This window comes from Phaethon aethereus (assembly GCF_964289735.1).
Source record: "Phaethon aethereus genome assembly, chromosome: 8".
Lineage (NCBI taxonomy): Eukaryota > Metazoa > Chordata > Aves > Phaethontiformes > Phaethontidae > Phaethon > Phaethon aethereus.
In genome coordinates, this window is record NC_138584.1 from 11,831,631 (window position 1) to 11,892,578 (window position 60,948).

Sequence of the window (60,948 nt, forward strand, 5' to 3'; positions counted from 1 at the left end):
CATCCTTACTATTGGTATATTTTGATGCAACATATGTGAACACATATATAAATACATAGGATTTCATACTATTTCGCTATTCAAATATGTGATTATCAGGACCTCTACTTGTAAGCACATTTAACAGCTCTGGTAAGTCAGGGTTCTTCTGTCAGAATGTGTCCGTTAACTAAAAGGGTCATTATTTTGCATTTGGCTAACTTTTAATTTAAACTTCTACATACCACCTTTTCAGATAATTGATAACAGGTAGAGTTCTTTCTATGAGTAAATCTGATTTCTCCTCAACTAAGTGCTCAAACATTAATATAATATGCTTATAAGGCTCGTCATAAAGGTATTAAGATATCATTCTGTTTTGATGCTCAAAGAAATAAAAACATCCAGGAAAGGAAAACTACAACATGTTCACTCTTCATTCAGAGAAAACCAACTGATTTATCAGACACCAACCTGAGTAAGTAGTGATGGCATACAAAGGTCAGAACTCTGCTTTTACCTACTATTGAATCCTGTTAAGAAATACATTCCTGTCACGTCTCAGCAGCATGAAAATTGTTTTGTAGTTTTAACAGATGTTACTGCTTCGCACAGCACAAGACACTAAGAATAAAAAGGAGACTAGAGAGAACACCAAGTCAAATTCACTTTGGAAAGCTAAGTGACAAACCAAGAGGCAACAGACAAGCTGCAACAGAATTTCCAGTTAGATATGAGCAAAACAGTTTTAACTCTGGGTCTAGTCAAACACTGAAATGGTTTGCCCTAGAGAAGCTGTGGCATCTCCATCCTCAGAGTTACTCAGAACTCAACTGGACAGGGTCCTAAGCAACTTCATCTAAGCTGGTCCTGCTTTGAGAGGGGATTGAGCCAGACGATCTCCACAAGTCCTATCCAACCTGAATTACTCTATAATTCTAATTCACCTTTTTAAATAAGTTCCCAAATATTGCTGCTACTAACATTTTCAGAAGCATAACAGTAGTGTGCACACAATGCTTTGATTTTGCTTTTTCTCCTTTTATTTTTTTTTTGTTTCATGTGCTAGAAGGAGACTCCAAAGTTGGCAACTGAAACATTTATCAGTACTTCCACTTTTAGTTTTTTTGATTCAACTTTCTTATTCTGCATGAAAACAAAAGGAAAAAAGTCTTCCTAAATCTTTAAACCATTCAGGGTTGACACAGACTGGAAATATTCTCCTTCCTTAGCCCAGCTGCTAATAATATAATTTCACCAAATCCAAACTTGCAGGCTGCTGTGAACTAGTTAAGTCAACTGTGAAGTTATCCAAGACTCCAGCTCTTGGAGGTTCACTAAGATTCTGTCAGTATTTTTTTTTTCTCAGGGCATGCCAGTATTATCTTTCCACTGCAGAATACCCTGAAGCTGTTAGTACCTAACAACTAAAAGAGAACAGCATGAGCTGTTTTAAGTTTTTAAGCGGTTTTAAGTCTGAATATGTAGAATTATTCTTACCTTTGGTCTACCTTCTGTCCTCGGCTTCTCTGTGATATCCTTTCACTTTAGTACCATACACTGGGGCCATTATTGTTAGTACTGGTTTGTGCAATAGCTACAGCAGTGCTGTACTAGATCCTCTCCAATTCTTGTCACATTCCTCTTAGGCTGCACTGTTTTCATAACGCTTCAATTTGTAGGAATTTTAACCTTCAAAACAAGAACCTAAGGACAGGTAGATGGAGAGCTTTTTTATTTAAAAAAAAAAAAAAAACCACACAAACCACAGTTCTGGGTCAGGGAACAACCACCACCAAAAAGAAATAAAAGCCTACATTTGAGTCTTACAATCAGAGCTGAAAGACAATCTTTAAAGTTTGATCGCCACCTGTAAAACGGAGGAAGAAGTATTTTCAAATTGCACTAGTGCTAATGGCAGCAAAGGGCTCAGAAATTATGGTGCTGGAAGCCAAATAATTACCTAGGTACAGAGGCCAAAAATTTCTAACATTTCAGACATTTTTAATGTACTTCTTGGATTTTAGGCAGTGATTCAGAAGACATCTCAGCCTATGATTCTTATAGTGATTCACAAAGTGAGGAACTTCTGAATTCTGAAACCGAAAGTTACAAAACATTCAATACAAGATTATATGGAGAGAAAAAAGGTACAATGATTGCAAAAATACTAAAATCTAGACAAAAATATTCTTGTTTATAGTGGGTTTTTTTTCTAAACAACGTGTCTTTGTTTTCAGGACTTAGATGCAGATGCCCTCGAGGAAGCAGACATCAATTTAAACTCAGGAATTACAAAGAGTCTGTTCAGTCTTGTGCCCTATGTAGAAATAAAAGTTCTGGTTCATCCTGTAAGTATGATGTGTTACTGAAATAATTACCAGTCACAGGCTAGATTTTATGGGGCAGAAAGCCACACTGCACATATATCAGGCCAAATATAATTTAGTATAAGCAATCAGTAGCACTGTAGCTAAACAGTAGATGTGTACAGATCTTGTAGAGCAAGATCAGCAAATACAACTGTTACATACCTAGCAAAGTTTAATCCCCATGCAGGAGAGCTTTAACCTTCTCCAGTTCTTTCTAAGAGGAGTCCCTTCCACATGTCATTTATGATGGGAATATCTCATTTTGCAGTGCCACACAGAGTAATATTAAAATTGGGTATTACTGTGCCAATTTTTTCAGTGTTAGCTGTTACCTAATGTAGTATAAACAAGTACTAAAGAAAATTCCAGCTCGACACTCAAATTATGTGACATGCAAAGTCAAGGAAAGCCTAATATTAAAAAAAAAATATTAAAAAAGTTGAACAGTTAGCTTTTAGAGTCAATTATCTCAGACTTCTCTCTATACTACAGGAAGAAATTGCATGCAGGAAAAAAATTTTCAACAGTGGGGAAAAAAGTATAAATTAGCTACTTCTCTATATAAATACTGTAAAACTATAAATGAAAGTAGTGTGTAGTTATTAGGATTATGAGAATCTGATTATTCTACACTTTCCCCCTTAGTCTTTCACTGTATGAAACTGAATATAAATCTGCATGCCATTTGTCACAGAATTAAATTCAACAGCAAACCCAAAAGATTAATCTGTTCTCATTTACAAAAATCTTAAATATATTCAAGTTTTATTCAGCAGTGATAGTTACTTGATTTTTTTTATTTATGCTAAATAGAGAAAAACATTAAATACATACAAAATTACTGGGTCTTTTTGGTTTTGTTTTAAACACGGCCTCAATGACTCTAGCTTATTCACGGAAGAGAATCTTCACTCAAAAGGCTCAAAAAAATCAACAGCCACATGAACTTGTAAACAGACCTCCTGAAAGGTAAGCTGTAGCAATAACTATATGCAGTACAACAGAAAATGCCATTGTTGTGGATTCAGCATGGAGAAAGCTCACCAGTATCATAAGCAGAAGGAATATTTCATCTTTTGCAGTGTATGCTGTATGTTAGAATTTTACTCATTGAAAGTGAGTAAAAGTGTAAATAATTCTTAAGAGTAGTTCTTCAACCTTTCTAATTTAATGAAAAATAAACATCTGACTTCTCCAGCTGACACATTTAGTAGTAAAAAGAAAAAATCTCACTTTATTAAGACAATTCACAGATTCAAAAGCAGGTCTGTATTGTTTAAGATGCAATTCTGTTTGCTACCAATTATTGCTCTATAAGTAACAGTCCTGCTTAACTGTTGTTAACATTAAATTACACTGGGAGTCTGAGAAGTAAAACGTATTCTTAACTATAGCACAGACTAGACTTGGTTACCACATTTTTTGACAGCATTACTCAGCAGCAGTAATTGCCTGGAAGTACAGCAGCTGCACTTGAGACTCAACGGCATAGACCACTCTGTGAGAGAAGGTTACAGTACCAAGAATGTGATGCTATTGAGAGATTTCCTGCATCCTGGAATGTTTTGTGTCTTACTGCAATACAGATGTAGCACAAATTACAATGGACTGTTTCACAATTAAATGAAAAATTCTACTCGCTATAAAATTAACTTGCAACTGAGTATTCTATCAAGGTGTATATATTGAATTCATAGTTTAGAAATTCTTTTGCTTACTAAAATTGTTTTTATTTTATTCTGCATAACTTATCTTTAGGAAAAACTCTGAGGCTGCCAAAACCTGCTGTTCAAGCACATATGATAAAATTATCCTTCCATGTCAATACTTACCCAGCAAGAAGTCCACCCAAAGCAAATCTGCAATCAACATCAGAAACAGAAATTCCAATGATTCCAATGCAAACGTAAGACTTCAGAGTGAAAATTAAAAGCCACACAACTGTCTCAGGAAGAGTGCATCCCCACATTACGGCATTGTTGAACTTCCCATTCTTAGCAAGTTGATTATTACAACCTAAGCATGTCTAGTTCCTCTGGTAAGATAGGAGGAAGTTAAAAAAAAGTATTTTAGCTTATATACTAGCGAATTACTTCATACGAACATGTTACAGACTTTTAATGCAACTTATACAGGGACTAAGTGGTGAAAGGAACAGAAAAGGAGCACTGAATCTTCCCTCTGGAATTACATTTCATATACTGAAACCAAGAATGTCACCCTATCCATACAAACCACTACAAAACTAAAAGAAAACCTTCTCAATACCACAAACATGCACCACACTGGGGCTGCTACTTTAGAAAGGTGCAAATATCCCTCAGTCCAAAGGATGACACAATCAAAGAGAGAAATAAGTAATAGATACTTCCAACTTGAATCCCAGAGCAGTCTATCAATCACATGACTCAGAATTTTTACTTCTCAACATGTATTCAGAGTGAAAATGCTCCATAGAACCATAATTAAACATCACTTGTAAACATTTGCCTTCAGTATTAACAGGGCTATATTTTATTATTCCCAACAGATTTTAAGTTCTACTCTGGATCATGCCATACAGACAGCGAACAGTTTGAAGAAAGCTACAGAACGAATGGTACGCACAGTTTCAGAAGATCTAGCTAAAGTTAAAAGAAAACAGCTTTAACTACCCAGTTTCAAATGCTGTATTGTTTTGCTGGTTGATACTGAAGCGTCAGTATCTCTGCAAATACGAAATGACAAAGATTAGAAAGTCAGCTAGCTGACTTTGCCAGCTGCTCTGTAGCGATCAGTACTAAACCAAATCAGAGCATATTGGTATTTCACATGTTTACACCCCGTCTTGAACTGGAAAACAAGTTACTAATTCTACTTAAAGTCTTCAGTATGTTGGCTAACACCCATTACTGTGTACAGCTACCTTCTCTAAGCATTCCCTTAAGACAGCTAAGGAAAAATTGGCTTAAACAAGCAAAGTTAACGTTTTGACTTTTGATTTCCCTCCACCCCCAAATAGGAGAACAAATCCCAGTCATTACTACATGTATTTTCTTCCCACACCTTAACAGCAAGCTGCTTAAGCACACCAAAGGGAAACAGCCTCTGCACCCAAGACATCTAGAAGCATCATGCTAACATACCAAGTCATAGTTAACATACATAATTATTTTGTTTTGAGACTGCCCTACATAGAGTTGTTTGTTAAGATACTTCCTTGCATGTCTCAGTAACTGAGTAATACCATTTGTTGTCTCTGTATTCCTAACAATTAAATTGTTTCTTCAGTGTGGTGTCCCTACCTTGTCAGATATATCTGGCTTTCAGATTTTAGCTCCTGGTTGGAAAATTTTTAAATACTGTAGAAATACAGTGGGCCAAGAAAAGTCACCTATTATTTTCCTTCTGAAATCGATTTAACTGCGGTGATTAAAAGCAAGCAGACAGTTAACAGCCTTGTATAATCAGGGATGCTATTCACTGAAGCAATTCCAAAGTATAAAGGGACTGATGGAAATCATCACTGCAAGTTAGAAGTGACAGTCCACTGCTTAAAAAGGACAGTCATTTTCAGGCACACCTGAATGGTTTCATCAGTCGATAGATACAGAGATAATCCAGACTCGGTTGATGCAAGCACTGATCTCTACGCTTGCTGCTGTGTACCACTGATTTACTAGCCTGCATCAATGACCTTTTTTCAGGGCTTCTTCCACACTTCACAGCCAACAATACCATTAACCCTTCTTTTCTCCCTTAGGCTCTTACTGTATATACTTATAAATACTATTTGCCTCTGCTTATTATCCATGTTTTTGCTTTATTTAGCTTAAGACAACAGCACAAGATAGTGAAAGGCTCACTCCCCTGTGCTAGATTCATGTCTGGAATGTCCCTGTTGTTAGTTTGCAAATGAACTTAATAGTTGAAGTAATTGCTGTAGTCTCTTCCAGAGAAATCTTTCCACACCACAAGAACAGCTAGACCTTTTGTTTATCCTGGGTCACTGACTGAAGCTGCTGTCCTGGGCCTGACAGCAAATGCCTAAGAAGGAACATATTTAAGACGACAAGCACGTAGTGATGTTTCTTCAGAACATTCTCTGGCAAACTGACAGCTCAGAATCCTTTCAAATCAACAGTAATATATTTAATAGCCCTATAAAGATTTTTCTCTCATGTATGTTGAGGTTTTTTCCCCCCTCATGACAATTTAAAGCATGTAATTGCTGCACAACATCTCAGATGCTAAAGGTCCTTTTGTTTTGAATTTGACAACTACAAGTTTCATGTGTTACTTCACACACTTAACAGTAAGGTAACACGTCTGTCTCTTCAGTCTGCACACTAACATGATTTTTTTTTTTTTTTTGAGGCTTCCATCACATACTTCCACCACCACTTTTTTCATCCCCCTTGATCAATGATCCTATTCTAGCCGTTCTTGACATGGAAATTGTTCCATATCTTTGATTTTCCTCTTAGTCATCTCTGAATCTTGTCCAGATTTCCAGATTCAACTTAAAAAATAAACTGCACTTCAAAATATGGATCTTTACTATCTAGGGCAATCAGACCAACATCTGTGCCTATGCGACACTGGGCCCACATGTACAGGCTAGGTATCTATTTTAAGATTATAATATACCTTGTACATGTACTCTAAAATATTGGGGGGGGAAGAGACATTTATCTTGATACAACTCTTTCCCATTCTTGATCTAGAAAAAAGGTAGCTGAGAAGGTCCTTGGGGGAAAAAAAACCAACAAACATCTTTACGAGAATTCCCCATGCACTCACAAGCTCCTGTAAGAAACCAGGAGCTGTTTTGGGCTACATATCGCTGCCAGATTTCTTATCTTAAAGCACTTCTACAGTAATGTTTGGCCTTGCCTTCTGGAAAAATTGGGTGATGGATTCCAAAACTCTAAAGTCTTAGTCTTGTGTCTATCAGCTATCAAATCCTGAGTGTAAAGCAGACACTTGGAAAAAGTCTAACTGCTGAATACGCAAAAGTAATCCAACATTTCAAGGTGGTATTTCTTCAACTCTATGCAACAAATAAGCATCAATACAATGGATTTCATATACTACTGAAATAAGTTTTTTCAGTCCTTAAGCAGGACACTTTGATGTCAGTTATTTTTATTCTGTATTTATTGCTTTTAAGTTTTGGGAATAGGAAAAAAAAAATGCAACTACATATAGCTTTTACACTGAATTTGGGTTCTTCTTGCCAAAGTGTAAGAACTATATATAATTTAAGCGTAATTGTTTAATACTGATTTCAAAGTGTGCATCTTTAGTAAGAAAATGTTGAACACTGCATTTCTTAGTTAGAAACTAGAGTTCAGAAAAACATTATAGATATTTCTGCTTTTTTAAGTTTTGATGCATATGTCATAGACCAGTTAATTTATAAAGGTGTTGCTCCTGTATTCCTACTGAAAATAAAGTCAGCATACATTCGATGCCCAAATCACGTAGGTGCATTTGAAATGCTACAGCCACTTACCCTCATCATGTCCTGCAACATTTTAGAATCATTACATAATGTTCTCCCATTTCATTCCTCTCTGATGAGGAAGGGGAATTTTGAGGATAGGGGAAATTTGACCTTTTTCAACCTTCTAATTAACTTTGAACGAACTTACCTAGCAAAAATGTTCTCTTATCTGTTACTTAACCTGAGGGCAAAATTAAGGGGAAAAAACCAAAATCACCTTTCTGCAAACCCGAAAAAAGAAAAACCCTTTGAGTTGGGGAAAAAGTAAATAAAAAGCCATGAATAATCTGTTTGTTTTCATTATGACATTTCTCTCAGGTTCCACATCCACCAAACTAACATTTCAAGGCACATCAATACAACACCCCTTTAAAAGGTTAGCAATTTTAATTACTTAAGTATTTTTCCAAGACAAATCTAAACATTACCAGTATTACAGAATTAACATAATTTAGAATTTATTTGATCCCCTTCAACACAAATTTATGTATTTCTTTCATCATATTTAACAAAGAAGAAAACAGTAAATTCTCCTGAATGCATCAGGTTTTGGTGTTTGGTTTGCTTTTTGTTTTTCCTTTTCGAATTATTTGAAAGATTCAACTGCTTCCCTTCTTTTCCTCTCATTTTCCCCCACCTCCACTCCCTCAAAAAGATAATTTATGCTTAAAATTTTGGAACTTCTACATCACAGGCAATTCAATTTCTAAAACAGACAGACTATGTAGACACAATCATAAAGGAAATTTGTAAGAAGTTGAAGTTTTTTTGAAAAGGTTTAGTAATAATCCTTGTATATACTTAAATATAAAGTGTACTTCAGTGCACAGTTGACAGCATTTCTCCAAAGTTATTTATTGAAATTAGAACTGCTTAGTACTTCTGTGATTAACTTTTTTGCCTTACCCACCACCACCTAAAAAACCGTTTGATTTTTCACAATTTCATATATTTAAAGAATTTTCAGTGAGTTATTTTACAGAAAATATTAGTTTAAGACACTGCACTTCTGTGAAATATTTTTACCATATACTCGTATTTACACGTTTTCTTCCGAAGCCTCTACCTAAGAGCCCAGGCCCTTTTTAAGTCAGTAATTTTTAGAAATAAACTCTATTATAGAAGGGTTTCACAGTTCTCAAAGGCAATTCCAGTTTACGTATAATCATGATAACTTTTAGCATTTGTTAGGAATGAATATGCCCTTTTGATAAAGCACTTACAGTGTAGCACTGTCTATACTAAATACAACCCAAGAAACACACGTGTTGATTTTTTTTCCTCTCTGCCTTCTACTCCCCAAAAAAAGCAGCAAATTTAAATTATAAAATGACATTCCGTTAGTCAGAACCACATAGTGTCCTGGTACAGTGTTTAGAAAAGTCAGTTCCATAAGAATATGTAGATATTATTTGTCTTTTCCTAACACATCATAAACATCACCGTTTCTATTCATCCTTAACACAGACCATATCCTTTGGTTTACTAAGGCTCTTCACTTCATCCAGTAGTCTCTTAGGTGTCAAAATATGAGTAGAACCTGGCAAAAGAATTTAAGTATAAATGTTACATGCCAGTGTTTTTTTTACTATACCTAGAAAACTGAAAAGTACAATAATTCAAAGTGTTTTCACGTGTTATCTTAGTAGATAGGTAAGCAGTGTCCCTCTTTGACACACTGAGACATCCAGACATCCCAGTTAGGGCTCTTAATTTGGATAAAAGTTTCAAGTCCCTGCTCTGCCGAGTTTGAAACACCGGCTTGAACCTGGGCCACGTCTGCTGTATGCAATTGTCCCAGCCTGCAAGAAATCTGCCCATTCTGTGAAAGGGTAAGTTAATGACAGGCTTTATCCTAGAATCAGGAAACCATATGGAATAAAGATTACCACAAACAGTAGTTTTCCACAGAAATATCAGTTAAAGAAAATTGGCTTTTACTGACTAACATTTCCTTGAAAAATTTGCAACAAATTCCAAATCTGGAGCAGCAAAGGAAATCCTTATTATTCTTCTTCAGAGTGCACAACTAGCTCTTGTTTTCTTAGAGAGTGATTATTAACTTCTACCATAAAGGGTTGCCCTACATTCATAAAGGCAACTATTAACTATTAAAAATTAGGGCTGTTTTGAACCTTTAGTTTTACTAGCATCAATCTGAATGGGCTAATATTCCTTTTCTGAATTTTTGAATTCAGAAAAAGTTCTGAATCAGGAATACAAGAACGATTTTCATCTTGCAGTAAGCTGCAAGGAAATTTGGCAGTTATCACCTTCCCTCAGAAATCAGAATTACAAGCAAAACAGCAAAAATCATCTCTAAACAAAAGCAAAGATGGTGCTGTGGTTAGTGCCAGATATTACTGTGAAAGAGTGACCTACACTAAACACAGTTTTGTAAACGAGTCTCAGATGAAGAAACAGGTCTTGTTAAACTACATTCCTCTTGTCCTAGTCTTTCCATTGCAACTCAAAAGTAAGACCAGCATTAAACCTACCTCAACCACCACCAATGAAACCAGCAAACAAAAAATAAACCCAAAACAACCAACCACATACACAAACACACCTACAACACTCCGCACTATTTTGAGGCAACAGACTCTAGATCTCTGAATCAAGGTTGGCATTGCTTTAGGGAAGAGCATTTAATAATAAATTTTATATTTAAAATTGTGGTAGATAGATTTAATCCTTTTTGAAACTCAAGACTAAATTTAATGGCCAGACATAGGCAACTCAATTTGAAATGCTTTAAACGACCCTGCACCTGGACACCAGCTGCAACTGCAGATGGATACAGGTCAGGTTCTATATCTAGCTCTGTTTTGATATATTGTATATACAAATGTTTTAGCACCTGAATTGAAACAGCATTACAGGAAATGATTATTTGAAGCACAGCAGCTGACAGAACAAGCATTTGCTGCCTCTGAAGTATTAACTGAGAGATTACTACACCAGCTGGTAATTCATGCATTTACTGATGAACCTTAAGAAGATTAGGGAGCTTACTTCAGTTTTCAGGGAAAAAGCTATACATCATGGTGTAGTTTGCATGACGTCTCTGAAGAAACCATGACAAGAACTAGAAGCTGTTGCAAAGTCAACAAGCTACCCTGAAAGAAGTTTTGGGGGTTGGTTTGTTTTGTTTGGGGTTTTGGTTTTTTTGGAGTTGGGTATTTTTTGTTTAAAAACAAAACAAAACAACAACTTATCTTCCCTCCTTCCCGAAGTGAGTAATTTTGCACTAGTCTGCCAGCTTTCCTACTACTTCCAAAAGCAACAAGAGTTGTAAGTGTAGCTGAAGCTACAGGCAGATCCACAAGTTTGTGGGGAAACTGTAATGCAAGGAACTATAGGTCTGCTTAAATCCTTTTTGCTATACATCAGGCTACTTTAATAATCTATTTCTCTGACATAATTCATGATGATTTTTATGTAGAGCATAACTGTATTTATTGTCCTTAATACCCTGTTGCAAAAAAGTGCGAAACATCAAGCACACTACATAAGCTGAAAAGATATTTCTAAGTTCATGGTTTTAAGAAATTCACTGGCTATAGTGTTAGTTTACTGAACCAACTTAGGGAATGTAAGAAAAAAAGATCCTTACATTTTCCAGAAACGCATCTAGTAAACCCCTACATACCACCCTTTTCCCAAAGACAAGCTTACCAATAACAACTTCACAGGACTTGTAGGCTTCAGAAACTTCATAAGCACTGCGCATCTCAGAATATGTAATTCCTCCAATCACAAATATAATCAGTCTTGCACGATTCTTTCGTTCCTCTTGATAACTAGCTTTAGGTTTCTGGCGCGCACTATAAGACATTTCATAAGATGACGTTTATATAGCTTTACTATTTAATTTTGGTAAAAATTACACACTTAATTTCTCACATGCAGTTCATGGTTTGCTTATTTCAGCAAAAGAATTTAGACAAATTGATAATTAAAAAGAGTTTTAACAAAAACAAGTTAGCACATTACTCAAACCATTCAGCTATCACAAGGGGTAAAATAAACACAAAGCAAAAACCTTTTTGCACACAGAGAGCCTCACACACAAAGGACTTCTACCAAGCAGCTTAATTCTGTATGCTAGCAATTCCAGTGGCATTTTTCAGAAAAGGTTCATTTGAAAAAGCTAGACCCTTAGGTTTTTCTGTTGCCAGACATGAACAGAAAAGAAATAAAGCCAAAAAATTTGGCTGTTATCAAGTAAGATTCAGATACGTAGGACCAAGAAAACAAAGCCCTTGAAATATACTTTCTAACACACAATAGTAATTGCAGATTCAGATAAAATCATCTGCAGTCCTCTCTTTGCTAGAATGCCTTTAAGACAGAGATCCAGTTACAACGTACAGGGACTTGCCCTAGTGTTTCCTTGCATTGACCATCATAGTGTGCATCCAGGAACGTAAGGACACACCAACAGTTTGGTTAGCAGCGGAAGTAATAAAACTATTTTCCTAAGGCTGTGTATCTGTAACTTTTGTCTTTTATTTAGTGACATACAGATCTCAATTCAAGCGTGTCCTCCACATTTAGGTTATGTATAATATTTCCCTCCCTATGAATTCCAGCATTTGATTAGTGCGATGAGCATTCTTGCGATGAAAACAATCTTATCTCTATTCAGCTGTCTCACCACTTAAAAAACACTACCAGAAGTGATAAAGCTGTCAGCAGGTATTGGTCATGAGGTTCAAGAGCTAGTGGTATTAAAAAGGGGGAAAAAAGAGACAAGTACAAATTAGTGAGCTAAAAAAACCATTCCAAAATCACCTCTCAGTGCTACTCAGTAAATAGGCAAGTACACAGAACGCACCATTTCACATTCATTAGCAGAGAATTCATTTCAAGACCTCCAACTTTTCTGGACTTCTCTAAACCATCCCCATTGCAAAAATACTGAGGAAAAGGATAAATTATATTTCAGGAAGTTAAATAACTTACCTTACTGCTCCTGAACCATTCCAGGTAGGAGGACACTGGGAACAGTAAGGCCAGTCTTTTGAATCTAGTTTGTTTTCTATAGCATCCTGAAGGGCAAAACAAACACACACTTTAAACAGCCACGTAGACCTAAAACCCATCAAGTTTCAGTTTCCAGTAAGGATGTCTAACTGGAATTTAATGCCAGCACATGCAATTTCTTAGAATAACTAATCACAAGGAGCATCTCATGAACAATGCTCCTATGTAACAAAACGCTAGACGACGTAATGCAAAAATTATTACAAGGCTTTTGTATATCATAAGGAATTGGGAGGACATATGCTTTCTTTATAAACATAATATTGATTTTACTGTTCAGATTTCACTAGCAGTTTTTCATCTGTAATGACACTAACATATTTAATTTCTCTACAGCAGTAGATGAGAGAAGTTAGGGTCCCCTGAAGACACAAATGAACGTGTTAAAATCACCAAGAATCTATGAATGGCAGCACTGGGTCAGACTAGAGGTCCAGTGAACTCACTGTTCTGTCTGACAGTCACTAACTGATGCTTAGGAAGAGGTTTAAGAACAAAGCAACTACACTTCTGGCAAGTAAAGTTTTCCAGCCCCTACCGATCTACAGTTTACATTTGAATTCCAGTTTGAAGACCCCCAGAGAAAACAAAAAAAAAAAATTTCATATTTTTAAATTAAACTAAACACTGCCAATCACAGAACAAGCTGTTCAGAGAGACCTTTAGCTTTCACTTTCATTTGCTTCACTGTTAAAACGGCCACCAATAAGGAACATTGCTAACACACAGCAGACTAATGTTCTATATTGCAGGCAGACTAGAAGCTTTGCTCAACAGACACATTTAGCAGAAGTAACTCAAATACTACAGAATTTCAAAAGACTGGCTGTAACTGCTCACTTGAGTAAGTTTCTGCACTGCACCCATGAATTAACTAGTGGGTCAAATTTACCTCCATAACATCTTTGATAACAGGCGTCCACCTAGAAAGTTGAAAAGTTTCTTCTGAAGAGCGGTCCCTTCTTGGGTGTTTATGCTGCTGAGCAGCAGACTGAAAAGATTTTCAACACATGGTTGTATTATACAGTATATTTGGATTTATTAAACTTATTCCCAGTTAGTAGCAGGGGGAGAGGGGATCAGGAGGAAATTTTAAAGAAATAATAACAACAATGAAGAACAACAATTAATACCTGTAGAATTCAGGACACACCAGAAATACTAACTGCAGAGACAAGGAACTGAGTAAGTTGGCACCTTCCAAAACCAACTAGCTCAAGTCACCATCTGATGATTTTAGAGGGAACATTACACGTATCTTACTTTGAAAATTATTCATGTTAATTGTTTAAAGGATTTACCTCTTAGACACATCATAAAAACAAGAATTCCTAGTAATTGCCTGCTTAAAAAAAACACAGACCTTGATAATACTGTTAAGAGTTTCTGAAAGAGCTGTAGACAAGTACTTGGGTGGTAGAAAATTAAAAAAATAAATACATTCTTACTGAAGAGATAACAGGAACGTCAAGGTATTTCCAATTTCTTATCATATCACTATCACTTTCTATTTGTACATTCTGGATCAGCTTGTCCAAGTTCTCCTGGGTAGTTCCTTTGATATAAGGAAAACATACAACTTAAGTACCATGTGTGGCCAGTCTACTACTAACATAATACTATATTTTGATAAATTTTTAACAGTCCATTTCTGAGACCAAAACTCAATATTCTTATGGATTCCTCAGACGAACATTCTTCCAGTTTCCCCCTCCTCTACTACAAATTCATCCCCATTGACTTCATTTTCAGGTCGCAATGGACATGGACCTCCCCGTTTAACAGCTTCAATGCTACGTGGAAAAGAGAAAATTTAAACTGTTGCATGCATTCGAGCACAGGAACGATGTTAAAACGCTGTACGGATCTGCACTTCTATTGAATCTCTTAACTCCTTATCAACAGTATCTTTGCTACTAATTTGAGAAGAGAAGAGAAGCTACAGAGAATGGACAGTATTTCTTTGAAACTTGGCCACTAGCTCCAATATAGATGCTTAAGTTAACTAAAATTACTGGACCATCCCAGAACCCAAGTTGAAGTCCATAGCATTGAGGAAAAAAGAAAACAACCACACAACAGGGCAGCTTATCATACCATTTGTGCTAAAGATATACAGGAGAATAGCTCTAATTTTGTCATAGCTCTCATGACTTTTGTTGAGCAGAACTGGAAGGAGGACTCTCATTGAGTCTTTCACTTTTTGACCTTCTGCATCAGTTCCAAGAGCCAAGTCCTAAATTAAAAAAAAAGAACAGTGGTTTTAGTGAGTAGCCATTAAAAAAAAAAAAGCATTGTTTCATGTGTTTTGAAATGTGTTTTTATGAAACCATAGGTTTTGGGAAACAATCGAGCAGCATCAATTTAAACACGGTATGAAAAGTCTTTGACATAATTATTTCAATAGTTACAGCATTATAACAACACTACGTAACACACTTCAACATTTAAAACTGTTTGCTATCTAGAATTCATGAATACAAATTATAGTTTTTAATTTGAGATTAGTAGTACAATGTAATGCATCACTCCTAACAATATGCTTTTCCCCAACATTTTAAAAGGGCTTCCTCCTGCAGAACACAGTAAGGCAATTTCATAGGAGTTTCGAGCAAAGAAAACACAAAGATGATCCTCATACAAATCAGACAGATTCAAAGACAAAAAAAACTAACTCTAAAAGCACCTCCTTTATTGGCAGAGTAAGAGCCTTGTATATCTCACTTAGCTTTAATTCTACTACCTTAAAAGCGATTGCAACGAAAAGACATACTATTTTTGTTAAAAACAAGCATCTATTCCTGGGGAAAAAAAAAAAAAAAAAAGCTGCATTTGCAGTAAATTGTTGTTTGGTTTGTAGGTTGTTTGTTTGTTTAAAACATACCTGTTCAGTTTTACAGAGCCTTTCTATGTTAGATTTGAACTTGCTCATACAATCTTCTGCTAAGTTAAGATGAACAACTTGCTAGAACACACAAAAAAATTTACAAGCTGACATAATTTTTTTTTTTTTTTTAAACACATCACAGAAAATCATAGTGTACAAAATTTATTGTGAAGTTGTAGTTACAAAAGACTCCTTACCCTACTAATCTCTTTACGGTAGTGAGGCATCTTTTTCATTAACTGGGACAGAGCTGATATCGATAACTGTGAAGAAAAGATACAAGTTGAAAAATTTTTCCCCCAGTATTTGACATCCTCATTTCCCTTCCTGTTGCAGCCTTGCTTCACCCACAAAAAAATTGCCACTGAGATAAGCCTCAGTTTCTGCAATAGATCCATAAATTACATAGATCTGATCAGTTGAAAATAATTAAGCTACCAGGAAAGACAATACTTTAATTTAAACAACTTACTTTTCCTTCTGTTGCTTTTCTTTTTGATGAAACTTCTTTCAAAAGTTTTGGTATTTCCCTGGAAAAAAAAAAAGGAAAGTAATCAAATGCAACAGCACCACAGTTGTTAAACCTTTTCTTAAAATCTTTACTTAAAAATCTTAAAAAGAGAACTGTGCAACAAGAACTTCTGAATGAAAGTAAAAGCTTCAAATACAGATCTCCTTCAGATAAGAGAGTGGTTTTTGACATAGGAAACTGAAGTGAAACATCCTGTTTGTGATATCTGCATAATGTCATTTGATGCAGTAACTTGCTAGTACTTTATGCAAAGTAATCCCTTCAAATTTAAAAGATTTCAAGATACTTCTCAGGAAATAATTTTATTTCCATTTTCCTCAAAAACTGCAATTAGTAAGACTGCATACCTCAGTACGTACATCCATTATTTAACAGGATGCAGTCTATATTGCAAACCATCTTCACTACTGCCTGTATTCCTACTCAACAGCACAAACACATGCCCTCTCAAAGAAACTTTTGTAACTTGTGTTTTTAACTAGTTTGTTATTTATGCACATACTCTATCACATTTGCAATATGCTGGTGTCGAATCTTCACCCAGAGCTCATCATCTTCCTCCAGAATTGCCTCCCGTTCCTTCCCAGCAGTTCCTTCTGTTTTGTATCTTCCAAGAGAAAAATCAGACAGTTGTTTGGTTTGGGATTTCTCCCCCCGTCCTCTCCCCCCCATAACTTGTTGGAGTTGGTATGGTTTAATCAACATACATGGTAATAGTGGTAATGTATACAGGTTTTAACTTAGAAACCAAGCTATTGCCTGACACAGTATAATTTACATAAAGATTTTACGGATTACATCTTTGCACATAAAAGCAGCAGATGAGTTTTAGAATGATTCTTTGGGACAACACCTTCTGGACATTCTTTTAAACCAATAGTAACTAGAGTTTCAATAATACATTTACATGCACCTTAATTTCTCTTCAGCTTCTAATGTCAACTTCCCTCTGGCTTCAAATGCAAATTGTGTGCAATGTAATAAACACTGAGATTGCAAAGTGCAGCTTTCTATATCTATTATAAGGCATTTTGTAACTCTGAAGGAAAATTAAGTCCCATTCACCAACAAAACAGACTAAGTAGGACAAATTACTTCATGTATACAAGAAGTGTGCTTCACAGCATTACAGACCAGCTATTACTTTTCTACAAATGGAAATAAATCTATAAAGCAAGATAGCAATCGTACTACATAACATTAGTAGTTAACATAACAGAAACTTACACAGAGTATACGGCCAGAAAGCAGAAAAATATAAAAAAGATTGTGAAAGGCAGATCATGACTACCTAGAAAACTTACTATGCTACATTTTCATACTCAGGAAATTTCAGATTCATAACAATTCTACATTTGCTATGAAAACATTCACTCAGTGTTTTTGATAGAAGATACACATTCCTGTTTGCTTAACTAAACAATGAGGCAATTAGGTCTCATTTGCTGTGGTGGATCACCAGAAAGCAAAGTCTTACCGAAGTCTTTGGTGTCAGAACAATCCAACAGCAAAGTACGTACCTTATGCAAAACAATGTCACAGTATTCCAAATGGTGATAAAATAATGCTTATGAGCATGGCTTACCTAAATGTGCATTTAGGATAGAAACATGTAAATTTTAACAACTACACAAATTAAATGACTGGAGCTACAAAAGTGAGAGTTCCTGAGAAATAACTAAGCTGTTTCTCAGTATTCAGTTACTGGTCTGGTTAGGCCAAGAAGGTTGATAATATGAAAGAAGGGGTAGAGAATCTGAACGTGCGCTACCAAGGTTTTGCTTCAAGTCTAGTATGAAGTTCTTTGTTTTTAAAGAAGATGCAATTTGTTAAGACTCTAATCTTAACAAAAATGCCAGTTGGATCCTACCTAATCTCAACTAAATGAGGAAGCTAACAAAAAGAGGAAGTTACAAATCCCAGAGGAAAGACTAATAGTAAGTGAAGCAACCCTTACATAATATATAAGCAGCTAATACTGCTATGGTGCAATTTATCTAAACAATTCCATAGATTTTATAATAGAAAATAAACTGTTTAGATTTTTAAAAAAAAAATACTTGCTTGTAAGTATCATTTTCAATTGGTAGCAGATCATATGCCATTGCCTGGAAGGTGAGTTCATGAAGTACAGTTGATACTGGGTCAAAGCCACGATCAATTATTATTAGTTGGGAGTGGGTTTTAGCCTAGAAAGCCACAAAATAAATGTAAAGTTAAGACATATAGTACAAAGTTAATGCCTGCTAAATCTATTTACACTAAGTTACAGTACTGCAGACATTTTTGGAAAAATAACTAAAAAAAAAAGTATGGTTCAAGTGTTCATCAACATAAATAGAAAAAAAACCCCCACATTTAAATCAAAACCAGAACACAGTGGTTTTACATACTAATTTTAAGGCAATGCTCTTAGCCTGTTGCAATGCATTCAGTAACCTCACCTAATTAACAAAAAATGTAAAGAAAAAACCCCCACAAAAAAAAGGCCTCCCACTGACTTCTCACAAGTAAAAGCGTTGTTTGTATTTCAGAGTAGATTATCTATACTGTGCTGCAATTCAGAAAAAAAAAAAGTCATCTCCAAACATTCAAGTCAAAGTTTCATTTTGGGGTTTACTAAAGTGGCGGTAGCATCAAGTACATTTATTTCTGTAGCAGAGTGGAATGTCACCAAGTCAGAATAGTTCTCTCATACTCTCCCATACTTCTCTGTTTAGGCAGCTGCCCTAATCTGCCCCAATCTGTAGTGACAGATCAAAAACACAATTTGTGTGAAAAGCTGTATCTTTGTGGACAATAAATCCCTTAAGAGGGGACATTTAAATTCTGCAGTGAAGTCCTTTCTACACATAACCCTATGGAAGGTGATGTTAAAATAAAGTTATTCACTTTTCTTAGGTTTTTATGATCCCCTACATTATCACAGGGCCAATTTTTCAATTACAATTAGTTTGATCAGACAAATGATGTTTGCTTACACACAGATTTACTGTGTCAGTTACTACCTCTAAGTTGCTTTCATACACAAAAATAACTAAATGGCAACTAGCTGTCTTTATTAATAAATAAGATCTGGTTTTGTAGAACCTATTGTCAAAAAGTAGTCCAAAGATTTTATTTTTCCCCAGATTTGCAAAAAAAAGAAGCAAACATTTTACTTCATTTTCTACCTTTATTTGGCTTTTCTCATCAGTTTTGTAGTAGTTTTCAAGATTTTTTTCAACAAGCTGTGCAAGTTTGCTGGCTTTATCAGATGGTCCGCTGGGAAAAAAGGAAGCATGCAAAAAGAACTTAAATTTCTTCATCAAAACACTAAAATGCTACCTTTAAAACAGAAAGAATTCCCTAGATTGATTGATCCTCTGGTTTCACGAGCAGTTTCTGAACTCCATCCTAAGTATTCCCAACATATTTTCACTCTTAGATTACAATTCCACTCTTTGAATGTTTCAGGTATTTCAGACAGTAGAAACAGCTTCAGCCAAAAGACTGACATTAGCTGGCATATGGCCCAGCACCTAAAAGTCTCACTCGGAGGCGGGAAACAAGAAAGAAAAAATAAAAAGAGAAAGAAAGGAAAAAAAAAAAAACAAAACACCACAGTCAAGCAATTATTTCTTTGTTACCTTTGCAGAGAATAAGGCACCACTTCACGTTACACCACAGAATGCAATTCTTGAGCATAATTTCAGATGTCTATTTTGAAGTCAAAGACACTACTCTATTCTGTATCAAAGCTCAAAAGAGGCATTCTCCTCAAGCTCTACTCAAAGAAATCCTGATCCCATATGCCTCAGCAATTTATGAATTCCTTGATGCCAAATGGATCTGCAAAACTATCAACAGGAGTTGTTCTGTAACAGGATTATGTATGCAGTGTATCAGAATGCAGCATATTGAAGTGTCATCCTACTGACCAAACATGAAACAAGCAGTTCATAACAAAACAGGTTATAGTAAGTACTGTTATATGAATACAAACAGAGAAATAATTCAATGCTTTCCCTACACTTCACAAATTCCTATCATTCCATATTTCAGAGTTGTGGATTAAAAACAATTAATCCACAAGGAAAGAAACTATGCTGCAGCCTCCAGCTATTACCAAACAATGTGGGAAGTCCTAGAAGTGACAGCAACTACACTAAGCAACACTAGTTTTGCCCCACCTTTTATATCGTACTCCTGGATTCTCATTTAGCGTGGCACATAAGGTTACAATTTGTTCAGCCATTACTTGCATTACAGCATCTTTATCCTTTGTCTTTTCCAAAGTTGGACTGTAACAGCGGTAGAATGCATCTGGGACATTGAGAGTAAATACCTATGCAAAGCACAATCAAGAAAAAAAAAAAGGCTTAAATTGTGTACTTATAAAATATATGGTAAAAGAAATGCTAATGTTTTAAAGCTACACACTGTAATAAAAATCATACATAATAAACTTAAAAAAGAACCCACACACTTCAGTCCTCTTTCTCTGTCCTGTTAAGCTCATCTGCTTCTTGTTCTCACACTTTTCTCTACTACTCTCCTCTCCTATGTAAATTACTATATTTTTCAAATTGCTTACTATCTGTACAGATGGAGGGACCTGGACAGGCAGAACTAAATACCATCCAGTGTCTCGTACAAAGCCATACAATGCAATTTCAGAATGATCATAGAAGGTATCAAGTTAAATTTGTTTAAAATAGAATTTTACTCATTGTATGTTTATTATATGAAGACTTTACCTCCAAGGACTGAAATTCTTTAAATGCATTAAACCTTGATAAAAGATGTTTAGTACTACACAGAAGAAAAAAAAACTTTCAACCGTTAGTAAACAGAATGCAAACATGGAAACAATCACATTGTCAGTAAATGGATTATTCTCCAGCTTCAGATGGACTACAGAGCCAAAGAAGAATGTCCACCCAGATAAAGAGGTTTGTTTCATTCAAGTCATCACTTGGACTTTGCTCAGAGCTCAGTCTGATTATTTACTCTTATCACTCCAGAAAGCAGACACACAGATTTTAGATTAGGAAAACCAGTTAACATTCTCTCTTCCTTTGCTAAGGATTCAAAACGTTCTCACAACCCAAAATACTGAGAACACAAAACTAAACTAAAACCAAGACGACACTTGAGTGCTGCTTATTTTCAACTTTAAAGAGTAGTCTCAATTTCTACTTTCATGGTTAAGTCCTCCAAAGAACCAGGACAACAAAATTTTTGTATGCCTTATTTGGTAGAGGAAGCTACAAAACTGTCTCTTAAGAGTAGCTTTAGCAGAACTCCAAAAAACAGTTTGAAACAAAGCTTGGGAACATCAACACCACTGGAAAGCAAACAAACAAACCACCACACTAATCATTCTCTGATGGCTTCTCAATCTAAATAATAAAAGACATTTATTATAAAAAGAAGGAAACTGCATCACAATAAGACGGATAGCAGCAATCCCTCCAATATTCACCTGCCACTTAGTATACGTAAGAGTTCTGACCCTTACTATGTTCATAACATTTGAAGAATACAGGACAGACTTCTGGGAAACATTCACAGTTAGTTCTACAACTCCCAGTAGTGGAAAGGGTTCAGGAGCTTCCCTGTATTAGGTTATCAGAGCGCGTTTTAGCCTTCTGTATCTGATGAAGTGCATGAGCAACAAATTACTTCTCAACACAATACCCCGTCTGGTTTCACCTGGAAACCACGCATTGGTTTCCATTGGTGGTCCCAAATTTTTAATTAAGAAAACATCCATGTTTTCCTCTCAATAAAAAATTTGATGAGTTGTTATGGTTTTTGTTTCTCTTTTTTTGTAAGGCTTTGGTTTTGTTCTCCTCCCCTTCAGTTCTCTTAATCCATTTGCTCTCCTTTTCTGATTTTCACCAAGTAGTTAGTTCTACTTGTTCCTATTCCTATGCACCCACCTACCTAGTCTGTCAAAATAACACCTCAGTATAAGCAGTAACAAACTTTACCACTTCCTAAAGACAAGCCAGAATACTTTCCTCCTCTTAAGGAATAGATTCCTTCTCTAACCTCTCTACTGCAACTGACTCCAAGTCTTAGCAAAGAGGTCAAATTCAAACAGTAAACCTTTGAGTACAAAAGCATTTGTTTTTATCTGAAAAATATAGGCAAGCACTGTAAATATGACAAAATGGCAAGAGGTCTCACATACAGTTTGTCAGTTAAAAAAACCCATCTACATTCTATTTAACTGTTTTCTAGCAGGTCAACAACACTTGAAAATAGTCCTCCAGACTATGTTCTGCTGTTGACATAAAGAATGAAACGTACCTGAGACTCATATGGGAAGAAGGAAATGTTGATCTCCTTGCATCTCCTTATTGATTTTGCACAGGAAGACTTAATTTTATTGAAGAGGTTGTCAGGACAAACTAGGGGAAAAAAAAAGATTCTAAGTATAAATCATCTGTGTGTATTCCAGCTGTTAACTCACTTACAAGCTTACAGTATTCAGAACCAACAGACAATTCTAAATTAAGAACCAATTAATAGTAACATACAGAAAGTTGCCAAATCTTCCTAAAGAGAATGTATAATCAATATTTTGCATTTAAGATCTTTTTCAAGAAGCATCACTGGTCATTTTTTACTAGTTTTTGGCAAGCAGAGCTGTAGAACACTCATTAGCAGTCTGCGGAAGTGAAGGATATTGATTTTATCAAAGCAAAAGTTTCTGCTATTTCTTCTCATATAGCAGAGAGAAAACATTTCCCAAGCTGCAAAGGGAGAAATAACGTGTACATACCAAACAGCAAAGCACTGAGAAATACAGAATTTAATTACAGATTTTAAATGTGTTCCACTACGCTTACAGGCTACATTGGATCCCAGTCTAGAAACTGAATTTAAGGAATACTTGGATGACACAAATACTGCACAGATTTAGAAGTGACAGAGCTATTTCTCTAACTCCACTTAGCATTAAAAGTTTTGGCAAGGATTCAAACTGAAAGCTTGCACACTTGCAACAAAGGAATACACAGCAAGATAGTAGTATTTTCCCAGAACAAGAATTGCTGCATCAGCATAAAATGAAAAAAGAAACCAAGAGGGTTTTTTATAGTAATTTGATAACTGTTTTGAGAACATACAGTAGCAGATACACACCATTCAGAGACATCCACAGAGACAGTCACAACTTCATCTCTGCCTTCAGCAGCATGTTTGGGTTTTTTGTTTTCCCTTCTTCACAAGCCATTTTAGTCACGCTGACTGACTGCAGATGAACATGCAGTCACATTAACCCCGTTTGCACTAAAGGTCTCTGCTTTGCAATTTATATCTTACATGCAAGGGCTAAGCAGGCACCTTCTTTCAGGTGACGGGAAAAAGCTGGCTCACAAGTGAAAGAACTACCTAAAAATAACCAATTATAAAACATTGTTCTTGCAGCAAATTCTCATGCATTCATTTTTTTCATATTTGAGTACTATTTTGTTTATAAGACACTTTTTTTTTTTAATTGTCTTCCTCCACACTGCCCAACATAGGAGAAGACTGAGATACTTTAAAAATGAAACTAAATTACCTAAATTAAAAGCTGAGGTGGGGAACCATCAACATTGTTTGGCAATTGTGAAAGAAATTACGATTGCCACATGGCATGGTGACCACATCCTGACAACCCAAATATGGTTAATGACTTGAGTCTCAAATCTTCTCTTAAGAAACACGACCCAAAATTTTCATGTACTGAACTATAGGAAAGAAAGTTGGGAAGCTTGCTTGTTTATGTATAAAGGTTATCAAACTACAGACAAAAGCTTACTTACAGTCAGTGAAATACACATATGCTGCTTTGTATTTGCTGGATGATTTAGTGATGAAGTCATCAATAAGTCCATCCACAGACTTATGGAGGCAGGAAAAATAAGAAAAAAAACATTATAATGTTTTGTCTTTCCTCACATACCAGACAAAGCTTCTCCCTCCTCTCCTCCTGCCCTGTTAATTACACAGTCCCTCTTATGAATACCACGAATCAACAGATAAGAAAAGAAAAGACTTAAGGAGAAGATTTAGAATAATAGACCAAGAATAATAAACAATTACAGAAGGTCAGTCACACACCAAGATCACTTTAGGAAGCACACAAAGCAGAATACTTGCATCATTTTCCACCTATAACAGCGTTGAGGTTCATTCTCTCAAGAATTTTTAGGAAGTAACAGCAATCTCTTATGAGAGCCATTACTTTGAATGCTATTGTTCAATGTATTGCATAATTACTTGATACAACATCTCTTTCAGTGAGGTTACTAATATCTAAGCAATGAAACAATGCCTCCGTTGATCAAAAGGTACACGTTTGCGACATACTCTATAGTGACACTGCATTGTTTTCATTATGGAAAATTAAGCATCACACCGAGGAAGGAGTATCACACAAAATGCAAAAGGTAAGTACTGTATAGCTGTACACAGTAAGTAAGTATTTTAAAATAAGATTGCTTTTTCAGTCTGAAAGATCTTGCTATACTTACTTTAAAATACTAACCTTTTTGGTGGGAGTTATGAAATATATTGCTTTCATGTGTGGGACAGGTTCACGGTTTTTATATACATTCTCCACCACTATAAAGTAAGAAATATTACATTTTTATAATTAAGAGCTTTATGCAACTGTAAGCAAAGTGCTGTACATATTTTAGCATAGGGGTGATAAAAATAAAACAACACCAATCAAGTTGCCCACTAAATTAGTGGCAAGGACCTATCTTCTGCCAAAAGAGCCCTGACTGTTTATTTATTATTTTAAATCCAGCAAGTTACCACAAGCCTTCTTCAAGCTCAGTCTAGTAGCAATTAAATTTGTAGGACTAAATTTTTGCTGGCTATTCTACACAAGCAGAGCTTTGCCCTCACACAGAAAGGTATGACAATACAAACATGCTCTAACTATGGGGCCCAGTATGAACTATCCTGAAAGATAACTGCCTCAGCAAGACTGTTCTTTTTCTAGCACATCGAAAGAGAGGTAGCATGAAACTATGCAGGGCATGATTTTGGACTAGAGCCTCTTCTGTCCTTTGTTTGCCTATCTCCTGTGCACTTACTCTGTTTCAGTATAATTGCAAATTAGACATTATCAGCAAATCAGCTTCACTCAACTCTTGGTTTTCTCTATTTAATAAAGTCATTACTATATAGTGTTGCAGTACACTAGCTTGAGAATGCAAAGAGGTTTGTGTTGCTCAGTAATTTTGAGGGAGAGGAACAAGAGGGTAAGTAATATCAGACGTGGATGTGGAAAGACAGGTTCTTTTCAGTAGCGTACTCACTAAAAATAAAAGGCTTCCTATTGATGAACAGGATACACGCTCACTGAAAGTTTCTCACAAAGGATAACTAGTACTACTTATGATTTAAAAAAAACTCCAAAAAGTGAAATGTATATGGTTTTGCTATTATACTTCCAGAAGACTCATGTTATACTGAATAGCTAGAATAAGAAGTCTTGCTACTTGTGGAAAAATAACTAAGTCTAAATAACGCTCTCTTGCAAAAGTGTTTCTAAAAATCTATACCTAAAGCTAATTAAGAACTAGATAATTTACATTTTGTATATTCATTTCCATTTCAAAAACAGGCGGGGGAAAAAGTCTGGCAGGATGATATATTAACAAACATTACAGAAAGGTCAATCATAAAAAAGCAACTTTGAAAAGTTTTTTTATGATATGTAAAACATCTTTTAAGTTGTAGGGAAGAAAAGCCCATAAAATTTACTAGAGAGAAAATACTTTTTAAAAATGCACATAGAAAAACAAAGTCTTATCTAAATAGGCATACTACATTAACTGCAAGCTATCACAATCCATCTATTATTCACTTTTGATAGTGGCCAACATCAAGGAACAGGAGAGACATTCCAGTAGATGAGAAACTCCACTCCACTAGAAACTACTCCCAGTTTGTGAAAGTGACAATCTAATTACTGTTAGTGTTGCTTATGGGTTTATTCTAGTTAAAAGTAATCATTGATATAATTTAGTTTCAAGTTTTTGTTGGGTTTGTTTGGGTTTTTTGGTGGTTTGTTTTTTTTTTAATTACAGAAAGCTCTCTTGTTTTGAGAGGAGGCTAAAACATATCCGCACAACACAGAACTCAAATCTAAATTCTTGCCTCTATCACATCCACTTGCTTGCAAACACCTCTCATCAGGTTGTCTATCATTGTCTCCTGTTCTCATTTTGTCTTCAGTACTTAAGTTTCTCTGCCCTTGTTATCATAATTCTACTGTTCATCAGTGTAAATGAATTCAAAGAAGCATTAGGAAAAAATGCAGAGAGTAATTTGCCTGTTCTCCTATGTTTTACCAACATCCACCTAATTCTTTACTGAGCTCTCGTTTTCATTTAACTTCACTGGACAGAGAATATCCTTAAAGAAAGCACTCTGTGACAGAAAACTTTCTCATTTACCCCATCCTGGACATGAGCAAACAAACACCTATCCCACCACGACCCCAAAAAACCAGAAAACACAACCAAGCACAAAAGCAACAACAAACACAAAAAAAAAAACCCATAAAACTTAGAGAAATCTTTAGCAAAAGATTGAAAAAAAGGGGGCTTAGCTTCTAGGCAGAGAAACATTTGATTTTTCACTTGGGGGGGGGGGCGGAAATCACAATTGGGTAATTACTGTACAAGGCAGAAATGATGCTAGTCTAATATCCCATAGATACTCCTCTTCATCCCAAATTAAGACAATTTCTTCCAATCAATTTTATTCTTTCCCTTTTTCTTATCAGGATATTGCCACTTGTATATCAAAAAGAATCATGCTTACCTGTGATACCCTCTGCCAGTAGATCAGTCATTTTGCAGCACAGTGACAGTAATTTAGTAGTATAATCATCTAAAAGAATTATCTAAATATATTTAAAAAACACAAGTATTGAGATAAATTAATCAGCTATAGTAAACCCATGTTATTTCCTTAACAACGTGCCATGGAAATTTGAAGCTAAAATCTATTTTATTACTCTATTTTTTCATCACCTGCATATAGCAACTCTGCAGTGGGAAATTAACCGCAAATAGCATCAGAAGGCAGCTCCCTACACTCAGGATTTCAAAAGATGAGCTCCATTCTAAATAAGTAGCTTGTCCCCACTACTCCTATTAGAAAGTATTTTAAAACTTTCACTTTGACAGAAGTCTTTTGAATTCCTGCTAATATATCTGTACTTATTCTAAAACTGGTTTACAGCTCAAGCAGCTCAAACAGGTATCATGCTGCTGAATCCTGCTCCACATGTTGCAGAGCAGTCTAATTTTTCAAATTAATAAAGTACAAGTCTTTCAAAAGAAAAGTGAAGACAGACAGAAACAGTTTCTAATTTTTTAATTAAAAAAAGTAATCAAGACAACTAACCATTTGTTCTTTCTACACTACCCTTAGTTTTTTCATTATGTATTATATAAAGATCAGAGTTAACAGAACTAAAAATCCGTTACTTGGATAGAAAACAATTTTAAGTTAAAGTGCCAGCCATTAAATAACACTTTTTTGTTGTATACTCAGTGATACAGATTACTTGTTCAAGTGATTCTAACATTCTTACAAAAATTATAACAGAACTATACCTTCCACTCTTCCTCTTTCCTGCAGTCATCAAATACTGATGATTTTACCTCTACAAGAAGAAACAGAGAGTTTACCAGTTAGAGGAATCAATTTGTTACTAAAAAAAAAAAAAATTCACCCATTTAGAGACCTACAAAAGAATTAAAAAAAAAAAAACACACTGATAAACACCTCTACAGAATTCTTGTCCCTGCCCGTTTCAGAAAGACGTAGCTGAATTTTTCATTTTTGCTAATAATAAACAGCTCCATAAAAATCAGTCTGAATGATTAAAGGCCTCTAAATATTTCACTTCATTTCTTTTTTTTTTAGTGAACTCTTCCACTAAATGGATTGTGCACATGCAAAAGATTTAAGCTACTCTAAGATAAGGCAGCTGGACCAACACATTCACAAATAGACCTATTTTAAAATATATGCTAACTTCAGATGTCCTCATTCTTCCTCTAGAATTCCAGAATAAGCCTAAGAAAATACCAGTTCTTACACAAATTGAAAGTTATCTTAAATAAGGTATCCATTATATTTTCCTGCTATGACAATGTTGGGAAATATGTCAATTAAAAAGCTTGTACAGGATTCAGCAACAGCAGTCAGCATCAGCTATGACCCACAGCTTTTAAAGATCACCAGAATTAAGTTGCAATTTTCAGGAGTGGTGTCATCAGGCTAATGCAGATTTGATCTCACAGCAGTGGTATGTATTAATTAATAAGCAGGAAGATTTTGGGAACTGTTTAAAGTCTGGTGTTTATAAACACGAGAATAAAGAGGTCTGATTATTCTGTTCTCTTTTCACAGAGAACAGAATTTCAGATTAAGCCAATGACTACTGCTGTCTATTAAAATAGCTGGACCTTTTTCCCAAATGAAAAAATTAAAGTAATAGAAACAGAACCCTAAAATACAAATGAGCAAATTCAGCACACATTTTGTGATTACTGCCAAGTGAAAGAACCGTAAGAAATTTCAGAATAGTAGCTGCTCATACAGCAAAAAGTACACCTATTTCTTCAGTGTTTATAAATATTTTCACTTACGTCTAAGTCCCTTTGGCATAACACTACCACAACATACTCCACCGCTACCCTCAACTTCCGGTGCCTCAGAATTCAGCAGTTTCTTCCAGCTGAGCAACCTACTGTCTCACCCAGTCTGTATTTCAGTTCAGTTTCACCAGCAATAACGCTGCACAGCACACAACGCTTCCAAGACATCACACTTCATGCTTCTCATGTTTGTATTTTACAAAGATGTCCTACACAGACTTTCACACTAACACAAGAGGTTTCTTTTGAAAGATGAGTACTTTATGCTTTAGCTTTCCAACATGCTCAAGTTACTTTTTGCAGCATTGACATTCTTCATAGCAACTTAAAAACCTTACACTCTGCTTCATCTAATAAACTGCCAAAAACACTGGTCTAAAAGTTATTTAGGCAAAAAGCGCATGTTTCATGAGGGGTGCAACTGGTGTATTTTGTTCATGCTGCTAAACAACAGAGCTCAGTTCTCTTGAACTTTTTCTGCTTACACAACTCCAAAAATCCATCATCATTCCTCAAACTTGCCCTCTGGGTTGCTTCCAATTCAACAACCCTCCTGTTATACACAATCCACAGTTTTCAACAAGTTCTGGGTCTGCTTAGCCTGGTGTAGAGACTCCTATGACTTCTTTGGATATACTCTCTACAAAATTGCAGAATACTCATCACTCCATAGCTGCTACTAAGATATATTTGTTGGTAATGCCTGAATCCGGGATGTAATACAGACACATTTTGTCCTGTCACTTTTATACTGTGTACTTGTTCTTACACTTTGTGTACAGAACTAGAAAAATGTAAGTAACAAATCTTTAGCCTCGTGAAAATTTCATTAACCTTCATATTTTCTCAGAACACTCCTACTAACGAATTAGTCCTTAGCATTACACAGAGTTCTTTAGAATAAACTGAGTACCTGACAGCCTTGTCCAAAATCTCAGATATGTTTTTTCCACAATACTTTAACTTACTTGCCTATAAAATAAACCAGAACATACAAGTGCATAATCCAGTTGTGCCTTGAACCTAATTTCTGTAAAAAAAAAAAAAAAGAGGTCAGCTTTCTCCCATCATGAAAAGAAATTTTATCCCAAGCTATCAGTGTACCAGATACAGCATACTTGCTCCTGCAGTATTCCAACTGCTATTTGTTTTGTCCTGAACCTGCAGCTGCTTTACCCAAATAACTGGCCTACACTGGTTTACAGTCTCTCAAAATAATTTCATGTCTCCAGTAAGCATTCTGAATGCACCATAAACCCAGGTATGAACAGTGCTCCATTTTTATCTAAGCTTTCATTTCCTTCTCACAAATTTCATACCAACCACGCATCCTAACTACCCTCTCTAATTTTGTCTTCTCATTTTTCTTCTACTTCATTTCCTGATCCAGGCAAGAACTATACACAACCCTGACGGAACAGCAGACTGTTAAATCCCTGTGTGAAAAAAACCCAAACAAACAAACAAAAAAGCAAACCACACCTTATAGAAGTTAATGACCCATTTATAACACACTCCCTGAAGAAAGGGCTAAACAGCTTTCACTGTAAGCAAATGGTCTGGAAAATAAAGTTGCAGAAATGCTGAATCATTTAAAAAAAATAATATAGACATCTATGGTTAGGCTAGAATCTTATCATACAAGCCTAGAACACATTTTAAAGTTTTAAAAAAATAAAGACAGAATTCCTTGTGGAAATAACCTTATTTACAGATACACGCATACAGATGCGGTATATAGTTAATTTTATAATTTTATTCACAGGAACTACCGCCTCCTCGCCTGCGTAACTGTGAACTTAACTGACAACAAACTTCGGTGAAGTAACCTTTTCACATAATTCTGCACAGATTCAGTCCAAAATTGCACCTTACAGAAAGGGCTACCACAATGAAAAGAAGGGTTTTTAACAGCACCATACCAGAGCACAGGTACAACACTCTTTGTACACACAACACAGGTACAACTTATTTGCCTGTTCACAGATACACACTGGCAACAAGCTGCTACATGAAGCATCAACATCACTGACACATTATTTTCAGACAAACCAGCCTTAAAAAAAAGTTTGCCAAAACATTAGAAAGCAGCAGTTTATGGCCTTGAATTAGCCATAAACAAAGCAACAGACATCTAAAACTTAGTTTATCAATTTTTTGTGTTGTAATCTTAGAAAGACAAGAGTTACTAGTTATCTAGCAAAGCCTTCTTTTCAGAAGCAGCTTCCTTTTTACAAAGTTTGCAATATTATTGCAATTTATTATTTACACTGCTTCACCATCTCTCTAATCTTTCTTCCTCATGGTCTTGTCACACTGGCAACACTGTTCTTAAAACTCCTTATTCACCCTGATGATGCACTAGCACTTTGACCAGGTTCCCTCCTTTTAAGGTCCGAGTCTTTATAAAACATCTCAGGTCAAGTCAATCGCTTTGCAGTCAAAGGCACAAATGACTTAACAGAGCAAGACAGGACAAGCTACGCAGCAAAGGTAGGGATTTCTGAAGGTCAGGTTTTAAACAAAGGGATCTAACTCATGCAAAGCAGGGTACAGCCGTCAGCAATCGAGGACTGAATACCGCAGGAACAGTCTGCTTTCCTCTTTATCCCCTTTTTCCATTTTCTCTTCCAGTGACACACACAGAGACTGGAGCTTGCAGGTGGAGCAAAGGAGGAAAAGGCAGACGAGAAGGCAGCAGGACCTTCCCATTTCAGTGGCAGTCACTAGACTGGCTGAGCTGCTCCTGGAGGCACAACCTCAGTACAACCGAGGCGAGCGTGAGGTGGCTGCTAAATGCCTTTCCCCAAAGGTCTCTCCGTACCTGAAAGACTGTAAGCCCTTCTACTCCAGTGAGACATGAAGCAGTTACAACTTCATTTTCTGTACCAAACACCAGAAGAACCTGTTCCTAAATATGGCAATAAAAGCCTGCACTTCTTTTATGGAAGTACCTGGAGACACCTTCAGCTTTTTCTTCTGAAAACCGTGAAGCCCAACTGAGAGCGGGCAGTGCCACTTCGTGACAGACAACGGGAAAGCCCCTCCTGATGCCGGGAACACTGTCCAAAGCTGCCACTTCGGAAGCAACAGGGAAGCCCTTGAAGAGCTGACTTCAGTTTAACCTCTTTAAGAGCTGGCATGGCTGGCTATATCCTGTAGAGTTCACCCGTATTTCGGAATAAGGCAAAAACCTTATTTTCCAGGTGCAGTTTCCACACAGGTGGTGTTACTGCAGGCACCCGCGTTACCGCCGCAAGCCGAGGCGGTCGCCTCCCGCCATCCCGACGGGTCCCCAGCTGAAGCAGCCGGGGAAGAGCAGCCAATTCCAGCCTCTGCCGCCCACCGGGCTCCCCACACCGCCGCCGGGGCCCAGCCCGGGTCTCCCGCCGCCGCCTCAGCTCTGACACACAGCGCGGCTCTTAACGCGCCCCACCCTCGGCGGCCAGGGGCGCCCCGACCCCGACACGCCGAGCTACGGGGAGACGGCGCCTCAGCGGCGAGCGCTCCCAGCCCCGGGGAGCCGGGAAAAGGGGACACGGAGCGAAACCCCGCACTCACTCTGCCACACAGAGCTCTTCAACCCCCTCACCGCCGGCGCCATCTTGCTCACCAAGCCCGCCTGACGCCTCCGCCGGCGCGCCCTCTTCACAGGCGGGGGGAGGAACGGGGCGGTGGCGGGGTGCGCTGGCTACTTCGGGGGCGGGTTCCCGCCAGCCGTGCCAGGCCCTCAGGAGCCGCGCCGGCCGCAGGGCCCTGTTACTCTGCGGTGATGGGGTCTGAAATTCCCACTGGGGAGGCGCCTGATGACCAGGACTCATCCCTGAGGAAGGAGCGTCCTATCGCTCGTCAGCAGGTGATCCCGGGACGCCGGGAGCCGCCTCCCGAGCCCCGAGACGGGCTTCGCGTGCGCTGTGGGGAGCAGCTGCGGGGGCGAAGAGGCCGCCTGGCCGTCGTGGCCTCTGCGAAACCTGCCGTGCTCCCGGGTCCCCTCGGGGTGCGAAACTCCCCCCGCCACCTTGTCTCCCTCATAAAAACGGCCTCTAGGTTCCCTGTTACGTTCGTGCAAGCCACCAAAGAAAACACTACCGGTTCATAGAAAGATGCGGTTTCTTGAAGCCTAAAATCGTCTATCAGAAGTTATAGTTTTAAGATACAAAGGCGTGTTGTCAGAGGGGAGCCAGCAGCTGGTACAACTACGTAGAAATGAAAGCTTCTCCTTCCACAACGCGAAGCGTGAGGAAGAGTGTTTCCCAGTCGGTATGGCGGTGTGCCATTCAAAGGGGAGTACAACGAGAGCATCATTCCTGACAGAAAAAAAGATCCGTGTAAAGTGGACAAAAATAGCAGTAGATAATAAACTGAACAGCCAATTTCGAATTTACATTGGGCTTAATTATGTTATGAATCTTGTATAAGCAATACAGAAACTGCAGCCTGTAACAGAAGGGAAAAAAACTCACCACCCGCCTGCCTAAAAGTTCAGTGCTACATCGGACTCATTCCACCACGGTTTTTGTAACCGCTGGCAGGCTGTAGTCCAGCAGGAAGGAGGGCCTAACCGAATGCGACCTCCTCTTGTCCCAGGAGTAAACCTATGGTGACAGCGCTGCTGCGCACTATCACTGCTCGCAGCAGGGATCGGCCTGAGCTTATCCCCCGGTGAAGGCTGGAACAAAGTTCTGACAAGATGTGCAGTGCAAAAAGTAAATCATTAATATCTATCGGACTGCTTTTCAACTGCCTAGAAATGGTGAGTGCAACTCACTTGCTTTAAAACTATTTTCAAGAATGATACTGTACTTTTTGTAAAAGTAAACTAAATGTTAGGGTAGAGACTATCTGACACCCACTTCTACATTCATATTTTGTTACTATTCCACTTCTGCAGTGTTTAGGAGTGTCTAAAAAATAACATATTAGGACCCAAGATCTTTTGAAGTCTGTCAACAACTGAAAACTGGATCAATAGGGAGATTCAGAGAGGAAAATGAATTAATACGATCTGCATACCTGTATGAAATCTTGCATGGTTGCATAGTTCCCACCCAAGATCTTTTGAAGTCTGTCAACAACTGAAAACTGGATCAATAGGGAGATTCGGAGAGGAAAATGAATTAATACGATCTGCATACCTGTATGAAATCTTGCATGGTTGCATAGTTTCCATCCTTAAAGAATCTGAGCAAATACATCATATCAGTAAAATGTGTTGAAAAGATGTAATATTTTAAGTTGTTGTTGTTGTTGTTACTAACACTTTTTTTTTAATTTTAAAAATAAAATACTTCATGCTGTATTTCTAATTTTTTACATCTTCCTTTTCAGATCTTTTCAGCTAACACAGGTAAATCTTCAAAATTGTGTTTTGGTTTTGCCTGCTTATTTTGGAATGGGTCTGAAGAGAACACACACGTGTGTGATCTCTAATAAAGCACTCTGTAAGTTCTAGCAGCTTTATAAACAAAAATTGTTTTCAAGCTTGAGTCAGCTTTAAAAAATCTATGGTGATATCTTTATGACTTTTAAACCTCACTAGGAGTCAGAATTCTGTCAGACACTCGCAAAAAGATTCTGACCACTTATGCTTTGACACTAGCATGAACCAGGGAGAACACTCAGCTGGACAAATTGTGCTGTTAATTATCTACGTAACTGTGCTAGAAATAGGATTCAAACTGTCCCGTACTTGCACCCAGTTATTTGTTGTATCTTTTAATTAAAAAAACAAAGCAGAACCCCCCCCCAACCAAACACACACCAGAAGAAGCGTGATCTCCTAAGCGCAAATATTTCCCATGTTTTATAAGATTTTATACTTTCTTCAATCTCCTATTTTGTGCCTATAGCTCCTATTGCCTTAAATGTGAATACTGCCTAGTTTAAAATATGAGGAATGCAAGATTACAAGAAATGCTCTCAGAATTCATTCATTCTGTGGTGACAGTACGTGTTCCTGCATATACTGCACTGTAAAGAGTCTTAAATGCTTAATCATTGCAGCCATGTTGTTGCAGTATCTGAACACTTACTGTAGCATATTCTTTTCATGATTTGTAAAACAAGCATTTGATCCTATTCCTGTGTGGAGTACTGTTGACACTGGTCATGTATTCCCATATGGATTACACCCAGTATCTTTTAAAATAATTAAACTACAGCATATGGAGGTTTTAAGAAAAATAGCCATCATCACAACATGATATTACGAGAGCAAGCAGCAGTTATTACAGTAATTAGTGGATTTACAAAAGTGAACAAGGGAAATAGCAGTCCAAATTCAGTGGAATGCCTGTCTTCTGAAAATTAGGTCACGTAGATGCTTGATAAGGCACTGAACAATCTTCTTGTCAAAACTTGGCTAAATTCAGGAATGACAATTTTTTTTTTAGGTTTCTCTGTGTCTCTATACAATGTGACATCAAGAAGCATTTATCTCAGATGGACCAAGTTTTCAGGAGCCTCTACTTACAGAGTCACAGCTGCAGCAGTCAATACTGTAGGCCATTCATTACTGGCTCATTTTAGTGATGTTACACTTAAAGGTGCTCTAACTTCATTAATTCCCAATACTATATATGCTATACAAGCAGAAGCCATTGACAAGAATGGAATTATTCTTGCAGAAACACAGATTATGCAGTCAACAGGTTAGTAAGAGAAACATTGTGAAGTATAATTTCCATGGACCTCTCTAGGACTGGGATTTTATCCTTTAAGTGTCATTGTACTGGTAGAGAATATCTGCCATTCCTGTTCAAGACTTTTGCTGGTTCTCCTACCGAGTTCAGTATTAGCATAATTAGCTCATTTTCTCCTCTGTTTTTTTTTTTAATATATATGTTTCCCTGACCTGCCATGCACAGCTTGCTCAGACTGCAGCTTTCCAAATCACCAATCCTTTCATTACAGATGCAGGTGTGAAGCTATATACATTTTTCAGTACTGATGCTGATAAACAGTATTTTTGTTTCATTCACAAAAGACTTTGTACCATATAAGTCAACAATGGCTATTGAAGAAGAATCTACATGAACAGAAGTGTTTTTTTACTTCCTCTCGGAAATGTAATTGAAAAAACATTCTGATTAAATTCTGTTTTTAAAATGCTTTAACTGATAATTTTTAGAAATAACCATTATTTTTTCCATTAGAAGTTGTTTCTTATAGAAGTAATTATTACAACAAAAATTGAAAATAAGAAAAAGTAGCACTGTTTATCCTGATGAGTATAAAAAACCCTTTATTGCTAGTTTAGATATGTGAGAACAGATACTGATGATTAAAGTTCTGTAGTTTATTTCTGATATAAAGCATGTGCTATATATTCTTTACTTGACTGTTGGGCAAGCAACTCCCTTAGACTTGCATAAAGATTTCCTGCACAGAATTTTTTATGAATTGTTACTAAAGGTAATAATTTGAAAGAGAGAAAAAAAAAATCATAGTGCAATAGCTTGCACAAAGATCACGAAAGACACACCTGCAAATGTTTCATAGACATAGTCATATAAAATACATGTTAACATTTTTACAAATGGGAAAAAGAGGATGTCTGACTACGTGAATAAGAAAATGCTTGGGACTATGAGAGCAGACATAATGATCATGAGTTGTATACTACGTATAATGCTTGTTAGGGTCTCTGAAATCTTAAATTAGCTGCCTTGTTATAAATAAGTTTGCCTCAAGGCACATACTGTCATTGCAAATACTTTTTTAATTCCTTTTCTTAATTTTAGGTGGGATACACCTTCATTTTATCTTTTCTTTCCTCCTAGTGAGTTTTTGCAGCCTTGCAACATACGGACTTGCTTTATATATGCTGGTTCTAGTCTAAAAATCCTGATTACCGAACACAGATTACTTGTGGTTAAGAAATACACCTGTAGTTACTTTTGTGACTGCAGTGCATGAGAACAGACTCGTTCTGAATGGCCTGCAGCACAGCACAATAGAAAAGCATGTAATCGCAATATTTGATGTGTCATGTTATTGTATATCTAAGTATATTTGCTCTGAGCAGGGCGTTGGATAAGATAACTTCCCATGGTACCTTCCAAACTAAGTTATTGCATGTTGCTCTGATACAGAAATACCTATGATTCAACATCCTATTTCAGACTGCTTTGTATAAACATCCACTTGTTATTTGTATATATTGCTTTGTATATTGCTCTCTATAAACATCCAGTATAGTTAATTGGCTATAGAGCAAGACCAGAAAGAGACCTGTCAGTGCAACCTAGGTTAAATAATGGTCATTTTCAATAGTGATTTCAAGGGTATTAGTATATTTTTATCAAAAGATGAAGGTTGGTTTACAATATCTCAAGACTCTGTGTATTTTGTTAATATTCATTTAAACTTCATTGAACTTAAATTTGAACATTCATAGAAAGTGTAGGCCATTTGTCCTGACCATTCTTGTGAAATATTTAAAGCACGTAGCATTTCACAGGGCTGAGTTCACCAACTTCAGTACGTCTATCATTATTTCCATTTTAGCTCCAGACATACCTCATATTGACCAAGCTTATTCAAAACTTAGCAACAGTATCACAGTGGAATGGAGAGCGGTACCTGGGGCTACTAGTTATCTGCTGACTGCACAAGATGGAGATTCCTTCGTTGAAACTGTAGTTACAAACTCTCCAGGAACAGTGACGGGACTGAAACCTGCCACCTTGTACAGAATCACTATCAGATCTATAAATTCAGGAGGAAAAAGCCAGCCTTCACCTTGCAGAAAGGAAAAAACAGGTGGACTTTCAAATTCTTATTTTTATTTCAAATTCTGTAATGTTACTATGATAGAAAGCATTCATGCAAGCGTTCTTTTGTTTTTTAAATTTGAACAGAAAACAAACAGTATAGCCCAGGAGTGTACCAGTACTGAATTATTATAATCTTGTATTTTGAATTGTATTGATCACGTTCTTTCAGCTTTTGAGGGCTAGAATTTGGCCATCTGACTTAAGGATGAGGACAAGAGTCTGATTACTTTATGACAGTACTGTAAGTTAAATATCTGATAGGAAGTTTTACTAGAATTTGTTTGAAAGTTGTATTTATTTTAACAAAGTTGTATTTTATTTTAACAAAAGACTTAACATGAGGCAATAGAAGAAATGACGAAACAACGAAAAGTATAAAATAATAATACAATATAAAACTTAGAGGACAGTAAATGCAATATCTTCGCGGTAATTTTTATTCTTCTACACACTCAACCTTTCATACTTTGTGTATGAGTTACATTCATTTTACAAAACCTGTAAAATCATAGTGGATGCACCAAATTAGTTTCCATATTTATTCTGTCAGTCTTGCATTAATTTATTTTTCTGGTTTTGTTGTCACTGAGTTTGTCTCTCAGAGTTTGGTGATCGTTGTTTCTGTGTATTCATTTCAAATTAGGCCCTTTCAAACAGTATTGCTGAAAAACCGAAAGCTTAATTGGTGTTCTTTCTCACCAGTCCTGGCTGCCCCAGTTCTGTCTGTTAGTTCTCCGAGTTGTGACTCCATTGCAGTGAGCTGGAAAGCTGTGTATATGGCAGCTGGATTCTCTGTATCCCTGATGAGATCAGATGGTTTGGGCATAATGCTGAAGGAGAACACCACCAACACCTCCTTGATATTTACAAATCTTGAGCCAGGAACTCTCTATACTATCAAGGCATATGCCTGGAATGTCAATGGGATACCTGGAGATGATTTCACATATAACCAAAGAACAAGTAAGAAATTTTATTTTCTGAAACCAAATAAACATTAAAAAAATATATATATACACACCAGGAAGTATTTATGCGTATATGTGACTGTGTTATGTTTTTCAAAGACATGTTGCATAGATTTTCAAATTATACAATTTTTACCCCCATCTCAAAGTTCATGAAAGCTCAGATGACATGGCTAAAGGTTAATGAATATTACTGAGGCAAAGAAAGATACCATAAACTGCCACTAAAGTTGTCAGGATCCTGGGTAAGGATTAGACAAGCTTAGACTATTTGAGGATTTTTCTAACTGTGAGAAGAAAATACTTAAATAAGGCAAGGAGTTTCAACAGAAAGCTTTGTGACGGTGCACAACTAGAACGATTTCTTTAAAAAATTGTCACTTTAATATGAATGAGAGTAAGGTCTGCACCACAAAAATTGTGTTTAGTTTGCAAGTTATGAAAAAGATCATGTCTGTAGTCCATATGCTAAGTTGTATTTATGTGTTCCAAACTGACACACCATAGGTCCTAAGGCACCAGCGGGTGTTCAAGTAGCTTATAACAGCGGTGCTTTAAGAGCTATTGTTTCTTGGATGCCAACAGAAGGAGCTCTGACTTACAGTGTGACAGCCTCCACTGGACTCTTGAAACTGAAGTGTAACACATCTTCTGCCTCCTGCATGGTACCATCACTCCAATGCGGCTCTGAATATTATGTTTCTGTCACAGCATACAACGATGCTGGATCCAGTAAACCTACTGATGCAGTAAGCTTAAAAACTGGTATGTGTCATTGATACTTACATAGCTTATAGCATTTTAACATATTTCTTTAATTTCAAATGTAAGTTAGTCTGTTACAATTCACGAGTGGTTCTCAAATAGTTGTGTCTGCTCCTGAACTTCGTGCATGAACTGTGCCATACACATTTCTATTTTGGGGATAATAGCCTAAACTTTATTCATATTTCTGTGAGAAAAACTTGCAGTCATGTATATATTGTTGTTTGAACCAGTAAGCCTGCATTTTCCTCTTACCAGAAGTACCTGTTACAAAGTCAATTTTCTGAGTGTAAAACTAATGTAAGGAATAACAGATTTGTCCTACTGTGTCAGATCTGTCACAAATAGATTGAGAGAAATCTGTGAGGAAGTAGCATTGAGGATTGGCGCTAGGCTGAGAACTCTTCTGCTTGGATAGTAAGTCAACAAATAACCACATTCAGCTAAAGTAACACCACTAGACTATATGAAGATGCAGTCACAGACCATTCAGAGGTAGGAGCTTTGTCAGGACAAAAGGTTGCACGTGTCAGCTACTTAGCACCACTGCCATGTCAGAGGTTATTGCTTCCTGACCTGTTAGATGAACTGCCCACGTAAGCAAAACCTAAACCATTTTTGTTATTATGTGCTACCTTAGAGACACAACATTATTTAATTATTTCATGTAACTTGCCTCATTTTGACTTCTCATTGATATGTTAGAGATCATCCATGTTAGCAACTCGGAGGTAGTTCTAACAGGATGAGAGCGCCTTCAGCAGAGAGACAACTTTTAAGCTGTGGGCAGTAATCTTCTCAGCCAACATTGCTTCAGCTAGATCATGTTATACTCATTCTAACAGCAGCAAGTTAAACTTTTTGAACTAGAAAAAAAGTAAATGCAATTTAAACGAAAGCCATGGCATTCGCAATTGAATGTGACATTCTGGGATGCCACCAGAAAGGAAACGTGAGCAAAGGACAGCTCTATTCAGACATAGCCAGTGAGTTTCATGCCAATATATAAAGGGTTTTCACATAAAGTATTTTGGATGCCAACTGCTATTCAAACTAGTATTCCAATTGTCATTCAAAACTACTATCTGTGAGCACAAACTGTGCCAGTTCCTTTTGAAATACTGCCTTGGTGCCACTGGTTTTGTTCACAGGGGCTCCTTAAGCAGATCTCCTCTCTAAGACATGAAGGTAGCATCTATTTTGCTCTGTAAAAATCATACTCACTTTTCATCTAAATGTAAGTAGCATCCTCTGTAAAGGCAGATAAGTTGCTGTTTTCTAGAGCAAGAGAGAACAACTGTTAAAACTGAGTAGAATAATTCTAAATATTCCTGATTTTCGTTTATTTGCCAAAAGTATGACTTCAATAAAAGTATTCTGATTACAATTCTTCTTTTCTTTCTTTTTTAAAATTTTTTTTTAGTTCCTTGTGCATCAGTAAATATATCCATTGAAGAGGATGAACCTGGCCACTTGTTGGTATCATGGTCTAGCGTAAATTTGGGGCATTACTATGTGGTTTTTATGAAGAGTGATGATGGCTTGGAAGTGTACTGCAACACATCACATACTCAATGCCATTTCCAGTCAGACTGTGGCTTCACTTATTTCATTAGTGTCTTTGCATATAACAAGGCAGGGCAGAGTCCTTTAGGTGATGTATTCAATTACACTACTGGTAAGTAGCAATGTATTCTTGCAAATTCATTTTGGATCCATTAACTTTTTATTATAAAGCTGGCTGGACATCTTTATTGGAAGATAGTGACTTAAACATCTATTTTTCTTCAATTTTTGTGCAAAAACCGTGAAGCTTGGCAGAGAAAAGGAAGAACTTCACATAGCAGTTGAATTTAAATTGCGTAGTGAAGTGCAACAACATGCTTACAATAGTTTAACGATTCACAGTCATCAGGCAAGGACATATGAGTAAACCACAGTCTTGGCATAACATTTGAATTCTAGTTCTGGATTTTTTTTCTGTTGCCTTAGGAAGGGTATACCAAAGTCTTAAACTTCCTCATAGACAGTCTTCATATTTGGAAAATGAAAAAATAACAAGTTCAATGGGAAATTGTGAAGAACATAGAGTTATTTAACCCCTAGATGCTTTGAAATTTTAAATCAAGGATATACATAATTCCTATGTCTTTCTTATATGTTAGAATGCCCTCTATTGATTTGGACGGAGGGGTACTGAACTAATGCAAAAACTAAGTCTGGGATTAATGAGGCTGTTTGTACAGTATCAGTCACCTTTGGAGATTTAAGACTGGAAGCACGTATGTAAACAAAAGAAGGCAGTTGAGTTTCGTGCCAGTTTTCAGTTCTCATTCCAGTTTCCCTCCCCACCTTGTCTCTTCCCAGCACCTTGTTGCCCCAGTGACTTCAGGGCCGTGGCTATGTCAAGCGACACGCTGCAGGTCGCCTGGGCTCCTGCTCGAGGTGCTGAAGCGTATGCTCTGCTACGACACCGCCGCAGCCTGCACCCTGTCTGCCCTGCGGTGCAGCACCCACTACAATGTCACGGTTTACTCTTTCAGTGAAGCCAGGGGCAGCAACACGTCGTGTGCATCTAAGTATGTGGCAACAGGTATTATCAGCATTCTTCATTTCCTTTAGCAGAAGAAATAATGCTATGTGATTCATGGATGAAAAGCATTGCTGGAGCACTAATATAAAAATAAAAATATAAAAATAAAGAATACTGGAAGTCTTTAAAAATACACTGTAAGCAGGGACCTAAAAACAGATTTGGATTGAAAGCTTCTGATTGCTCCAAGGTTTTGAAAATGAGATTTTAGATTCAGATTAGAATTCATCTCTGGTTTTGTATGCAAAATCCTTATGGTGGCAATTCTGTCATGAGTTCTAAATTCTCAACAGGAGTAACCATTTAAGGATCATATACTTTTCCAAAGTAGCTTGTCAGTTCTAACTCAAAATTAATTTTCACATGTAACATATAGTATGCATAAACAATTTGTTTCAATATTGTTAATATTAAATATTTCAGCTCCCTGCAGTCCTGAAATTAAAAATATCTCAAAGGAGACTCTTTCTGTAATCAGTGTGCACTGGCAATCTAACAATGAAGAAGCTACATATACTGTCACTGCCAGAGGAGAGGCTGGACTTTGGCATTGCACAAGCTCTGGAAATTCTTGTACCCTAATTAATCTTCCCTGTGGATCTGCTTTCTCTGTTAGTGCTATAGCAAGATCACCAGCAGGACAGAGCTTACCAAGCTACAGTGTACCTTTAGAGACAGGTATGTGGGAATTGTGTATAATGGAAAATATTTAGCAACATAATATTAAAATAGTTCTATGTCTCTTTGTATGTTTTTGGCTTTTTTTTTTTAATTACAATGTGTGCATATTATACTACCTGTTGCTAGATGCTGTGTGTGCTCTGCTTAAACATGTATGTATCTGTGTGTGTGAGAGAAGGAAGGATCACTTGGCACTTGCCTCATACTGAGAAGCCTTAGTGCAACCAATTATTATCTGGCACAGCTAACTAAAACATAACAACGTAATCCACTAATGCATAACTTCCTTGCCAGCATTCTGACTTTTACTATTACCAGGAGAGGTGATGTCCACATAAACAAATAAACAGTGTGAAGAACAGATTAAAGCACATCCTACCCATCCTGCTATTAATTTGCTAGCAGAGTTTTGTCCTGTACCACTTACCCAGACAATCCCCAGGCATGGTTCAGAGATTAATGTTTACCAGGATCTATTTTTAACAGGCAGTTTGGCTGCAGTCATTTTACGTTGTAGAGGAAGAGACTTTAAACAGAGACAGAGCTGGACTGAGCTATATGACTTGAGGGGTAGAGATGGACCCTGATTAAACTACAAACGTACCCTGATATTCTGATGACACATTTTAGTAATTTTTAGTATCTTGGTGAACTATCACCTTACAATAATTCCAGGGTTATAACTCACTCTTATAGACAAATTGATCTTATATTGACATTCTGTTTATTAGAAGCTTGCCAAAACAGTCAGGTATTTTTCAGCATGCTAATGTTTGCCTGAAAGTATGCACATCTTCTTTCCTTTACTCTTGATCATGTACTATTCTAGTTGGAACCCCTCAAAATACCTTCCATTTTCCAAGTACAAAACAGAATTGACTTCTCTATGTTTTTGTTCTTTTTAAGCTCCTTGTTGCCCTAATGACCTGATACTAACTCAGGTGACACAGTCTGTAACAAATATCAGCTGGTCTGTTGGGACGGGTGCACAGACATATGTAACAACACTGGACTCTCCAAAAGGACAGGCAAAATGTCACACGCTTCGAAACTACTGTCTCCTGGGATGTATCACTTGTGGCACCAACTACACAGTATCTCTGAAAGCAGTCAGTGAAACGGGTTTGACATCCAGTTGCACATATCAAGGATATTCTTCCAGTACGTAAATTGTAAATGCAATTGGGAAGACTCAATATACAACTTTGTATAGTGTTTCTCTCATACGAATAGTGCAGCTGAAATTCAATACACAGTTAATACACTTGCAGTTCTCTCTTTTAAATAAATGCACTTCAGATTATTTTCACATACCATTTAAACCCTGTTCTTACAACTGTCATCAGGTGGCCATATAAAGAAGTTTTGATAACATTGCTCCAGAACCAGTTACTTAATTTTAATTATGCCATTGCATAATTAAATATTAGAGACCACAAAAGGATTCTGGACACTCTAGGGTAGCCCTAGTGCCTCCAGAGTCAGGAGAGAGCAACAATATACCAGCTCCATAATGTGAGTCTGATAGAACATTTTCTTTCACTAGTTCAGTTCAAGAATTGTTTTGGCTTTCTGTGAAATAGTAATTTCTCATTGAAATGCTGGTATTTAGTGTAATAGTAATCATGTCATCTGGTTTAAAATGCAGTACAGGAATTTATCATGTATTGTGGGTTCAAAAAAATTTCTTATTAATGTTTCTTATTTTATTAGGTGCTTGCTGCCCTTCTGGGGTGAAGCTATATAGGCTTGGCAATAATGGTATCAGGATATACTGGCGAGCTTCTGAAGAAACGATAAGCTACAATACTGATTTACATGGCTCAAAAGGCAATTTCACCTGTACCCCTAGCTCAGGTCTAAGTCACTGTGATATCACTGAGATACCTTGTGGGGATGTCTACACTGTGGTAGTATCTCCAGTTACTAATAAAGGGCCGAAGCTTACATTTTGTCCTAAAAAAATATATTCAGGTAAAACTTAAATTTCTTTCAATGATGTATTTTTGTCCATGCATGCTAGATGGTTAAAATGTAATCAGAAGTTACGTGAGTAAAGGTGGCGTGAGATAGAACTTTTGTATTCTTGTGTTGACCCCAGAGTAAACTTTATGGGTGCTATCTTGCAGTTTGGGACTGGGCATGCTTATCTACACAGATGCCTTTTAACTGGATCACCCATAACTTGGTGAATGAATATACAGAAGCTAATTTTCAGTTGGGAGATTAGTAGTGGTTAGAACACAGAAGCAAATAAATGAGGATTTTTAATTGGTTTATTTTCTGATTTGTGTTACAGAATTACTGTTTTTTATTAAAAAAAAAATAATCAAGAGCTTCTATGAACCACTCCTAAGTACCGCTTTTAAGTAAAAATTTTTAAAGCGGTAGTGATTTCCTTGAGATTCCCAGGGCATAAAACTACTGCTATCTGATGAGATTGCACAGTTGTATAGCATGGATTACATTCTACAGACTACTAATGTTTTCCAGTTTACAACCTGACACCTAACATTTATAATACTGTTTCATGTCATTTCAGTAACCTGTTCTGGAAGCTCTGTTGGAATGGGTAAGAGCACACAGTATATTCATTCCAAATCCATGATGTTTGTAAAACACGTTAGCATTATGTAACTCCAAATAAGATGCAAATTATATATATATATTTGATAGTCAAGGCTTGTGTTAGTGTTACACAGGGTTGTCTCATCCCCCCATCTTATAATGTGTAATTAAAAAAAGGAAAAATTCTTACCTATATTGTGGCCTGTATACCATCATGCATTCTACACTGTCACAACATTTACTATTTATCTGATAGCACATAATAAAAGGCAGGCTTATCTTTTATAGCCTAGCCATATCCCATTACAAATTAAAATGTCATACTTCTGATTAAAAAAAAAAAAAAATGTAGCTTACCTAAACCTACTCTACCTTACTTCTTCTGGGGTTTCAACAGGATAGTGTTGTGCCTTACTTGCCTGTGTAAACTGCTATTTTAAACTGTAAATTTGACTGTGTAAAGTGCTAGAAACAACTTCAAAAGCAGCCACTGAAACAGACATTTCTCAAGACAGCTGCTTTTCCATAACTGAAATTGTCTTAATTTCTGAATTCTGTTATAGTGATTTATAGAGGAAAGAGCAATGGAGAACATCATATCTAGATGGAAATTCTGCTTCAGATAAGGAGGTAAATTCTAAGAGTTGTTATTTAGATTAGGATGTATTAATCAAACTTTTCCTGCTGCTCAAATCTTTGGGATTGGAGGCATAAACTTCACCAATCCTGTATATCCTAAATATAACTGTTTTTTTAAATCCATCATATTTACCTCAGAAACCTCATGTTGTCTACTACTATCAATACTGATTTGTCCTCTCCTCCATTTACAATAAAACCCTCTCTCACTTCATCAAGCCTTTTCCAATACTGTCCTATAGCTCCCTAGGAAAGCCCTCAAAATCCAAAGAGATCAAGATATGCTTCAGCACACTCTGCTAGCTAAAACTGCTCATTCTCCAACAAAAGTACTGATGTTCTTGACTATTTACTGCCCTTGTCTTGAAAGGATTGCAAGAAGTCACTGCTGTCTCCCCCCTCCCTGCCCCAAGGTCGATCTCCTCTTTGCTGCTGTTCTCCTACAGCTATACTGGATGTTAATGTTGTTAACACCATTATTCAGTCCATCCAGGGATATCCCACTCAGAGGTAACAGTCCCTAAATGCTCTTCTCAGGCTTTCTTCCCCTGAAACTGGAAAGATGACATCTGTGCTTAACTGCAACAGTCACAGCTGCTTGAGCACTGGGAGGAGGGAAGCAGAAGAACAAGCCGTATCTGAGATCTATTCCAGGCCATCAAATTTGAGCCCAAACTGATGGAGTAATTTTTAAAATGCAGATGAACACAACAGATCTCTGTAATCTTGAACTGTAATTTTCCCTGTAAAGCAATCAGTTTTAAAAGCTCTTCCAAGACAGTTATTAGTCAGTAGGTTTGTTCTAGACCTAACGAACGTATCAATGAAATAGTGAAAGCTGAAATAAAGATTAAAAGAATGAAATTTAACTCCTTAAAAAAAAAAAAAGCAGCAGTTTAGGTGCACTCAAAAAAAGCTTGAGGCTTAATCAAGTATTCTAAGGCTATTTAATTTTAATTTAAATTTTAAAAAAAGTTTCATCCTTTACAGTTTTGAGACGTTACTCATGAGGGTAAACATAATGTCCTTTTGACAGAAACTGATGTGTTTTGCTTTGTAGCTAATGAAGAACTGACAGCTATTACTGAAATTTTAATTTCCCACTTTCAGAAAAGGCCAAACCTTTTCTTGTACTCCACAGTGGTTACTTTTTCAGCCAAAACAGAAAGCAAAGTTCAAGTTCAAGGGTTCTACATACACATAAAAAGTAAAATAATTACTCAAAGATACCACAAAAACGGTCTTTAAAAGGTATAAAGGTTATCAAAAGCAACAGGGTTTTTAACACTCTTCAGCTTACAAAAATAGACATCATCCATTCTGAAAGTTTCCATTCTGCACAGAACACAGTTGTACTGGGTATCTTGGTCACTGCTTCTGATCACTTGCACAAAATAATCTCATGGGAATCTCACTCTTCAATAAATTGATTGTATATGTCCCAAGAATTACGTGTTGCTTTTTAGAAAGTCATATGCATTTATTCACTGTCAAACAAGTCTTTCTTTAGGAAACATTATTTAAAACTGCCCTGCATTGCTTCATAAAAAGTTGGTTTTATTTCTCATTTGATCTGAAAAAAAATTTAAGAATGTAAAAATAAGTATCGTTCACAACTTTCTTCTGTGTGGAAGGAAATACTTATTTAAATATTTTGTCTTTGTAGTCATCATTGTCAAACACCGTCACCAAAGCCTAAGTGTTTAACTGAGTGGCTATTAACTGGATTTTCAGAGATCTAAAGCAATCAGTTTCTTTTGGAATCAAATTCAAGCCACAGCTTTCTTCTTTTCATATAAAAAAATCTGGTATTTCTGTGCTCTAATGGTAACTCTAATGTATTTTAAGCAGTTACAAACTGTTGGTGTATTTTTTTCTCCATTCTTCCTGGCATACACACACTGACATCTCAAACTTACGTACTACATTTTCATGACTGAAAACAGAAAGTGCAATAGAACATAATATTTGCATGTCTGTTTAAAAAAAAAGAGCTGAAGAGGAGTCAACATTCCAAGAAAAAAACCACATTGATTCAGCTCAAAAAAAGTAGTTAAAAGTTGTAGGCAATTTATAAAAACAAAAACAAATTGAGCCAGATCCACACCTCCTACTGTGGCTGTGTATATGTGGCAGGCATCCTTACTCAGGCATTAGACATTGTCTAATAATAATTAACAGTGCCGATATGTGAAATGTCACTGGCAGGTCACTGAGACAAACAACTTCAGTTGCGACGAGTTTCAGGTTCTCTCCAAATTGAGGCAAATGCTTTTTTATGGGTCACACTGACTTGTTTTTAGAAGGAAAGGACAGTTAGATCTAGTGTTTTCATAGATGTAATTTCTATATTATTTACTAGTATGAAGCTCTGGGCTTCATGAAGGAAAAAGGCGGCAACCAACCATGAAAAAAAACCAAATAAACCCCAAAATAACAAGGAAACCCCAACCCAACAACAAAACAACCCAGGCAACCCAACCTTAAAAGAAGAAAAACTTGAGAATCAAGACAACTCCTGTTGAAGACTCAGAAGCAGGCAGCATATTGGTATGCTAAGTAAAATGAATGCTTTCAGAACAGTATCTGTGAAATCACCTATACTAGCAAATTAGGTGATTAAAAACACATAGGTTATTTCATGATAGATCCCTTCATTAATGCTTACTTAATAACAAATTTCAATTAAATTAATAATTTTTTAAAGATATTAGTTGCAGTTACACAAAGGTGAACATTTGCAAAAAAATGTGTACGCATCGTTCCAAATACAAATCATTTCTAATTGTATTTGACACAGAAATAATAGCTCAAAACTTAGATAGGCTGTTCTCAGTCCAGTAGAGAAACTGCAAAAATCTATCCTTCAGCTGGCTTCAGATTTGACCCAAACTTGCTGAGATTCAAGAAGTGTTCTCAGACATCCAGCTATTGTTGGGGAAGAGAAGGGCAGGGGGAAGAGATGCAATGACAACTACATTGCAAAACCTCAGGAGTGGCCTTTAAATGCTGTTTTACCCTGCCGCATAGCTGGTGGACATCTCCTATATGGAAGGCTATGTGCGCTTCACAGCAGTGCAGAAAGGGCTCAAACATCTACCAAAGCCAGTAGAAGTCATCTCACTCTTCCATGTTCCCCTTAAGAGATCCTGGCTGTTTGCATACAGTCTCTGAGCCATTACAGTAGTATTCAGCTGTAAATACTGCACGTCTGAGCTCATTCATATTTTCTTCATCAACGTGTAAGTGGAAGTATAAAAAACATGGGTATGCATGGTGTACTAAGTAACCTCCAACGCGATCTGATGAATTGTCCTGCCATTCAAGTTACCTTTTTCAATACAGATAGACAATCAAAATACCACTCCCGTTATGTTTAAAAGCCAGATACATACAAGTCCTTTTGTACGGACACGAATTGCTTGCATAGTTATGTGGCAGTAGGTAGATGTGAATCTCTGGGGCCAAAGCCTTGACCCTGCCTTAAAAGAATGCTAGTTTGCTACTACTTAAGATCTGAAATATTGTTCAGCTAATTGAGTGGTATGATCAAGAGGAAAAAAAGTAAAAACAAAGAAGTGTATTTCTCAAATAAGTGTTATTTGTCCCGGCAAGTACTTATCATTAGAGCCACAAATCGCAAAGACAGATTAGGCTTCAAGAGGAACAGCTATCCAGCTATGTAACCACGGACACATGGCATACTGTGGAAACTTCAGGTTCAGTCTTGCTTTCTTGTGCTTTTACCCCAAGAACTGAAGACTAACTGCCTGCCCAGGCTCTGTCAGGCAGAAGTGCTGCAACCACACCTCCTGGGGAGTGCCCCGCAATACCTCCAATTACAGTGGCCAGAAATTATCTTCTGATGCCCAGGAGCCAAATGCCCGCTGCAGCTGGACTGCTAGCAACTGCAGACCAGTCAGACCCCACTGACCTTACCGTTTCTGGTCAGAGGTGTTTGGTAGAAGTTCTGTGCATCTGTTCCTTCTGGTTTCAAGGAAGGTCATATGAAATAAAACAGCATCAGAAAGACAAATAGGAATTAAAGAGGCCTTGGATCCAAATCCAAGAGCTGCAAGAGACTAAGTCCCAATGATAACTTACGATGGGCATCTTTGTTTAAATAATTTTCATGGGTCTTGGTCAGTCATTAATATTGTGCTATCCATTACACTGCTAGCTCAAGTCCATAATACGGATCAAATTAAATCCAAAAGTCAGAAAGGACTATTTATTGAGAAATAAAAGCCAAGTCCTCAAATTATTGCACTTCTAAAAGATACTGACACAGGCTGGTCTTCGCACAAGCGGTATCAAAATGTTCACTCTCTTCATTGTAATAAGGTGGCGCTCTCCGCTTTCAGGTCAAAGATGGTTTCTGAAATACCTGGATTTTGCCTGCAAATAAACCATTCTTTCACTCTGTTTCCCAACAGCAGCAGTACAGGAGCACTGAAGGAACAACTGGAAATCAGTAATCCATTTTCCCTAACAGAACACTGGCCTTGCAGTCTCTCTGCCCAAGAACGTATTTGTTTCAGGAACATAGGCTGAAGGTTAAAAACCTGTGAGACCAAAAGAAGCCTTCTAGTGGCAAATACGGTAAACTAAAGTTGTCCTCATTATTTCGACAGAATCCATGCAATCTCCTGGCAGACTGCAAAGACAGTTCTAATGATCTACTAGCCAAGGTATTTCTTAAATGGCCAATACAGTTCTTCTCCTCCCATATTAAATTAGAGCTCAGTATTTTAGTTTTACACTGAAATGGAATGAGCTTTGTTTCAAGCTCAGATTTAAAATCAGATAACAAAAATACAAGCAGACAATACCTGAACAACCTCAGTATCAAAAGATTTCTAATACTAAGGATCAAGGTGACACAGAAAAGACTAACAATTCATAAAGCAATAAATAAGAGCAAGGAGGAAGAAAAAACTGTGTTATTGTTCCTTCTTTGAATACTATGGAATTAAGTGTATTGTTAGAAATTCAAGCACTGTTTGTTTTTTCCTGGCCACTTAAAACAAGATTCTAGTATTTAAATATCATACCTAGACTACCTGCCTCACACAGAAGCAAAAAAGGCACAAACATCAATTTATTTCTGCCTTCAGGTCACTGCATGATCATGAATGAGTCACACTTAACATTCTTCGTATTGTTGGGCTGCTGCATTTCTTTGTGAGCTACACCCTCCTTATAAGGTACTTATTACATAAAATCCCTTGTTCATACAAAGTGTCACTTTAGTCTGAAAATGAAACATGGAGAAACCCAAACACTCTTCAGCTGGCAATGAACATGCAGGGAAAAGCTGACACCTGATACAAAGGAATTAATTGAGAGTTTATTCCAGATGGTTCTCCTCACTTAGTATACAAGTCATCAGAATAATCTGTCAAACAGACTTGGACTTTAATGATATGATTTTTTTCCTAGAATGCATTTTGGTTTTTGCTTCTAACAACCTGTTTAAAAAAAAAAATCTGCCAGATGAAATGTTCAGCACAAACTGCAATCCTTACTATTTGTAGAAAATATGACTTAAAAAAGGACACTATCAGGTAATTCTTATTTTAAATGTTTACACTTATAAAAATGCTTTGGAAGCTTGAAACTGAAATCCTTTGTAATAATTTTCTTCTTCCTACCTCCCTCTTCCCGTCTTAAATGCCTTTATTAGCCCAGGATTATCACAAATGACAGAGTGCAGCTGCTGATTAAAAAACATTAGAAGACCACAAATGGATAAACTGTGTTCTTTTAAAAAATGGAAGCTTACATGGATCTTTTTCAAACAAATAAAATGCATAGATGGCTACGGCACTCATTCATCAATCTCTACAGTGTCCGCTTGAGGTAGCCTTTCTAAAGAATTACTAAACAAGCCCAGACACTACCTAAAATCTTTGCATCAAAACCACTATCTCCCCTCAAAAGTCCACTCTCAATTTAACACCAGTGGTGATCAACAACATAATACATTTTAAAAGCTTTTGAAAAAACAGCAGGTACAGTGGACATAAATGTTAGTTCTAGATCTGCAGCCCTCAATGCACATTGTATGCACATAAATATCTCAGCTATAATACACATTCAAGATCTCTCCCTAAAAGCCATACTAATTTCAGGATACAAACCATAATTCCACGTCTACAAAATGAAAGTAGAATTAGTGGCAGTTTATTGCCCCATACAAATTTAACCAACATGGCAACCATGCCAAAGGAATTAAAACATTTTCAGGACATATGTACAGACTGTACATTTCAGAAACATCTGAACAATAAAAATGCAAGAACAATCTCTGCATTACGAATTAAACTAAACAAATGGTTTGAAACTGTCAATGCATTGAATGGGTTTACAAAGGCACTTCCCTACCCAAAATAGGAAATGACAATCTGCAGCCTAGAGGGAGGTTGGAGAAGAGTGCTCATCAACTACTGCACAATCTCAACTTTAAGAAAAAATAAGCAGGATTTAATCAAACATTTATAGGATTCAATGTGATCCACTTCTGAAAGAGTTCACACAGTCTCATCTTTGTTTTTATGTTGCTTTTCTTGGCTCTCTTGTTCCGTACTTTGGCTCCTTCGACGATCATGTTTGTCCGAATGGTCCTTGCTATCACTGTGATCATGTTTGTGGGAACGTTCTTTGCTTCTGCTACGCTTTCTAGATTTTTCTTTGCTGGGACTCTGGTCTCGTTTTCTGGACTTCTCAACACTATCTGTTCTTCCTCTGCTTCTGCTTCTACTTCGTTTATTTGACTTCTCTTTAGTTTCATTTTTATGTTTACTCGATTTCTCTTTGCTCCTGCTTCTGCTGCGCTTACTTGTATTCTTACTTCGGCTCCTACTCCTGTGCTTTCTTTCCCGGCTTCGACTTCTACTATGTTTTCTCTCTTTTTTGGAATCCCTTCTGTCATCCCGGTGTTTCTTCTCATCCTTCTCATCCTTGTGTCTTCTCTCTTCTGTATCACCCTTACTTTTCCTTTCTTTTGACCTTTCTCTAGAGCGATCCTTTTCCCTCTCACTACCTCTTTCCTTATCATAATCTCTCTCTTTTTTCCGACTCCGTTCATTTTCTTTTTCTCGCTCCCTATCCCTGTCTCTTCTATCTCCTTTCCTGTCACGACTTCGGCTACGGCTTCTGTATCTGTCCCTACTTCTGCTTCGCCTCCACTCTAGTGTGCGATCTGTACTTCGAGATCTCCGCCTTTCTTTTTCTCTCTCCTTAGCTTCACGTTCTAATCTCTGCCGTTCCCTTTCTCTTTCTAGTTCTCTATCAAAACTAGATGATCCATGGCCTTCCCGATGATGACTTCTGCTTCTGGATCTTCTGGGAGACCTCCTGGGACTGATGGATCGTCTTGGAGACCTTTTAAAATAAAAGATATTCAATATGAAACACAACCTTTAAAAGTTAAGGGACCCTCTTTATGTTCCAACTTATACTTTACATACACGGTCTATAATTAATCTTAAATACCAAATACAATCTGATTATTTTAATCCGTTAGCATCCATAAACTGTTTTGCCCATTGCCTTAAAAACGTAACTCTGTGAAAAGATGACATGTTTCTGGTAGTAAGTAGTTCAATATTGAACTTTTAAAGTCCATTTTCAAAATAACGCGTCTATGACCTTGAACGTCTACGTTCTGCATGCCGGTCTATTTCTTCCATTCCCTCCTTGCCATCTTTCTTGATTTTTCTAGGTCTGCTTTTAATTTGCTGGTCAATGGTTTTCTGGACTGGCACAGGAATTCTTGGAAAGAGCGTGGAAAACCATTCAAGCTTAGTGAGGAAGGAACGAAGCATCTCCCCGATGGTCATAACACAGCCCCCACCTGCCTTCACATCCAGGTCCTACAAAATACAAGCAAAAAATATCCTGATGGTCAAAAATATTCTTTATGGATTTTCAAAAAAATGCTGCTACACTACTGCCCTCTTGAAGTCTCATGATTACAAAAGTTTACTTGTCTCATATTCTAATACATTTCCTTAGAAAAATTCAAACTCTGCACCCTTTGGATTTGGCAGTACGTTACAGATAGGGAATGGGACTTAATATATATGCATGCAGGCATGTACTAATCCTGCAGCCATCTGGATGGTAAGGGACTGTCGATGAAGAGATTAACACAAAATCCCCTTACACAGTCTGATTATATTGTATTTTATTTAAATGCCACAAAGTTGAGAAGTTTGCTCAAACTACATTTAATACTCCATTTTGTGGATGTACAACTGCATACCATCATACCCAACCCTGTGGCCTAAATCATTTTAAGAACTACATCGCCTATCTAAAAATGATCATAGAAAAACCTCTAGTACAAAATGGCATCCTAATAGAATTGGAAGCAATAGCAAACCAACTGCCATGAAGCAGTGAGGTTTCTAATTTAGAAATATGTAAAAAAATAAATAAATGAACAAATAATTGGAAACGCATAATCCATGATGACCATTGTCTCTGAAAAGGGTCATTACCGCATGAAGGCCTTCTTGCTATGCCCTCTCACAGCTCAGGACATGTTAGTCAGCTATTGTCAGTCCCAAACCTATAGTGCAAGCACACAAGGAAAGTGAGATTTGTTATCTAAACAGGAAGAGAAAATCTAAATGTAAAACTGCTTGCACTCACACACATTTAAGTGTTCAGATATACAGTTTTTCCAAATATAATCGCTGCAGAGATCTAAAGAAGAAAAAAAGGAGTTAAACGTAGCACCTGGAGAGTACGTACAGTTAAACAAAATAAACATAAGAAGCATTTTGAAAACTAACTCTGTATCCTCGGAAGTTTTTCTTTTTCACAGCAGCATGACAAAAGATGAACTGCTTCCACATACTTAAGAACTGGAGAAAAAAATTCCTGTAGGTTTAAATAATTCCACTTATAAATAAAAATTTGCTTCATCCTACTGAGCATGACCAGGACTGGTAAAGAAACTTACGACAAGCAGCCTCAAGCACTTTTTCCTACGTAACACAAAGCTACTGAAAGCAGCTGGGAAAGAAACACTAATTCCAAAAAAACTTTGGGAGGTTTTAAACAACAACAAACAAATATATGCTGATAACCAATATCTGCAAGAACTGAAATGCATAAACTAAAAAAGGTGCTTTGAATAATGAACCAGTTAAGACCTCCACAATGAATCGAACCTGTGATCGGTTTACTGTCCTGGGAATCAAGTTGTTTGTGGGACCCTGAAAATGAAGCCACCCCAATCTTCCTCCTAAGTTAGAAGGCAACATTGCAGAGAAGAGTTCATGTTAACTAGCACCACCTTGGGGAGAAGGAGGCCATCACAGCCATGCAATCAAGACTTACAGTTGTTTGGATTTTTGTTACAAACATACAGTAACACAGGTTTGTCTGAAATAACAGCTGTTTCCTTTGCACAGTGTTTTTGATACTTAGCATGAAAGAAGCTGTTTAAAATAAATACACTGCACCTGCGGCCAGATAGAGGTATAATTAGCACTATTTTTAATACAAGTATTTGGACATCATTTGCAACTACAACATTTGAAATTTCTTGAAGCAGATGCCTACTGTCACAGTGAAGAAGGCAAGTGATCCTTCCTGTTCCATTCTTAAATCTAGGATGTACTCTAAAACCTGCTCAGTAAATACAATTTGCAACAGTATGTAGCAGACTGCATATTTAACTCATAGGCCGAGAAATCTCACCCACCCGCTCCTACTCTGTTTCTCCAGACAGTAAGTCAGGACTGTGGTACCAAAGGTATTCTCCTAGCTGACTGCGTAATAATGCAGCCTCTTTACTGAACTTCTTATGTTAGCAAGTCTGCCCCATTAGCAAAGACATTAAGGTTACTAGAAACAATGCCACCTTGTGCAGTAAGTAGGTTGGTTGTTTCTCCTCAGAAGAAATCCTGGGTTTAGTTATTCCAGGACATTAATAATAACCACTGAGATTTTTGGTAATATTTTTCAAGGTGAATGTTGGTTTCTACTATATACTTCCCACTCTTCTATGTAAATGCCAATTGCCCCGTCCCAGTACAAATGCAAAATACAAATTTAGCACCGAGCACTTACTATACCTTGCTTGAAAATAATTCTTTTTCTAAAAACCACACAGAAGCTGCACTCACACAGCCTGCTGCCTGCATTCTGATTAAATAAACCTGCTTCATGTGGCTTTGTAATACTTGACACAGTAACACCCTAACCAATGGAAAACCGTGTTAAATCTTTGAAATCCAAGAAAAACGCCCCAGGTCCCAGCCCAGACCTGCTTCCTGCACTAATTAAATTACATAAACATAACATTGCAACATTCAAACTGCAGTAAGCCTTATAAAACAGTGTTTAAACTTAAAGTAGTAACATGAAAAGAAACAAAAGAAAACAAATTATTACCCTCGCCGACATACCTCTTCATCATCAAGAAAGGATTCAAACCAGTCCCATAGATCTGTAGGTGGTTGTGTATACCTTTAAGCACAAAAAGAATGTAAAATTTTAATACAGCTTTCTCTATATTAAATTAGTCATTAGTTGTTTATATTGATACTTACCTAATATACATAAATCCAAGAGCCCTAATATATGGAGAGTCTGTATGAGTTATAAGGCCCATCACTTGCTTACGAGTGAGTTTCAGCGTAAATAATTTGTACAGCAGACAAAAGGCAGTAGACACAATTCCTCCAGTTCCGACACCACGCACCTTTCAACAGAAAAACAGTTAGGTGACAATGCAGGAAGTCACAAGGACATTATTCCAAATCTGCAAGAGAACACAAGAACTAACACAGGATAAACTCCTCATCTACAAGCAGAGCTATGTGGAAAAAGTAAAACTACTTGTATCCACAGCTCTAGAAGCAAGGGGAATATATCAACTCTTTGTAATACATACTTTTACATCTAGGGGCAAAGACCAGCAAGTTTTAGCTATGCTTGGGAAATTTATTTACCAAACAGAAAAAGTTAAGAAGGCACGTACTTCTACTTACCCCTCCACACATCCCTGTCTGGCCTGCTGTTTTTCGACTTCCCTTTTCCCATGGTTCCACATGCGTAACCTGAAGGGGTGCAGGGGTGGGGGAAGAAACAAAATGACAATTAAAACCTCCATAATGTTTAGCTGCCTATACAAACCTAATATAAATGGATTTTAAACCTAAAATAAATGGATATCCTACACCAGTCTTAAATAGCCTGTCTTCTCCTACCAAATTCAAGATCAAGTCTGCCTTGTCATTAAACCAAAGCACTTGGGTTTAATTACCACATTAAGAAATTATAGCCAAAAATCACAAAGTTTAAAAGAAAAAAGATAAAACACCAAAGCAAGCCCTGCTTATTCTATACTCCAAGTAATTTCAAATACTTTATGACTAAACCCCGTCATTACTACTTTCTACGGTGACTAAACAGCTACCTTTATTTAAACTGTCCCTAACACATTTAGTGATACCTACTGATAACAGCTACAGAGATCAAGATCTACAGCCTCATCTCCATAAATTTAATTTATGCAGTGAGCTTTGCTAGAGATTTCTTCTGAGTATCGCCTACAAATAGGACAAAAAGAAAGATGTCTATAAAGTGTAATACTTTAATCTAAAAAGCCAGTGTTTTTTTCTTGTAGACTGCAGTGATGTTCTCAGCTAAAATGGCTCCTAAGTACAAATAAGTAATGCTTGCTTAATTCAAATCTTTTGAGATGCATTTAGAGATGAGTGCATAGTTAACCAACACCATTCCTTAAATTTGACAATAAGTCATAAACAAGTTAAGAACCATAAAACTGCCTAAGCTACATTTGAAACTGTGAAATTCAGAGTAACATCGGCCTCAATAAACAAATGTATTTCCTAAACACATCAACTTGAGTACCTAAAAGCAAGACAAAAAAAAGATACAACAGTGTTACACTGAATTGGGGATACGTTTGTGGCCAAACTGTACTGTAGTTCACAAATTAAAATTCTTTAACAATACATGAAACAAAACTAATTATGTACACAATCACAAGAAATCAGAGCTATATTGCGGCTAAAGTTGCTGAAACTGTTTTTTGGTTTTTTAAGTTGCTGTCTTATCCAAATAGGAAAGTTGAGAGATGCCAATGCCGTAGAATTCAAAATCCATTATGACTTCCTGTATTATTAGGATCATATGAGAAGTTCACAAATACTACATAAGCATTACTGCACATCCTTCTGATTATTTACAGTTTTTCTTTCACAGGAAATTAAAAGTATTTTTAGTCAAAGGATTGAGTATGACACTATCGCAATGGTAGTCTTCAGTTTTTTAATTAGTTACATTTACTGGCCACAATCAATATAAACATGCTGTTTTTGACAAATATCAATAAGAAAACCCCAAAGCCCTGAAAACAATACTAATTCCAGAAAAGAGTAAAATTTTGATCCTACAAAGACTGCTGCATATGCTTAACTTGTTGGAAGTATACACATTAAATGAAGTTGAAGGCATGCACATGGTGCTAAGATCAGGGATAAAAGAGGAAGTCATCCACTTTGCAGATACAGAACTGAAATGGGAGACCAGAACTACAAGTAAATTAATTCAAGTACCTATACAGAATCCATACCTTCAAAGACGGTCACTAACACTAACTGCCTGTGTGACTTAAGGTGCTGAGAATCCAGCTCTGCGCGTTCTTAAATTTTTTAAATAAGTCACTTATTTTAGTTCCCAAAGACAAATACACTCAAAAATATGCCTGCTCTAGTGGATACTGCGCCTTTTTTTTTTTAAAAAAAAAGCAAGCCAGCAATTTTTCAGGAATCTTAACACACGAACAGAATTCAAATCTTCTAAGTATCAATGTAGTACCTTAACCATCAGGTTATCTCCTCCCTCACATCTATTACTCGTGACTAAGCAAGGGGCTGAGTTTTCTCTTTATTTAGCATGCAGTTTTGAGTCAGAGTAACAGTCAAGTTTGGTACACAAACTTTATTTACATTGGATTAATAACTGGATGTTTAATGGTATGTCGAAATTCTTCCCCAATTTACGATTAAGCCACTGATGGCATGAAACACAAACAAGCAAATGAAGTATTTGACCTACTGCAGCTGAGCTCTACCAATACTATGATGAATCCCAACCAGTATTTTTGACTACATCTGAAAGGGTCCATGTAAAATACAGTAAGCTCTCAAATTTTCTGAACATGTTTATTTTAGAAATATTTCAGCTCTTGCCATCACTTGCAAAAATAAACTTTGCTGCCTTCCACTCTGATAGTCTGAATTAATTATGTATCTCTCATATGCAAGCAAGTAGTAAATTAAATGAAGAGAAGTTTTGTCAACAACCTATACTACTCTCAGTATTAGGAGAATTAAGTAGTCCGCTCCAAATGACAGAGCACAAGCAGAGAAGTGCTGTCATTAAGAGGAAAACCAGTAGCACTGTCTCCGTAAGTAGCTGCAAACAATGCAAAAAGTCTCAAAATACTTGCGTGGAGTTATTTTTCACAATTACAGTATCCTAAGTAACTTGACTTGCCCTGGTTAAACGAGACAAAAAGGCTACTTTTTTTTTTTTTTTTACATTTCAAATTATACTGAAACCTGCTAACTGACACAGTAACATTATCAAGTAGAATCAATTCACCTGAGAAAAATATCTCAATAACCACCAAAGTACAGGTGTCTGAAGACAGCAGCCTGAATTATCTTAGTTTTGCTCTCATTATCAGAACAAAGAACGTGGCTGTGTTGATGAGCATTAATTATGCATACCTCTACCTGGGAGACTGGCTTGATGGAAGCCTCGCTGCAAAACTGATTCAATCCTGCTAACAAAACAAGAACTGAGACATGGGTACACTGATACAGTTCAGTTATCTCCCCAGCACATCCTACCTGACGCCAAGAGAAGCACTAAAATGAACCAGTTTTTCATTAGGTATGGAACGGAGGATCCTAAACTCTTAACTGAGAAAGAAAGCCACATGCAAACTCCTGCTGAAACCACCTACAGTCATCACCATACCTTTTGCGCAGTTACACGGCGTGTCGGCAACTCCTAGGCTGCAGGGACTGCTTGTCTCTAGAAGTGGCATGCAGGTCGGGTCCCCTCCCCACTCTCTCCGAATGAGAACGCAGTCCTTAGACGGCCATTTCATCCCCACCGCCCTGGCTCACGCTGCCCACTTCAAAACTAACTTACAACTGCGTAATTCCAAATCCGACGCGAAACACGCTTCTTTTGTAACAGAGAAAAGACAGCACCTTGGATTCCCCCAATTAAACAATTAAAAAAAAAAGAGATGCGCTCCCATCCCTTACCGCAAGATAAGGGGCAGGAAGGCAAATGCGAGAATCCGCAGGCCGTAATCAAAGCCTTCCCCCTTCCAAAAGCCCAGCCAGAAGGAGGCTCGGGACAGGCGCCAGCACAGCCCCGAGGAGTCCGCGGCGCCCAGGGCGCGGCCCGCAGGCTCACCTTGAAATAGATCTCGTCCACCACCTCATGGTAAGTCTTGAGCTCATAGAGCTGCACCTTGAAGTAGGGCGACGAGAGGATGTTGGTGAGGATCATGGGGTTCAGGTTCATGGTCTTCTCATTCCCCCACAGCGGCAGCACGTTGCCCTGCTTGCCTGAGGCCGCCGGCTTGGGGGCTCCGCTCTGCAGCTGCTGCTGGGCCGGCGGGACGGCGCCAGGCTGGTGCTGGGCCGCCTGCTGCCCCTGGCAGTTCCCTGCGCCGACAGCGGGGCTGTTGTTGGCCATGGCGGCTCAGGGCCCGTAGCGGGGCGGCGGCACGCGGCCTACAAGGCGGAGGAGCGTCCGCACCACACCAGAGCGCGGGCTGCCGGGCCGGGCGCTGCCTCCGCCAACTGCTGACAAGATGGCGCTTCTTGCGGAAGTGACGGCTTCGCCTTCCGGGGCCGAGCCGACCAATACCCGCAGGGGGAGCGCGACGGCGCGAAGCAG

The 60,948-nt window shown here is 37.2% G+C and overlaps 4 protein-coding genes across 4 annotated transcripts in view; 2 read left to right on the forward strand and 2 right to left on the reverse strand.

The window, feature by feature from the left end:
- Positions 1-5,001, forward strand: part of AKNAD1 (AKNA domain containing 1) — a gene marked incomplete at both ends in the record, with an annotated part of 11,908 nt that extends 6,907 nt beyond the window's left edge. The window contains 6 exons of the mRNA XM_082002752.1: positions 372-457; positions 2,007-2,129; positions 2,220-2,330; positions 3,239-3,320; positions 4,110-4,257; positions 4,882-5,001. Of these exons, the coding sequence (XP_081858878.1) occupies positions 372-457; positions 2,007-2,129; positions 2,220-2,330; positions 3,239-3,320; positions 4,110-4,257; positions 4,882-5,001 (670 nt within the window). The remainder of the gene's footprint in view (positions 1-371; positions 458-2,006; positions 2,130-2,219; positions 2,331-3,238; positions 3,321-4,109; positions 4,258-4,881) is intronic.
- A 4,286-nt stretch (positions 5,002-9,287) lies between these two features.
- STXBP3 (syntaxin binding protein 3) lies at positions 9,288-24,885 on the reverse strand (the record flags this gene model as incomplete). The annotated part of the gene is given in 17 exon segments (XM_082003052.1): positions 9,288-9,379; positions 11,518-11,666; positions 12,808-12,893; positions 13,781-13,879; positions 14,337-14,443; positions 14,986-15,124; positions 15,773-15,853; positions 15,973-16,038; positions 16,248-16,305; positions 16,810-16,898; positions 16,901-16,903; positions 18,368-18,496; positions 19,481-19,571; positions 20,480-20,634; positions 22,608-22,708; positions 24,110-24,188; positions 24,835-24,885. Coding segments are annotated over 17 exon segments (1,560 nt in total). The 5' UTR covers positions 24,871-24,885.
- Positions 24,886-33,243: 8,358 nt separating this feature from the next.
- On the forward strand, positions 33,244-46,289 carry FNDC7 (fibronectin type III domain containing 7; the record flags this gene model as incomplete). Its single annotated transcript, XM_082002753.1, is given in 13 exon segments — positions 33,244-33,393; positions 34,310-34,328; positions 35,374-35,631; positions 37,490-37,744; positions 38,461-38,721; positions 39,234-39,491; positions 40,915-41,169; positions 41,859-41,947; positions 41,952-42,084; positions 42,508-42,762; positions 43,672-43,926; positions 44,479-44,739; positions 45,308-46,289. Coding segments are annotated over 13 exon segments (2,544 nt in total). The 3' UTR covers positions 45,403-46,289.
- Positions 46,290-52,505: 6,216 nt separating this feature from the next.
- Positions 52,506-60,744, reverse strand: PRPF38B (pre-mRNA processing factor 38B; the record flags this gene model as incomplete). Its single annotated transcript, XM_082002928.1, has 6 exons — positions 52,506-53,358; positions 53,626-53,849; positions 56,400-56,460; positions 56,544-56,695; positions 56,985-57,053; positions 60,460-60,744. 6 exons carry the CDS (start codon positions 60,742-60,744, stop codon positions 52,506-52,508), a joined length of 1,644 nt encoding a protein of 547 aa, XP_081859054.1.
- Between the last annotated feature and the right edge of the window lie 204 nt (positions 60,745-60,948).